The sequence below is a fragment of the Lytechinus variegatus genome, chromosome 14, assembly GCF_018143015.1.
Source record: "Lytechinus variegatus isolate NC3 chromosome 14, Lvar_3.0, whole genome shotgun sequence".
Taxonomy (NCBI): domain Eukaryota; kingdom Metazoa; phylum Echinodermata; class Echinoidea; order Temnopleuroida; family Toxopneustidae; genus Lytechinus; species Lytechinus variegatus.
In genome coordinates this window covers 9383911-9455999 of record NC_054753.1, presented here as the reverse complement: position 1 = coordinate 9455999, position 72089 = coordinate 9383911, and the positions used below count along the sequence as shown (strand labels likewise).

Here is a 72089-nt window from a genome sequence, read left to right as displayed (position 1 = left end):
TTTAATTATTGGGAAGGGGAAGGCAGTTCTTTGTTCTCTGATTGGAGTTTGTTTGACTATGAACAATAAGGGTTTTAATGGCTTGGATTAAATTAATGAATAAGGGTTCTGAGAAGGGGGTTGAAAAGGATGGTTCTGAGAAGGGGGCATATACATTATGAAGTCTAGACTGTGTATATGTAGTGATTGTATACAATCACTACATAACAGTAAAAGGTCAATGAACCTTAGCCATGTCTGAAAGTGTATGAATCTAGTTCATAAAACATGGACATAAGAGTAATCAAGTATCACTCAACATCTCATGCGAGTTTCAGGTCACATGGCAAAAGTCGAAGGTCATTTAAGGTCATTGAACTTTGGCAATTTAGCACGTAATTATTAGATTGCTGTCATAACTTTTAAAGTTTATAGATATAGTTTATAAAATGAGGATATAGGGGTAATCAAGTATCACTGACAACCAGAGGCGCTCCACTTGTTTAATAGACGCCAGAGATGAAATACTCCGAAAATTTGTTTGCCCAATTGATCGTTGGCCCGGCAGCCGCTGTGCAGCACCAGATCGACGAGGTTCTATCCCTTTAAATTATTGAACGCCAAACAGGGTAGCAGCAGATCCCATCTTTTAACTGCTTTTGGTCTGACGTAGCCGGGGTTTGCATTCCCGACCTCCCGGTTGTGAGACGGACGCTCCTAATGAACCAACACACCGGTTGATGATGGTGATGACCAACGTGTACTGGCGTGGGGCATGCCCCCCCCCCGGAAAAAGGCCACAATAAAACGAAAGAAAAAACAAGAAAGGAAATGCGAAACATTATCTTATTCTTTTCCTTTCTTTTTTTCTGAACATTCTATCAAAACTATCTAAAAAATTTTATTTGCATTTCTAATAAGGTCATTTTGCTCGCTCATTCGGAAATTTAAATAATTTTTTGCCACACACATGTTATGCCTCCCCCTCATTTTTTTTTCTTCTTTTTTTTCGGGGGGGGGGGGTTGCGGGGGAGCAGGGGGCTTATTACTGCCAACATGGAAATATGATGGGGTTAATCATGTTAAAATACTCTTTGAAGTATGGTTCAACAAAATAAAAGTTACTATACGACTATACATGCTATATGTGACAATTTCTGAACCTATACAGACAATTAGATAAATATAGTTTAGAATTGTCAACATGCCTATATACTCTACCTTTGTAAAAGCTTCCAATTTGGTTACAAACCATGTAGACTGCAGAACATGGTCTGATAATAATGATAATAATAATAATAATATGCAACATTTATATAGCGCTTAATACAGATGTTTCTAAGCGCTGCATACTATTACCAAGGCTTTAGCGCGGCTACCCTGATCGGGCGCATCGAGCATTCAAGGAATTTCTTCCTACCGGGTACCCATTTACTACACCTGGGTCGAGAGTGGCAAACGTAGATAAGCGCCTTGCCAAAGGACGCTAGTGCTGCGGTGGGATTTGAGCCCCCGGACTTTGTGGTTCACAGTCCGGAGACTTATCCACTGATCCACAACACCTCTACCTAAGAAATTAGAAAAAAGTTGTTGAAATAGTGTTCTGGGTCAATGAGTATGAATGTCATGTTTGTATGTATTTGGGGGACATCGCTCTCAAGTTCATGAAGCTTGTGATCCACTTATATATATATATATATATATATATATATATATATATATATATATATATGTAGTCTGCTTCGGCATATGGAATAAAATATTGATAAATGGTATAAATGGTATAGTAAATGCCGTAGAAATAAAGTCATAGATTTTAAAAGGAGCATAGCTCTCAAAAATGAAAGGTAAAGTCACACTCTTCTTCAGCGCATTGATTTCTTTGAAAGGTGAGTTTTACAATCGGTATGCCCATGAACAGACGTATTTTTCACGACTGTTTCAGAAACGGATTTTGAATTCTCTTTTTTTTGTCACATCATGGGCACTGACGAAGAGTGTGACTTTACCTTTCATTTTTGAGAGCTATGCTCCTTTTAAAATCTATGATTTTATTTCTACGGCATTTACTATACCATTTATGATTATATATAGATATATATATATATATGTAGTCTGCTTCGGCATATGGAATAAAATATTGATAAATGGTATAAATGGTATAGTAAATGCCGTAGAAATAAATTCATAGATTTTAAAAGGAGCATAGCTCTCAAAAATGAAAGGTAAAGTCACACTCTTCTTCAGCGCATTGATTTCTTTGAAAGGTGAGTTTTACAATCGGTATGCCCATGAACAGACGTATTTTTCACGACTGTTTCAGAAACGGATTTTGAATTCTCTTTTTTTTGTCACATCATGGGCACTGACGAAGAGTGTGACTTAACCTTTCATTTTTGAGAGCTATGCTCCTTTTAAAATCTATGATTTTATTTCTACGGCATTTACTATACCATTTATGATTATATATATATATATATATATATATATATATATATACACACACAACAAAAAAAGTAAGTCCCCCCTAAATCAAATTGCTGTAACTTTTAAACAGATTTATTTTGAGATATATTTCGTAGGTGGTTTTCTACACTCATTAAGCAACTCCTAGAGAAATATGAGATTGATCGGTTGAGTCATGCACGAGTAATCAAAGATTGAATTAAAAATGACAATTTTTGAAAGTCACAAGAGTCGTGTTTCAGATTGTGCAAATACAAAGTTGGACAAAAGTTGATTTTAGGTGAATTTTATGGTGTTATACTGTTTTACTATCCATCATATAGCCACTCCACACACAATTTTTATATCGTATGTTCATGGTTGAGTGAGCACATTGTATTGCAGGGGCCGCGGAAGCGGGGGTATCAGCCCCCCCCCCCACTTTTTTTCAAAAAAGCATGTACAAAATGTAAAAATGACCATATTGTGATTTATTGCATGGTCAGCCCCCACCCTCACACTTTTGGCTCAGCCCCCCTGTTACACCCACAAATGTAATAATCGCCCACAAATGTAATAACGCCCACAAATGTAATAACACTTTACCCACAAATGTAATAACGCCCACAAATGTAATAACACTTTACCCACAAATGTAATAATGCACTTTACCCACAAATGTAATAATTTTTGATCGCCCACAAATGTAATAATGACTTTACCCACAAATGTAATAAATTTGAAGGGATTTTTGGCAAATCCGTTCTAAGCTAAAATCTTATAGTAATGCGTTTATTTAGCACAAAAGTGCAAAGTCTCTTTTCCTGACCCGGTTAATTAACAAACTATAATATAAGTCCAAAGTCTTTATTCCAGACCCGGTTGTTTAAAAATGATCATATGAGCCAAAAGTCTTTATTCAAGACCCGATTGTTTCAAAAATGATAATATAAGTCCAAAGTCTTTTCTCCAGACCCGGTTGTTTTAAAAATTGTAATAAAAATCCAAAATCTTTTTTCCAGACCCGGTTGTTTAAAAAAATCATGATATAAATCCAAAGTCTTTTTTCCAGACCCGGTTATTTCAAAAATTATAATTTTAGTCCCAAACAAGATACATTAATGATATTCCAGTGGAATAAAAATGAGAATCGAGCTTAGTCTTTTCTCCAAACGCTAATAGTAAATTGAAAATCAAGCATAGTCTTTGCTCCAGACCCGGTAGCTAAAAGCTGAAACGTTATAGTAATGCGTTTATATAGCACAAAAATGCGAAATCTTTTTTCCAGACCCGGTTAATTAAAAAATTATAATATAAGTCCAAAGTCTTTTTTCCAGACCCATTTATATCAAAAATTATAATAATTATAAAAAACAAAGACCCACGATCCTATTTATGTTGAATAACAGGGAAATGTAGCGTAGTCTTTCTGTCAGACCCAGTTATAAAAGTCATTAAAAACACAACAACGACAACAAAACAAAGACCCTGCAACCATTAAAGGTCAAGTCCACCTCAGAAAAATGTTGATTTGAATCAATAGAGAAAAATCAGACAAGCACAATGCTGAAAATTTCATCAAAATCGGATGTAAAATAAGAAAGTTATGACATTTCAAAGTTTTGCTTATTTTTAACAAAATAGTTATATGAACGAGCCAGCTACATCCAAATGAGAGAGTCGATGATGTCACTCACTCACTATATCTTTTGGTTTTCATTGTTTCAATCATACATTATTTCAATTTTTACGAATTTGACGATTAGGACCTCCTTGCCTGAAGCACAAAATTATAAAATAATGGAATTCCATATGTTCAGGGAGAAATGAAACTTTATTTCACATGACAATGACGAGAAAATAAAAATATTTCATATTTCATTTAAGAAAATACAAAAGAAGTAGTGAGTGATGTCATCAGTTCCACATTTGCATACCGACCGAGATGTGCATATAACTGTTTTGTGAAATGAAGCGAAATATTATAATGCCATAACTTTATTATTTTACATCCGATTTTTATGAAATTTTAAGTGTTATGCTTGTTGAATTTTTCTCTTTTTATTCAAATCAAGTTTATGTTGGGGTGGACTTGTCCTTTAAAAAAAATTTTGTATATTCCTTCCTTTTTTCTATGAAAAAACCTAAATAACAAAACATTAAAATACATATGAAAAAAAAAGAGAAATAAGATATCAGTAAACAATAGGGGATTACTTCCCGAAAACGATAAAGTTGTTGATCGACGATCTATGATATATTATATAAAAGAAAAACATTCTAACAAGAGGGGATAACCATTCCATTCCATGTTTTTATTTGGCAATAAGTCATGATTGACTATTTTTGCCACCCACTGTATGAGAAGTAGGGTAACAATTTTATTTAGTATTATTTTTATTACTTCTTTTTGTCTCACCTGCATAGCAGAGTGAGACTATAGGCGCCGCTTTTCCGACGGCGGCGGCGGCGTCAACATCAAATCTTAACCTAAGGTTAAGTTTTTGAAATGACATCATAACTTAGAAAGTATATAAACCTAGTTCATGAAACTTGGCTATAAAGTTAATCAAGTATTACTAAACATCCTATCAGAGTTTCATGTCACATGACCAAGGTCAAAGGTCATTTAGGGTCAATGAACTTAGACCATGTTGGGGGAATCAACATCAAAATCTTAACCTGAGGTTAAGATTTTGAAATATCATCATAACTTAGTAAATATATGGACCTAGTTCATTAAACTCGGAAATAAGGTTAATCAAGTATCACTAAACATCCTGCATGAATTTTACGTCACATGACCAAGGTCAAAGGTCATTTAGGGTCAATGAACTTTGGCCGATTTGGGGGTATCTGATGAATTACAATCAAAACTTAAAAAGGTTTTGGATCTGATTCATGAAACTTGGATATAATAGTAATCAAGTATCACTGAACATCCTGGGCAAGTTTCAGGTCACATGGTCAAGGTCAAAGGTCATTTAGGGTCAATGAACTTTCGCCGAATTTGGGGTATTTGCTGAATTACCATCATAACTTTGAAAGTATGTTGGTCTAGTTCATAAAACTTGGACATAAGAGTAATCAAGTATCACTGAACATCCTGTGTGCATTTTAGGTCACATGACCGAGGTCAAAGGTCAATGAACTTTGGCCATAATGGGGATATCTGTTTTATTACCATCATAACTTTGCAAGTTTATTGATCTGACTTTTGAAACTTGGACATAAGAGTAATCAAGTATCCCTGAATATCATGTGCAAGTTTCAGGTCACATAATCAAGGTCAAAGGTCATGTGAGGTCAATGAATTTTGGCCACATTGGGGGTATTTGTTGAATTACCATCCTATCTCTGTAAGTGTATTGGTCTAGTTCATAAAACGTGGAAATAAGAGTAACCAAGTATCACTTAACATCTTGTACGAGTTATAGTAGTTTTCAAAGTCAGCACTGCTGCTATGTTGAATCGCGTGATGCAGGTGAGACGGTTAGAGGCATTCCACTTGTTTATTATTATTATTTCTTGTATATTCATTCTTTTTTTATGAAAAAAAAACCAAAACCTTTAAATACATATAAAACAAAAAAACTCAGGAATAAGATATCAGCACACAATATGGGGATTACTTCCCGTAAACGATAAGGTTGTTGATCCGCATACATTCATAATTCCGAAGCTTCGTAATTCCGAAGGTTCTGTTATTCCGAAGGTTCGTATTTCCGAAGGTTCGTATTTCCGAAGGTTCGTAATTCCGAAGGTTTGTCAATCCGAAAACGAAATAAGGTTCGTAATTCCAAAGGTTCGTCAATCCGAAAACGAAATAAGGTTCGTAATTCCGAAGGTTCGTTAATCCGAAAACGAAATAAGGTTCGTAATTCCGAAGGTTCGTCAATCCGAAAACGAAATAAGGTTCGTAATTCCGAAGGTTCGTCAATCCGAAAACGAAATAAGGTTCGTAATTCCGAAGGTTCGTTAATCCGAAAACGAAATAAGGTTCGTTAATCCGAAAACGAAATAAGGTTCGTAATTCCGAAGGTTCGTTAATCCGAAAACGAAATAAGGTTCGCTAATCCGAAAATTGAATAAGGTTCGTATTTCCGAAAATGAAAATTATTCATTTTGGTAACAAACACGGATAATAATAATAATAGCTGGGAGAACAGTTTTCAGAACTGAAGTGGCTTCCCTGGGTAAATAATATAATTTTTATCATTTTAGGCCTACATGAAATTTCCAAAAGTTTGAGCACGTGATTCGCTGGCAACATCTCACAAGGATGCCCTTTTAACAGTAATTGACCAAATAGGCGAATTTTACATTTTCCCCAAAACCGCTTGCTCGCTACGCTCGCAGAAATGAAACGTAATATATAACTTACCAATCAGAGATCACTTAATTTTTTTGCTCAACTTAATTACTACAAAACACACAACCTCTTTACACAGATGATAATCTTATGGCGAAAATATCCGTTTGCACCAAAATGCCCCTATTGGCCCCTTATTTGACTCCCCCCAAAAGGAAAATACGTTCCGCCGCCACTGGTTGAAACACGCATCGTCTTCATGGCTAACTGCAAAAAGTTCTTAAAATGTCCCCTTTAGATCAGGTCAGAGCTTATATTTAAAATTTCTGTTCGCGCTTCTTTCTCGCAGTTATTATCTAGTTACATAGGCATCTCGTTTTGAAGATCACAAACATATTGCCCATCATATTAAAAAAAAATGTATAGCTCGCGCTCGCATTATTCAAAAAGGGTTTATCATGTTATTACATATTTACTTTATTTTATAAGTATAAAGCTAATTATAGCTAATTGTTAGGACTACCCTTTCAAAAAACAAACAAAAATCAACTTTAAGCTGCCGATCGAGGAAAATATGGCCGAAAAAAATTGCTCCCCCCCCCCATTTGACAAAAGTTGGATCCGCCGGGAGGGAGGCAGGGGGCACTTGCACCCCAAAAATGAAATAAAAAACAGGGAAATGCATATTTTTCCAAAAATGGGAAAGATAATTTTTCAAAAATAAATATGCTGTTTTTCATGTTTTCGAAATAAAATACTCTTTTTAAAGTAAAGTTTTCCGGCTGGAATATTGCAAATTTTCAGCTTGCGCTTCGCACTCTCAGTTATTCGATTGGTGAAATATGTATCTTAAAGAGGTCACTAAATTCTTTCTTTAAGATTCTTTTTCTGGTCAGTATGTTTAAGCTCGCGTATTGCGCTCGTGTTAATTCTTTAGTTAGATGTACATATTTTTAGTGACAGCAGAAATCTGCTCGGATTTTTAAAAACTTATTTCCATTTTTATTGAAATACCCTTAAGTTTTAGCTTGTGATTCACGCTCGCAATAATGCCATTTAAAGAATAATTGACCCCCAAAACGAGTTTTACAACTTCACATTTGATTTTTTTACCAAGCCGCTCGCTCATTATACTCTCTCCCGAAAAATAAAGGCTAAATATACATTTTGCCATAATAAGAAGTCATTTCAAAAAAATTTTTTTTTTATAATCTTAAGGTGAAAATATCACCAAAGTGCCCATTTTGACGTATGAGTTTCATTTTTTGGCTTTACCCCCCAAACGAAAATTCGTTTGGCCGCCCTTGCCTTCCCATCCTCATAACAATTGAACGGCATGTGTCCACCCCCTTGCCTCTGCCTCTGCTTTCCCGGTTTTCATTTTTCGGATTAACGAACCTTATTTTAATTGTTTTCGGATTAACGAACCTTATTTCGTTTTCGGATTAACGAACCTTCGGAAAAACGAACCTTATTTCGTTTTCGGATTATCGAACCTTCGGAAAAACGAACCTTATTTCGTTTTCGGATTAACGAACCTTCGGAACAACGAACCCTATTTCGTTTTCGGATTATCGAACCTTCGGAACAACGAACCTTATTTCGTTTTCGGATTATCGAACCTTCGGAATAACGAACCGTCGGAATAACGCCACAAATGTTCGGATTAACGAACCCTTTTTCGTTTTCGGATTAACGAACATCGAGGTATAGGCAATTTACGTGTTTCGGAATTACGAACCTTCGGAATAACGAAGTGTAACCTTGTCGATCGACGATCTATAAGATATTATATAAAAGAAAATCATTCTAACAAAAGGGGATAATGTTTTAACAAGTTCTTCGGTACTTTAAATTTTCAGTGTACCAAGCACCATTTGTAATATATTCAGCATTTTTTTTCATTAGTTACAATTCCAATAATCTCAGTGGCCTAAGATATATTTTCTGGGGTTATATTGACCCGTTAAGAAAAGAGAGAGAGAGAGGATTTATGTGATCAAGAAGTGATAAGATAGGAAAAAACTGATTTGAAATGACTGAAAGAGAGACAGGCAAAGAAAGAAGAGCCCCTTCCACACCCGTACCAGAGGCTGTCCCGTCGGTGGATTCAGGTCCATCAACATCTTGAGGTTTAATCTTTCCAGGGGGCAAACGTGTGCGTGTGTGTGTTTGAGTTTGTCAGACGTGTCTCAATCAGATATGATTATTTACGTCTGGGACCGACCTTTAACGTCACCATCCGAAAGACGTGACCAGGGCTCAAACCTCGAACCTCTGCATCAATTTGTAACTTCCCCACATAGCTTGGATTACAGGCGCACGCCACAACGCCCAGTCTTTAAATATGGTGTAGTCTTTGCTCAAGACCCATGCAGTTATTTCAAAAAAGGAAATTATTAGAAACGATAAAAACAGACAAACAATATTAACAAAGACGCCACAATATCATTGATGTAGAATAACGTTGTTGTTATTTTGGGTTTTTAAGGCGCGTACCATTCAGATCTGAATATTTACGCCTTTTATTAATTTGACGTTTTTGTTGTATACCTTATCACAGGGTTTTATAGTTTTGGAGATGCTGGTGTATAAGTTTTTAGATTAATCTTTTGCTTAATTTGTATTTAAGAGAACTGGATGTGGGGTAAAGACAAGTCTCTAAACCCAAGCATTTTAACTGGGTTTGATTTTAAAGATTGGTCTTAGCTTTGATTTTTTTTTCAATATTTGTTTATATTATAAATAGCTGGGTCTAGACGAAGGTCTAAGCACAATAATAATGTTATTCAACAGGAATAAGAATATGACAAAGTCTTATGTTTTTAAGATTGTTTGAATTAATTTCTAAATGACTGGGTCTGGAATAGAGACAACGCTCTAAACATGTGTTTTTGTACTTGGTCTTAATTTGGAGGAATTTTGGTTCTTAGATTCGTTTTGGGGGTTGGGTTTTATTATTTTTTTATTCTTGAAATAATTGTGTCTGGAGGAAAGTCTACAATCGATCTCCATGTTATTACACAGTAGTTAGATTATTGGGTATTTGTTTTAGACAATTTTATTTTTAAATAATAACCAAGTCTGGAAAATTGACGTTTTCTTTGCCCATGCATAATTACAATGTTTTTTAGGAGTCTTAGTATTATACAAAAAAAAAAAATCTGGGTGTGGGGTACAGACATATTTTTTACTGGGTGTAACTTTTGAAAACTGGTTTTAGATTTGATTTTCTTTTTTAATTCATTTCTTAGATAACCTGGTCTGGAGGAAAGAGTACGTTTTTACAACTCGTGTTATTCCAAGAGAATATGATAGGGTCTCATGTTAGAAAAAAAATTTCGTAATTTTTGTAATGATTAGGTCTGGAATAAAGACAACATTCTAAACCTTTTAAAAACATGTTCTTAGGTTCAAGGATTGCTTGGTATTAGATTTGGAGTTATTTATATTTTTACTATTAGCCTTATTTTGAAAAACAAATGACTGGGTCTGGCTGAAAGACTACGCTATATGTCCATGTTATCCAGCATTAATAAGATTATGGGGTCTTTATACGGTTTTTGTTGTTGTTGTTGTATTGTTATTTTTTAATTTTTGAATAACAGGGTTTGGAGAAAAGGCTAAGCTCGATTTTCTTTTTTTTCACTGGAATATCATTATGGTATCTTAGTTTGGACTTAAATCATAATTTTTTAAATAACTGGGTCTGGAAAAAAGACTTTGGACTTACATTATAATTTTTGAAACTACTGCGTCTGGAAAAAGACTTTGGACTTTTGTGCTATATGAAGGCATTACTATAGGGTTTTAGTTTTTAGTTTTAAATAACCGGGTCTGGAGAAAAGACTATGCTTGATTCTCAATTTACTCATAGCGCATTTATTCACAATACGTTCAGTATAATTTAAAACAACAACAAAGACTTTGATTCCACCAGTTTTAATTAACTGGGTCTGGAGAGAAGACTAGGCTCGATTCTCATTTTTATTCAACCGGAACATCATTATCGTATCTTAGTTTGGACTTATATTATAATATTTGAAATAATCGGGTCTGGAAAAAAGACTTTGGACTTATATTATAATTTTTTTTTAAACAACCGGGTCTGGAGAAAAGACTTTTGACTATATTATTATTCTTTTAAACAATCGTGTCTGGAATAAAGACTATGGATTTATATTATAATTTTTGAAACAACCGGGTCTGGAGAAAAGACTTTGGACTTATATTATAATTTTTGAATCAACAGGGTCTGGAAAAAGACTTTGGATTTATATTATAATTTTTGAAACAACCGGGTCTGGAGAAAAGACTTTGGACTTATATTATCATTTTTGAAAAAATCGGGTCTGGAATAAAAACTTTAGGCTCATATGATTATTTTTTAAACAACCGGGTCTGGAATAAAGACTGTAGGCTCATATGATTATTTTTTAAACAACCGGGTCTGGAATAAAGACTTTGGGCTCATATTATTATTTTTCAAACAACCGGGTCTGGAATAAAGACTTTGGATTTATATCATAGTTTTTTAAAAAAACATCCGGTCTGGAATAAAGACTTAAGGCTCATATGATTATTTTTTAAACAACCGGGTCTGGAATAAAGACTGTAGGCTCATATGATTATTTTTTAAACAACCGGGTCTGGAATAAAGACTTTGGGCTCATATTATTATTTTTGAAACAACCGGGTCTGGAATAAAGACTTTGGATTTATATTATAGTTTTTGAAACAACCGGGTCTGGAATAAAGACTTTGGGCTCATATTATTATTTTTGAAACAACCGGGTCTGGAATAAAGACTTTGGATTTATATTATAATTTTTGAAAAAACCGGGTTTGGAATAAAGACTTTGGAGTTATATTATAATTTGTTAATTAACCGGGTCAGGAAAAGAGACTGCACTTTTGTGCTATATGAACGCATTACTATACGATTTTAGTTCAGAACGGATTTGCCAAAAATCCCTTCAAATTTATTACATTTGTGGGTAAAGTCATTATTACATTTGTGGGCGATCAAAAATTATTACATTTGTGGGTAAAGTGCATTATTACATTTGTGGGTGAAATTATTACATTTGTGGGTAAAGTGTTATTACATTTGTGGGCGTTATTACATTTGTGGGTAAAGTGTTATTACATTTGTGGGCGTTATTACATTTGTGGGCGTTATTACATTTATGGGTGCAACACCCCCCCCCCCCCCCCTTTGAAAACCGATCCACGGCCCCTGTATTGTGACGTATCATCATAGGGGTTTATGGTATCTTCTACAACTTGTTAGATCATGTTAAAATTTGAAAATGTTGGTGGCTCCCCCGATTATAGGCCCCTCCCCCATTTTAAAATTCTGGATGCACCACTGATTTGCCCATAAATTAAACTGATCATGAGAAATTGTTACGAAAAGAATACATTTATGCCGTATAAAGAGTATTCATTCCTAAGTTTTCGAATGTGCTCGCTCAACCATGAAAATGTTTAAAGTTCGGAAAGTGTGTGGTGATAGAAATGATGGATGATAAATAATGAAACCGAATTTGCTCTCAATATTCACTTTATTACCCTTTAAAATGAGTCTGTGACATTGAAAATACCAATTTTCCCACTTTGATGCGTGCTCACTCATCCATGAATGAAGATATCGATTTCATTTTTGCACAGAACTCTGCCCATAGGTTGATAAACATTACTGCCAAATGACATTGCAAAAGACAGCCTTGAAAAAAAGTTCCACCATATTGAATAAGGGGTTACTTATTCTTAAACATATGCACCCATAATGTACACAAGTCTATGAGAGAAGAAGTAAAAATTTTCACAAATAATGAAATGAGGGTTTGTTTCATGGACGGTTTTTGTTACTTCTGCCAACAGTTATTTCATGAAACTTCGCACATGGCTTCGGAGTAACACTATCCAAAAGGCGCGCACACCAAAATAACCATTCAACACGGCACAGAGTGGGGCCAAGGCCTTGAACTTTCTTCTCATTTGCATAATTTTCGAATATTGTGTGCTCACTGATGCATTAAACATCGGGATTTTCATAAAAATCAAATCAAATGAACTATGCAAGGAGGTTTGTGACAGATATCCATAGTTACAAATTGCATTTTTTCCAATAACGTAAAAAAGAGCTAATCACATTCCACATGTTCATTCAAGCGTGAATGTTTAATCAAACTCCTTTGAAACATTGAAACATGTTAAATGGTCGTGAACATAACGAAAAAGTTGAGAAAAGATCATTTTCAGTTACCAAAATGAAACAATACTTGCCTATGATATTTGAAAATCGTATTTTTTGTTTTCAATAAATGTTCATTGAACCGTGAAACGATGAATATTGTTGAAGATACTCTTTACAAAAATAACTGTCATCATATTCTTTCATTCTTATTGATATAAATGTGTAAAAATCAAATTATAGCAAATATGGACTTGTGTTTATTCAACCGTGAAATTTAGCCAGAAAAGTTGTATCGTCTTTTAGAAAGTACCTTTTACAAGCCTTCTGACTATTTTTCATGATGAGAATGTGGAATTAGTTCCAATAAAATGGAATCAAAGTGATGATATTTGGCTTGTGACTTTTGAAAAGTGACATTTTTGCCTTCTGACGGTGCTCACTGAAGCATGACGCAAAATACGTCCACAACATTTACTCAGAGGGTAGCTTATAAAATTACCTACACGCTCATGTAAAGATATATTAAAATTTCGCATTGGTTCGGAAATTATTGATGTTTGTTTAAGGGGGGACTTACTTTTTTTGTTGTGTATATTTATATATATATATGTGTGTGTGTGGGTGTGTGTGTGTGTGTGCTGAATTGTTTTATATCTCGACCTGAAAACTCGATTATAACTATGAAGAGGAGGGATGTAACAAAGCCATGGATGTGAGCGCGAGATGAAAATTTTCATATTTCGAATTCAAATACGGCATCTGCAATCAAACAATCTGTGTATATCAATAAGCGTCATGCGAGCGCGAAATGTAAGCTGAGAATTTTTTTAATATTTTGGCTTACATTTTTACACATTTTTCTTTATAGAACAAACTCAGATGGTGCATCTGTAATTGACTAATATGTGTGTGTTAATAAACATAATGCGAGCGCTATAAGCGGGGCATTCAAATTATCTGTCGCTATACAGTGCGTATCAAAAAAAAGTTTACACTTTGAAAAAGCCCTGCGAATCAAAAAATATGCAATGTGTGGATGATTTTTTCACATACAATCTTGTGTTTGGGTCTCATCTATCTAATGAAAGTAAAAGTTTGGACAGAATGTTTCACTTGAGTGAGCACTGTCCATTTTTGTAAAGTTCGCAGAAATCTGTTTGCGCAGAAATGCTCGTTTTCACGCTGTGTCAAGGGGAAATGGCGAAATCAAACTTACTCTGTGAAACATCTCTCTTACATTTCCCTTGCTCTTGTAGTCAATTGAAATAAAACAGATTCATTCAAGCATTTTGTAACACTTTTGCCACCCAAATTGAAATTACAACACTTTGTAAGCACAACCTTTATCCTTTTTGCGCCAGCTGGATCTCAGGACATTACTGAATCTGAACAAAAGTTTATATCAGACATCTCCAGCATTTTGTCACTAAGTTTTTATCATTTAAAGTGGGTTTACATTTCATTTTTCATTTAATACTTATTTCTCCACACTTTTCCCAAGCTTAAGAGTGATTAGCAAAATGAAAATCAAGCCTAAGCCATTTCATGTAAATCACAACTCAGTGTAAAGCAAATATCGTCACGATGGCTTCGGTGTGTGGGGGAGTGGGGTGGGGCGCAATACACTCTTCGAAGTGTTTGGGCAATGAAACAAGTTAAAAAAGGTAAAGGATATCTTCAAATCAATTTTAATAGCTAAATTACACGTGTTCTTCATGATTAAGATCTACTTTTATTCGCATAGCTATTTCAAAGTTCTTTTAAGTGTCATTTGCTTAAATGGATCTGTACCAAGGTGTAAATGTGGAAAAATCTTCAACAAGTCACTTATGTATAATTTTACAGGATATTTTCTAAGTGTAAACTTTTTTTTGATACGCACTGTAGAAGCTGACAACGTTCGATATTCTAATCACTGTCGGTACAGAGAGCTCCCCACAATTTAACGATAACAGTATGCAATTTGACGTTTATCGACAAAGATAAAGACGGAGCAAGAACGGTTTTTGAAGACGGTTTTTTTTTTGTTCATCTCTCCTCACTCATGTCCCTTTTGTCTCCTTGTTTCTAGTGTCGCTGTTGAATGTCTGTGGTCTATATTATGCCGGTTCCACTTTATATGTTTGTCATTTTGCCTCCGACGAAGATTCTGCTAGGATCGATAGCTTAGGTCCCTTTTGACTCTCTGGTTTTTGAAGAAGTTAGAACATTTAATTTAAAAAACATAAAAAAAAATAATTTCAATCTTTCGTGACCCGACAGTTTATTGCTATTTTTACGACAGGAGTCAGTCCAACAGCACTGCGCTTGCGTTATAAACAATTTATCCTTTTTCCAACATATCAGACTTATAAGAACCTCGACTGTCCCTTCTCTCTCTCTCTCTGATTTATCTTCTTCCTTTTGTTTTACTTTTATTTTCATTTTGCGTTCCTCTTTCTCTTTCTCTTTGCCTGTCTTTTTTTCCTTCTTTCTTTCTTTCTTCCTTCCTTAATTTTTTTTCTCTTTTTTCTTTCTCTTTTATTTTCTTTCCTCTTTATCTTTTTCTCCATTTCGTCCCTTTTATTTATTGTTTCTTTATTTTATTCCCTGACGGCAGCGCAGATTTACCGGCGATATCCAGAGTACTGGGGTTGTCATTAGCGATGGCCCTGCATGCTTTCAAGAAGCAAACAGCTGTTGTCATGGTTGTGTCCTTAATTTTTTTAGAAAAAATAATTTTTAAAACATTTACATAGCTGTTTACTAAGCGTTTTAATTACTATTTCCTTAACTCTCTTTCAACTACAAAATCACCTAGGAGTCCCTTGCTGAGATCACCAGTTCCTTCTCAAATCTTGAGCTTGTCGCGAATAATCCATCAATGATGGTGAATATTCACATCCCCGACCCACTGCTGATGGAACCTAGGACACGACGTAGGAGGGAACTCAGGCCATATTCGTGGCCTATGTACTCCGGTAAGAACTCTGCCACCGCGGTAATAATTATCTGTTGAGAGGAGTAAAAGGGCCAGTAGAATGATTATCAAATCACGTTCAATGGCTTAGTTTTGTTTTAAAAGTTTATTTTCATTGTAAACACAACACAATTCTCCAATAGCAGTGTACAAATTAAGGTAACGTACAAATCAGATTTATGACTGTAGAAGTTTGTATCATTATGATCATTTGTCTGAACGAATGACTTTTACAGGGCCCTTGGAACGATTTTTTATTGCGGGTGTTGATGTAAATTATAAAAGTAAAAAAGGAGGGGGGGGGTCACTACAAAATGGTCATCAAGTTGGCCCCGAGAAATTTGAAAAGCAAAAAAAAAAAAGGAATTCACTACAAAATAAAGGTCATTTTGGTTACATTTTTCAATTTCTACACATCTTCCAGAATGTCCTGGGGGTGTTTCCTATAGAGAATAATACACGCAGCACCCCCGGGATTTTTATATATATATTTTTTTTTTTGGGGGGGGGGGGTGCTTCAGCATCCCCGCTTCCCAGGGCCATAGACTTTTTTTTAAGAGAGAGAGAGAGAAGCATAGCATATTTGGGGGAGCTCGCAGATGGTTATAAACCTTGAATTAATGTATTATCTCTTGCTTCCTCTTAAGGAAAGTGCTTCCTGTGCCCTGCTGCCGTTCCTGGTGAAAAGGGTTTTGCAGGTCCACAGGGTGTTCCAGGAAGGGATGGCAGAGACGGACGGGACGCCCCGATAAATGGTATGATCATTACAAAAACACCATAGGGCCCGTATTCTGAAGTCGGGTTTAACTTAGCCACAGTCTAACTCTGTGCCAAAGTTCCGGGGAGCCAAAAGTTCAAAAATATGTTTATGTTGTATATTTCCTATGTTTACAATTTTGTTTTATTTTGCTTTCAAAATGAGGAATAATACTTCAAAATACTTCAGTTATCATTCCCAGACAATTATGAACATTTTGAGTGTCAAATGAGTTAATAAATTGGATGTGTATTGTTATGGATTTGTGCCCCAATTGGCTCTCCATAGTTAAACCGCAACTTTAAACCAGAGTTTAGTTTAAACCCGAGTTCAGAATACGGACCCCTTTGTCTTGAAATATAGAGATTGAAACCCTATTTATTAAAACAAAACTACTAGGACCGTAATTCTAGGATTGGAAGGGGGTCTCCCTCATATAAATGTAGGTTATTCATGTATGTGTTACGATAATACTGTAGATCAAACTCAGCAACAATAATAATTTAAATTAATTTTGAATTTCTATCTAAAAACAAAGTTTAACAGAAATATACGTTTGACAATTCCTTTCATGTGACGCTTCCCTGAAACAAGGTGCTCCAAGTTGAGGTTCGACCGGGGGCGCCAAGTTCAAATTTGACCTGGGAACGCGAATGTTCGACCTGGGTGGCGCCAGATTCATATTCGACCTTTGGACGCCAATTTGATTGTCGACCGAGAGTGCAAATTCGATCTGAAATGAAGGGCCACCAAATTGACTTTAATCTCGAGGGTGCCATATTGGTGTTCGGCCTGGAGGGCGCCAAATTGATGTTCGAGATGCCCAACCTGTTCATTATGACCAAAGTCCTAAGAATGTCAAAATTTTAGGTCAGAATTTGGAATTTTCATCTCGCTCTTCGCGCTCGCGTCAATTGTGTAGTTAGTTGATGATCATATTCATGGTAAGAAAATGTGCTTAGAATTTCCAACTTTGGTCTGAATATCAGAAATTTTCAGCTCGCGCTTTACGCTTGCATAAATTACTTTGCTAGATACCCATCCTGTTCATGATTGCCAATGGAATGTCAAAATTTTCGGTCAGAATATTGAAAAAAAAATAGCTCGCGCTTCGCGCTCGAATCGGTTGTTTAGATCATGGACTATGATACCCATCCTGTTCATGGGTACATGGCCCTCCATAATGCATTCTGTAGCTCCGTTTAACAACAAAATAAATAACTTAGAGGCGTGAAAAGCAGTGTATTATATTTCTATAACTATAACCCTGTCGCAGCAGGTTCCAATAGTCGGGTAGATATGATCAAAATTATTGCATGACCGTCAAGTTGGGCATGATTGCAATTTTTTTTACTGGAAGTTGTAGTATGAGCAAATATGTCCGCAAAATATTCAAGATGAATCTAAGAAAGCTTATGTGGTTTATGACGTCAAAAAATAAAATTCCCAAGATGCCAAAGTAGAAACAGTCGGATTCCTAATATGCACACCATCAGCTTAACATTCGCCAATAAATTCACATAATATCCAACTTGTTTGTATTTAAAATATGATATGTCCCACATATATGTTTTGCTTATATTTGTAAGGCAATTTGAACTTTTATGACCTGAAATGACCTTTAACTTACCTATTCGATTTAAATGTCCAATGATCAATACATTTAAATTTGATTTTTCAGTAGCTTCAATTTGATACCAAACATGACACGTTCATTCCTTAATTTGAAATTCATATTCAAGAGGCATGTGAAAAAGTGGGCGTGGCATGTGACGTCAATAAAAATGCTCAAGGATCCCCAGGTGGCACCCATCGGATTCTTGGAGTAGACAGCCTCTACCACAACTTCCAGGGAAAAAAATGCAGTCTTATCCAACTTGACATTTATGTTGGGGTTCTACTTGAATACAATGAAAATTGGGCAGTTTCATGCAAAAACCTTTTACAACCAAGCCAAGACAAACTGTTGGATCGAGGCCGCTTGTCAGCCCATTAACTTTGAGCTTATTCTAAGAACAGTTAAAGTCATAAATAAATTTTTTCAGCATCGTTAATGGTAAATGGCACTTTGCATTGTACCAAAACAGCTAAAATGATTAAAGATATATTTTTATGAAAATCCATAATTTATTGTTCGAAATAGACATGAAATAATATACTCCTAAAATTTGCTTTGCCCAATTGATCGTGGGCCCGGCAGCCACTGTGCAGCGCCAGATCGACGAGGCTCTATCCCTTTAATCGTTGAACGCCAAACAGGGTAGCAGCAACTCCCATCTTTTAACGTCTTTTGGTCTGACGCGGCCGGGGTTTGAACCCCCGACCTCCCGGTTGTGAGACGGACGCTCTACCGACTGAGCCAACACACCGGTTTCGGTGTGTTATCTTAATCATAGAGTTTTAAACATCATTATTTCTCACCAACGTGCTTAGTTACACCCGGGTAATTACATTATAAAGAAAATCCGTGTGATTACTGAATTTTCAGTTACTACCTATATATATGGATTAAAATTTATTCTACGCTCTTCACCGTTCGGACACCATGCTGAACATGATGCAAACCTTTCATTTTGTTACAATACATGTATTTTTTATACACACCTATAAACACCTGAACAGTCAAGCACTCACTCTAAAATTCAAGGTACCTGAAGAAGGCCAAACTATGGCCGAAAGTTTGTCATTAAACTTGATGAACTGAACCCCGGCTACGTCTCATTGCTTATTCTCACTGTATTAGCATCCTCTCAAATATATATATATATATACGCACAGGTGCGTATCTAAAATTGATTTTGAGATATCTTTTACCTTTTTGAATTTGTTTCCTTGCCAAAAACACTTCGGAGAGTGCATTGCGCCCCACCCCACTCCCCCACACACCGAGGCCATCGTGACGATATTTGCTTTACACAAGCTGTGATTTTTGTCTCGCCTGCGTAGCGGAGCGAGACATAGGTGGTATCACTATTTCCGGCGTACACCCAATAACTACCAAATTCATACCAGAGGTCCATCTCCTGAAGGCACAGGTCAAGTTCGAATATGAGTCGAATTTGAATAAGGTCAAAGGTCAATGAACTTTCCATGACTGGCACTGTGCTGTGTTGTACACACAATAACTTTCTATAGCTTGTAGTACTTCACTCTTGCATCATTTACTTTTCATATGCACACAGATCAATTTAGAAAACCCTACTGCTAAAGTGAAAGCAAGATGGCTAAAAATCACACACAATAAGTTTTTTATCTTTCATGCACAACCTTTCCTCCATTTTTCAAACAATAAGTTTGCCATAACACCTTAATAATTAATTTAATTTTACAATTTTACTCACATTCATTTCCTTACTTGCATGGAAATAATTATAGCTCCATAGTATTAACAGCATTCTTAGTGTTATCTGATTTTCTAGTGATAAAGTAGGCCTATACCGTTAATGCATATGTAAACTGTCAGAACCACAATTCACCCCCTAAACTGCTGACAGCCTCAGACGTCATATAGCATAGTTTTGACATGGAGTCTCTTCATGACTGCAATATGCAGGCGAGACAACGCTTTGCGTTTGCCTTGTTATGAAATGGTTTAGCCTTAATTTTTATTTTGTTAGTCATTGCCAAGCTTGGGAAAAGTGTGCAGAAACAAGTATTAAATGAAAAAACCCACTTTAAATGATGAAAACTTAGTGAAAAATTCTGGAGATGTATGATATAAACTTTTGTTCAGATTTAGTTCTGTCCTGAGATCCAGCTTGCACAAAAAGAGTGAATGTTGTGCTTACTAAGTTTTGAAATATCAATTTGGGTGGCAAAATTGTTGCCAAATGCTTGAATGTATCCGTTTTATTTCAATGCACTCAAAGTGCAAGGGAAATGTATGATAAATACTTCGCAGGTTAAGTTTGATTTCGCTCTTTCCTCTTGACACAACGTGAAAACGAGCATTTCTCCGAGCTTTATCAAAATGGACAGTGCTCACTCAAGTGTAACATTCTGTCAAAACTTTTACTTCATTGGAAAGATGAGACCCTAACCCAAGAATATATGTGAAAAAAATCACCCACATATATATATATATATATATATATTGTGACGGAACCGCTGGGCGGCGGCGTGGGTTCGGTCCGCCGGCAGCTCGCTCTTGTCAGGATGCCTGCCGCCGGCGGGTGTGTCGCCACGTCGATTTCCAAACTTTTAGTCGTGGATCCGTTTGGCAGAGATATACTGCCGCAGTTGACACTTGCACACGCCTCGATCCTGTCAGTACCACCACCAGGCAACCTCCAGACGGCTACACTCTTTGTTGTCAGCTCCAACAGCTCACCCGACCATATGCATCTGATTCCTGTAGTTAAGCTCCTACGACCATATGGATCTGATTCCTGTAGTTAAGCTCTCTCGACCATAGGTATGGGTTTCTCTGTAGTTATACTCCTACGACCATACCCATGGACTCTGTTAATTTCATCCGTCGTCTGCTTACGACCAGCTACTACGTCTGTTCAGTACAGCAACCACGTCTGCTCCGTACTGCTAGAACGTCTGAATTTCCGTACTGCAACCACGTCTGTTCAGTACACGACCACGTCTGATACCGTACTGCAACAACGTCTGTTCAGCACTGCAACCACGTCTGTTCAGTACCACGACCACGTCTGAGTCCGTACTGCAACCACTGACATCTGTTCAGTACTGCAACCACGTCTGTTCAGTACCACGACCACGTCTGAGTCCGTACTGCAACCACTGACATCTGTTCAGTACTGCAACCAAGCACGTCTGATTCCGTACTGCAACCACGTCTGTTCAGTACCGCAACCTCGTCTGTTACCATACTGCAACCAGGGACCTCTGTTCAGTACCGGAAACGACGTCTGGTTCTTCGACCATATGTATGGGTCCTTCTGCAGTCAGGCTCTGCTCTACTTGTAGTTTTCCCCGTTGTCTGCTCCGGACCTCCAACCGTCTGCTTCCAGACCAGCAACCATCCGCTTCAAGACCAGCAACCATCCGCTTCAGACCAACCCGTCTGCTCCGGACCACAAGCCGTCTGCTCCAGACTCCGAACCGTCCGCTTCCAGACCAACCAGACTACCAAAAGAGCAAGCCCTGGTAGAGTCTCTTGCTGGCGTGCAAAAGACCCAACATACAAGGAAATCTAACCACAGTCGTCGCCTAGGATTCTAGGTTTCCCCGTGGAAAGACATGCGAACGATCATGTAAATCATTTCGATCGCATCCACCAACTTTATTTATTGGATAGCGAATCCAAATCGATCTGCATACTTTACGTGTAATGCACCCGTGGGCGCTGTATTTCTACAGATCATCGGCAAAACCTGACGGCTACACCCACTTACTGTACTTAAGCATTAATTATACAATATCTGTTATAGTTAACCTCTGTTACAATCTTAAAACAGCTATAACTTTGGTCTCCAAAACCGGATATGCATGAATGACATATCAAATTAAAGCTTTCATTTAGATCAAGCTAGTGATAACCATAATAATCAGTTAAGCATCTCCAGAAAATTGTTATTCCACAAAAACGGTTCAAAACATGCATAACTTTCAATGTCTTATCTACGTCATTATTACCGTAGAAACATGCATGTAATATCGCCAGCTACGACAAAATCATTATAAATCAACCAAAAATAATTTCCTAACACGAAATAAAACCCATTTCGTGACACAACTCCCTTATTTTTCAAAGCTCGGCCCCCGAGCGTCATTTAACAACATCAGACACTGCAGCACGAAAATAAATCGTATCTGTATATCAAACTATGCATTGTGTCTTTTCTCCACAAACAAAAATGCATAAAGGAGTCCTAAAACAACTAGTGTTGAGGTTCAACAAAACACAACAGCTAAAGTCCAAAGTAAACTCTTAAATAACTCGGCATGAAGAATAATGTCCAAGGTACATGGTGACATGCTGTTCTTGTCCTGTCCTTAGTTTTCTTAATCAGCATCCTCGTCATCGTCTCTGGTTGGTGGGTTGGAGGCGGATGAGTTGTACTGCCACACGTCTCTTGCAGCACCAGTGTATGGTTTGAGTCGATCTGCATGGACAATAAATGGATGTGATCTTGGTGAAAGTTGCAAGCGAAAAGTCACATCGGACAGTTTAGTGACCACCAAGTATGGTCCAAGCCATCTGGGTTGGAGCTTTGGTGCGAGTCCCTTCTCTCTAGTCTTCTTCCTCATCCACACAAACTCTCCAGGGTGAAATTGGACTGATTCAGTTGCTTTGTCATAGTGTTGCTTCTGGCGACTAGCTGCCTCTCTCAGAGATTTCCGAGCCTTTTCATGAACATTTCTCATGATCTCACGAAGCTTCAAGGCATAGTCTGTGTCCAGATCTTCAGTAGTGCCTGGTATTGGTGGAATTGCAAGATCAGGTGGTAGAACCACTTCACGCCCCATCATCATCATACTGGGCGTTTCACCGGTAGATTCCTGTGGGCAGCTCCTGTATGCGGCAGTGGCAAAAGCAAGGTACTTGTCCCAGTCCCTCTGGTGAGCTGCTGGGTCTAGCATGGATGCTATGGTGTCAATCAGGGTGCGGTTATACCTCTCGATCATTCCGTCTGACTTTGGGTTGTAGGGGGTTGTTCTGGTTTTGGATATCCCCATCAGCTTGCAGACTTCACCAAATACTTCGGATTCGAAGTTGCGTCCCTGATCAGAGTGTAAATATCTGGGCACCCCAAATCTGCAGAAGAATTCTTCCACTAGCTTCTCCGCAACAGTCTTGGCTTTCTCATTTGGTACAGGAAACGCTTCCACCCATTTGGTGAAATAATCTCCGACTACTACAACATATTTGTTGCCCTCAGTGGTTTCTGGTAGTGGTCCAAGGATGTCCACTGCTACTCTTTCCATAGGATAGCCACTAATCCTCTGCTGGAGTGGTGCTCTTCGTGTCCTGGTAGGGAGTTTCCGCCTGGCACAGACATCACATTGGCGTAAGGCTGAACGAAGGTCAGCAGTCATCCCTACCCAAAAGTACTTCCGCCTTGCACGCCCCAAGCACTTGGAAAGGCCAAAGTGCCCCGATAACTTTGCAGCATGGACAAGCTGTACTACTTCTGGTACCATTTTCCTGGGCACGACCAACTGCCACGTCATCGTTTTACCGTCATTTGATTTCCATCGTCGGAAAAGCACTCCTTCCTTCAGTTCTAAAGCATCCCAATACTCTAGTAGACGTCTAGAAGCCATGGACCAGGTGCAAGTTTCGTCTCGATTAGGCTTATTGTCAAGTTTCTTGGCAGTGTAGATAGGACGTATGTCCTTGTCTTCTTCTTGCCAGTCAGCTTTCTCCTGTGAACTTCGGTCAGTTATGGTTTCGACCAGCTGTACCCGCTCTTGCATGTCGTCATTGGTTCGTCCACACTGTCGACATGGACGTCTTGACATACCATCTGCGTTGCCATGTTTACGACCTTCTCGATGCTGGATTTCAATGTCGAACTCTGAAATTATCTCCATCCATCTGGCCATCTGTCCTTTTGGGTCTTTGAACTTGGTTAACCAGCGGAGAGAGCCATGGTCTGTTCGAACCCGGACTGGTCTTCCGTATAGGTATGGTCTGAATTGTTTCAGGAACATTACAATGGCCAAGAGTTCCTTACGTGTAACGCAATAGTTTCTCTCTGGTTTGTTAAAAGTCTTGCTGCCATAGGCAATGACCTTTTCCTCGCCATTCTGGATTTGGGATAACACTGCACCAGCTGCATAATCACTTGCGTCCGTGTCCAGTACAAACTGTCCCTCTGGTTGTGGATAAGCGAGGATAGGTGGTGACAACAACCGTTCCTTGAGCTCTTGGAATGAAGCCTGACATCGATCTGTCCATTCGAACTTATGGTTCTTTTCAGTGAGTTCTTGTAGTGGTCTTGCGATGTCAGAGAAGTTTCTGATGAAACGCCTATAGTAAGATACCAGGCCTAGAAAGCTTCTGACTTCCCCAACCATGGTAGGTTCTGGCCACCTCTGAACAGCTTCCAATTTGTCCGGTTCTGTTGCTACTCCTTCTGCTGAAACCACATGTCCAAGGAAATGGACGCTGGTGTGGAATAAGTGACATTTCGATGGCTTCAGCTTGAGGCCTGCTTGGCGTAATCTCTGAAATACCACCCTCAGTCGTTCCAGTTCAGCTTCCACGGACTTGGCATGAACTATCACATCGTCAAGATATACAAGTAGTGTATCCCATTTGAGTCCAGCTAGCACACGATCCATCAGTCTGCTAAAGGTTGCAGGTGCGTTTGATAACCCAAAGGGCATTACTTTCCAGGAGTAGAGGGCACCATTGGCAATAAACGCCGACTTCTGTTTGGCATCTTCAGTTAGTTCAACTTGCCAGTAGCCACTTGCAAGATCTAAGGTCGAGAACCACTGTGCTCCTGCAAGTGAGTCTAGTGTGTCATCAATTCTAGGCAGCGGGTAGGCATCTTTAATGGTCTCAGCATTGAGTTGACGGTAGTCAACACACAACCTTTGGCTGCCATCTTTCTTTTTGACCAGTACGATGTTGGATGCCCATGGGCTGTTCACTGGCTCAATCAGGCCTTGAGCTAGTAGATTCTTTACTTGCTCGTCTATTTCTTTCCTCTGCGTCAGGGGATGTCTCCTCTGGGCTTGACGTATTGGTTTCGCAGTACCAGTATCTATGCCATGTTGGACAAAACTGGTCTGTCCAAGATCCGAAGGTCCTGTAGAGAAAACATCTGCATTCTCAACCAGCAGTTCTTTTATCAAATCATGGCATTGGGCTGGCACGTCGTCAGTACTGCGAACAAAGAGGTCCTTCAAATGTTCTGGTATGTCTTTGTTGGTATTGGTCTCAGTTGGCTCGGCAAGGTTACACATTTCCATGCTTACTTCTTCCAGCCCTGACAATGAAGCAATGGCAGTGCCTGCCTTTATGATCCTTTGTTCCTTGGTTGGGTTGAAAACCCGAACAGGTAGTACATCTTCGTCTGCCTTCACAACAGATCTGGCGACGATGAGTCCTTTCTTGATTAGTTCTGTTGGATTTACAGGTGGTTCTACTAATCCATCACCTAGTGACACTTCTCTGCCTGTAACTCTACCTGCTAATACCATCTCGTGTCCTGGAGGAATTGAATAATCTTCTCCCGCTACTATCCTCCTGCAGAAGGATTCTCCATTACTATCTAGGCATGGAATTATGCCATAGTTGGTCCTCAATTCCATCTTTTGGCAGTCTAACACAGCATTGATTTTGACTAGGAAATCTAGCCCTAGAATGCCCTCATTCTTTAGACTAGCCACTGTAGCCATTGTAGTGACGACTATATCTCCAATCTGCACTTCCAACATTGACTTTCCTCTGATTCTCAATTGAGATCCATCTGCTTGTAGTACAACACTTGTCACTGGTATTACTACCAGTGACAAGTGTTGTACTACAAGCAGATGGATCTCAATTGATTTCCTCTATCTGGTCAAACACTTTCTCTCCAATGAGAGTATTGGTAGCTCCAGTGTCGACCAGTAATTTCAATTCTTGTCCATTTACTTTGCCCTGAAGGTAAAGCCCTTTTCTCTTGGTATCTAGAATCGCTCCGAATCTGGTTTGTTCCTCTTTCTTTTGTCCTCTTTTATTTTGTTCATCTAGAGTCACTCCGACTCTTGTTTGCTCCTCTTTTTCTTGTCCCTTTGTTCCTCTTTTCTCTTGTCCATCTAGAGTCGCTTCGACTCTGATTTGTTCATCTGTTTCTTGTTCTCTTATTCCTTTCTTGTCTTGTCCATCTAGAGTCGTTCCGACTCTGATTTGTTCCTCTTTTCCTTTTATTTCGTTCACCATTTCCCTTTCGGGTACTTGTAAAGCTGCTGTTCTTCCTTTTATTTTCTTTGGATATGGGCAGTTGTTCCTCCAATGCCCCAATCCATTGCAGTTGAAACATCTTTGTTCCTCTTGTTCATCAATCCTTGATTTATTTGGTTCCTCTCTTTTTCCTTTTGGCTCAAAGCCATCTTTTCTTGATTCCTGATATTTGGTCCTGATTTTTGTTTCCTTTTTCTTGTCTCTTTCATCGAGGGCGTCTATGACAGCCTTTACTATCTTGTCGGTAGTTGGATTTCTTGGTTGCTTTTCCTCCACTGCTGCAACCTCACACTCCTGCTCTTCCAGAGCTCGGCTGTACCTTATGGCCCGCTTCACTTCATTCCTCTGACCCTCCATTCTCAGAAAGGCCTCTGTGTTTAAAGCAGCTTCCACAGCATCATCCAATGTGCGAGGTTGAGCACGGAACAATCCCTCTCTAATTTCTGGTGTTACAATGGCATCTAGGAAATGCCCTCGGGCAAGCCGATCTTGCCCCTTTTCGTCAAATTCGGGATATGCCAATCCACACAGCTCCCGTATTCTCTGTCCTAACTCCTAGAAGCTTTCCTTTGGTTGGCGACGACGTTGCCTCAACTCCGCCAGGTATACCTCAGCTTTGCCTCCTAGGCCAAACCTGTTTCTGAGCCTGTATACCAACTCGTCGTATGTCAACACCACTCCAGGTTGTTGGGTCAACAACTTCACAGCAGGGCCCCTTAGACTTGCAGCAAGAAACTGAACTGCTTCCCTTTTTGTCCATCCGTTTACTCCAGCACAGGCCTCAAAGTGATGCAAATAATCTTCGACAGGTGTACGTCCATCAAATCTGTCCGGTACCAGATGTGGTCGTCTGCCAATCATAGCATCAAAATTTGCCATCCCCGCATCCTGAATATGTGGGGAAAACTGTGGGGGTGTAAATTGAACACCGGGTCTTGCAGTAGACGTTGGTCTCATCTGCTCTCTGGGCGTTGAGCTGAATCCAGCCTGCTGTGCCCCTTCCATCTGTGAGTCATACCTTGGTCCTCTGTCCGCTTGTCCACTCACAGTTGGGGGAATATCCTGTCCACTTGATTCTGCACCGGGTGCTTGTCTTATGGACAATCTTAACTGTTCCATCATTTGGTCAATTTCTGTCATACTCCTTTCTAGGTGCGCCATCATCTCTTCTGGCGTCGGTCGATACTGCATGTTTCCTTGTTGTGCCATTGTCACTGGATCCCACTTCTGACACCACTTGTGACGGAACCGCTCGGCGGCGGCGTGGGTTCGGTCCGCCGGCAGCTCGCTCTTGTCAGGATGCCTGCCGCCGGCGGGTGTGTCGCCACGTCGATTTCCAAACTTTAAGTCGTGGATCCGTTTGGCAGAGATATACTGCCGCAGTTGACACTTGCACACGCCTCGATCCTGTCAGTACCACCACCAGGCAACCTCCAGACGGCTACACTCTTTGTTGTCAGCTCCAACAGCTCACCCGACCATATGCATCTGATTCCTGTAGTTAAGCTCCTACGACCATATGGATCTGATTCCTGTAGTTAAGCTCTCTCGACCATAGGTATGGGTTTCTCTGTAGTTATACTCCTACGACCATACCCATGGACTCTGTTAATTTCATCCGTCGTCTGCTTACGACCAGCTACTACGTCTGTTCAGTACAGCAACCACGTCTGCTCCGTACTGCTAGAACGTCTGAATTTCCGTACTGCAACCACGTCTGTTCAGTACACGACCACGTCTGATACCGTACTGCAACAACGTCTGTTCAGCACTGCAACCACGTCTGTTCAGTACCACGACCACGTCTGAGTCCGTACTGCAACCACCGACATCTGTTCAGTACTGCAACCACGTCTGTTCAGTACCACGACCACGTCTGAGTCCGTACTGCAACCAAGCACGTCTGATTCCGTACTGCAACCACGTCTGTTCAGTACCGCAACCTCGTCTGTTACCGTACTGCAACCAGGGACCTCTGTTCAGTACCGGAAACGACGTCTGGTTCTTCGACCATATGTATGGGTCCTTCTGCAGTCAGGCTCTGCTCTACTTGTAGTTTTCCCCGTTGTCTGCTCCGGACCTCCGACCGTCTGCTTCCAGACCAGCAACCATCCGCTTCAGACCAACCCGTCCGCTTCCAGACTACCAAAAGAGCAAGCCCTGGTATAGTCTCTTGCTGGCGTGCAAAAGACCCAACATACAAGGAAATCTAACCACAGTCGTCGCCTAGGATTCTAGGTTTCCCCGTGGAAAGACATGCGAACGATCATATAAATCATTTCGATCGCATCCACCAACTTTACTTATTTGATAGCGAATCCAAATCGATCTGCATACTTTACGTGCAATGCACCCCGTGGGCGCCGTATTTCTACAGATAATCGGCAAAGAATGACGGCTACACCCACTTACTGTACTTAAGCATTAATTATACAATATCTGTTATAGTTAACCTCTGTTACAATCTTAAAACAGCTATAACTTTGGTCTCCAAAACCGGATATGCATGAATGACATATCAAATTAAAGCTTTCATTTAGATCAAGCTAGTGATAACCATAATAATCAGTTAAGCATCTCCAGAAAATTGTTATTCCACAAAAACGGTTCAAAACATGCATAACTTTCAATGTCTTATCTACGTCATTATTACCGTAGAAACATGCATGTAATATCGCCAGCTACGACAAAATCATTATAAATCAACCAAAAATAATTTCCTAACACGAAATAAAACCCATTTCGTGACAATATAATAAAATACCAGGCCAGGGGCGGTATTCTCAGGTCATTTTATCTTTAAAATATTTTTTTTTATCTCTTAAAATGAAATTGGTATTCTGAGATGACATTTTATCTCTCAGATAAAATCTAAAATTTTATTTTGCGTACAAATTTTATCTTGCGTATCTATGATGATACGCAACAGAGCGGTGGCAGCGTAGACATACCTATCGCGTATCTGGACATCGCAACGCGGATGATGTGCTTGCGCCCAATTTACTTTGAAGAAAAAATGAAATAAACTTAAAAGAGGGTAGGGGCTATTTTATCTCCGCGACGTTGATTTCGTCAATATTTCTACATGAATTAACTCCAAATATTGACATGAAAATGAAGAAAAATGATATATTCATTGAGAACAACACCTTAAAGTTATTCCTGTACAATTAGGAAGTATTTCATAAGACTTTTCTTGACTAATATTGTCTTTAAAACGATGCTTGAAAAGATGCAAAAAATGAGAGTATTGTCATTTTTGTTAAAAAGAAATCTCTGAAACTTGAAGACGCGTAAGCGTATTGTGCAAGCGTATGTGAAGTCAATAAATTGACGCAATCTCACTTCTTTGCCACACCTTCAAGCGGAATGGATTTCCATTGGTTGAGTGATATTAGAGAGCTATGAAAGCGCGTTTCTAATTGGATATTGATTTAAAAAATAGGTGTGTCTTACAGAGATAAAATGAAGATAAAATTGTTCTCAGAATACCAATTCGGAGAGATTTTAAGGGTATTTTATCTCACTGATTTTAACGGAGATAAAATATTTTATTTTATCTGAGATAAAATGGATCTCAGAATACCACCCCTGATATATACACATATACATGTATATATATATATATATATATATATATATATATATATATATATATATACACTCAGCAAAAAAAGTTCTTGGACACTTAAAAAAAGTTAAAATATTCCATATAGATATTCGATTAAAGGCAAATTATTGTATGTCAACATGACCAGACAATATTCCTCTTCCAGTATGACATGAAATTTTCATGTGAACAGTCATGCATGGGTGGTTAAATGCTTTAAACAATAGCAATGTCAGTAAAAGAAAATTGCAAGAAATGGACCAGTCAGTGCATGGCTGGTTACAGGCATTAAACAATAGCAATGTCAGTAAACGAAAATTGCAAGAAAACGATCAGCCATTCTTTCAGTTGTGAAAGTTTATGTGGCATAAATATCCATCAAACGATAAAAGCAAACTTTAAGTCAAATACCACTCTAAAAGTGAAGAGAAAGTTATCCACCTTGGATGCATCACTATTCCACGGGAATTTTAAGTCAAAGATAGTCGATGAAAAAGTACAGTGAGTGAGTACAGTCCATTTTTGTAAAGCTCGCAGAAATCTGTTTACGCAGAAATGCTAGTTTTCACGCTGTGTCAAGGGGAAAGGGCGAAATCAAACTTACCCTGCAATACATTTTTCCTACACTTCTCTTGCACTTTGAGTCAATTAAGATAAACAGATACATTCAAGCATTTTAAAACAAATTTGCCACCCAAATTGAAATTTCAACACTTAGTAAGCACAACTTTTACCCTTTTTGTGCCAGCTGGATCTGAGGACATAACTGAATCTGAACAAAAGTTTACATCAGACATCTCCAGCACTTTTTTCACTAAGTTTTTTTTATTGAAAGTGGGTTGACATTTAATTTTTCGTTTAATACTTGCTTCTCCACACTTTTCCCCAAGCTTGACAATGATTAACAAAATGAAAATCAAGCCTAATTCATTTTATGCAAATCACAGCTCAGAGTAAATCAAATATCCTCTTGATGGCCTTGGTGAGTGGAGCGGGGTGCAATGCAATCTTCGAAGTGTACTGGGCAAGGAAACAAGTAGAAAGAGGTCCAAGACATCTTGAAATCAATTTCACTTGCTTAAATCTACGTGTTCTTCATGATAAAGGTTTACTTTCATTCGAATAGCTATTTCAAAGTTCTGCGCAAATCATTTTTCACTAACTTTTCAAAAGTAAGTGGTGCTCACTCAAGCGGAAATATTTTTCGATAGTTTTATCGTCATTTGCTTAACTGGATCTGTACCAATGTTAAAATGTGGAAAAATCTTCAGGATATTACAAATCTATAATTTTACAGGATTTTTTTCAAAGTGTAAACTTTTTTTTGATACGCACTGTATATATACATGTATGTTCAAAACCCACCTTCACCCGACAATTGAAATTATAATTGGTATGGTGTCGAGAATCTGTTTATCTAACGGTCAATCGGATCGGGGTCGCCCTTGCCACTAACCCGTCTTTGTGGTCTAGTCTAGTGGTTAATGCACCGGCGTTCCTAACTGGGGGCCCGGGTTCGATTCCCGGCAGAGACATTTTGTCGGTATCACCAATTTTTCCAATGGGCAGATAGCTCTGTGGAAACTTGATTTAAGCTACGACTACCATTGTTCTCTTCATCCATTATTTTCACGAAACATTTTAATAAAAGAGTTGCCAAAGCTGTTGTACATGTGGGATCGTGTGCAATGGAATTATGAATTTATATTGTATCATAATACAGTGCGAATATTCAATCATTTATTCACAGACGCACCCTGCCCACCGATTGAGGAGCCAAAACCGACTTTAAATCCAGAGCCGACAGAGGCATCGAAGCCGACTGAAGCACCCCCTGTGGAAAACGCAACTCTTCCCCGTGTTGTCTATATCCGCTGGGGACACGACGAGTGTCCTGAAGGAGCAGAATTAATATATTCAGGTCGGTAGGCCGTGACAGATTGTGGAAACTCTCAAAGTGCAAAGTTACGATTCGGGCACGCCGCCAGGGGGCGAGATTGCGGTCGCCCATACCCCCCCCCCCCCCCCAGAAATAAAGGAAGAAAAGGGAGAGTCCAGGATAGGCCCCATAGAAACTTGACCAAACCTTGTTTTTTTACATATACAATATTTTTTATGGTTTCTTGTCAATTCGAGGGTGCTGATTCCGAATCTGGATGATGCCACTCGTGTAACCTTGAGCATTTTCCGCAAATTGGTAAAATCCAATATGGCCGCCAAAATATGCAAATTACCGATGATTATCCTAAAATTTTCCGCACATTGGATATGACATGCATGAAATCGTGTGGAAGGAGTGAAATACTCTCTGAAAAAAATAGTTTTTGACAAAATATTTATTTTCCTGATATTCAAAATGGCCGCCATAGGCTATTGTATACTCTATTATGTGCAATATGAATAGGGAAAACTAATTTTCACAAAAATTAGCACTAAAGTGCAAAAAATCGCGATGTATGAACGAAGTAATATATGCAAATCATCATTACTAACAAAATATATCATTTATTATGTAATTTATGGGGGATATTGCTGTATTTTGATATCTAAAATAGCCGCCACTGGCCCAAACAGTATGTACAATGGCAATGGCCGGGGCGCGCGTTTCTGTTTTACACCCTGGCGAAGGCAATCTCCGTAAAACTAGCTAAAAAGCGACTAGTGAATTAGAGTCTACGTTTGTGTACATTATCAACTGGGCGCGAGATGTAAAAGTCCGCACCGAAGCCATCTGAAGAACATGTGCAAAATGCATGTTCAACACGTTTGCCTTTGCCGAATTGCTGGTAAGGAAATTTGCCCTCTCACTGTATGTCATGGAAGAAGAATAACATATTCTGTAACCGTTGTTGGTATGACCATGGAGCTGACATTGCATTCTTACATAAGTAGGATGGGGTAGGATGTAAAATAGACCTTTGTTTATTGTTAGATGAAAGAAAAGCAATCAGAGTAATATATAAGCAAAATACCATGACCATTATAAAATAAAATTCTGAGAAAATGGAGATATCCGCTAAAAGCAGTGCTTTTTATCAGGAAAACCTGATTTACCATGGGCGGAAATCTCTCCCCGAAGGGGGACCAGGAGCGGATCCAGCTCCCGCCAAATTTTTTCACCCATTTTCTCCCCGATCGGCCGGCCGCTCAAAGTTTGTTTCTTTGAAGGGGTTGTCCCAGTGGCGTAATGAGCCAAAAAATTGAGGGGACTTGATACGGCGCGGCGTATCACGTAAAATTAATAAGAAGTTGCGAGCGAGCAAAAATTTCAAAAATGTTCATTACAAAAATCAAAGTTTGTGATAGATTTTGACATGACATTTGGAAAATAATAGGCTTTATATTTCACCCTTATCCCTTTCCTTTTCTCTTTTTGTTTCTTGGTCTTGAAAAATTGGGGGTGGGTGTAAAACACCGATGTCCTAACAGTCATTTCTAATAATAATAATAATAATAATCCGCTTTAATATAGCGCTTAATCCATCGGAACGACGTTTCTAAGCGCTTTACAGATATATTATTACCCTGGTCATCGGATTCAATCAGTCATTCCCGCACACAATGTGTGCACATCCTCCACTCCCTGGGGACTATTCCAGTCAGTCACCTGTGAGGCGCACACAATACTGGACAAGCTACAATGACTTTCACATCCTACCGGGTACCCATTTAGCACCTGGGTCGAGAGTGGCAAGTGTGGATTAACGCCTTGCCAAAGGACGCCAGACCGCGGTGGGATTTGAACACACGACCCTCTGTTTACAAGGCGAGAGTCAGAACCACTACACCACGGCTCCTCCTAACTTTATTCTTATAAAAAGATATTAAAAAGTGTAGTAATCTCATAAGCCATATCTAAATAGTGCGAGCGCGATGCGCGAGCTGAATTTTTTTCTCGAATTTCATGTATTTTGTCCTGAAAATTGAATATTCTGGGCAATATGGGTGTGAACAAGATGCGTATGTCGCTAAATAATTACTGTGAGCTGTTCTGGCTTGATCTGTAAGGGACCTGGACGTTTTGCAGTTAGCCATTAAAACGATACATATTTCAACTATTAAATAATGCGAGCGCGAAGCGCGAGCTGAATTTTTATTTTGACGTTCCGACCTAAAAAGTTTACATTCTAAGTACTATTTGTAATCATTAATGGTAGGCCTATAGGTATAAAACCAAACAATTTCAGCCTTAATAATGGGATACCCTATTCATGTTTTGTAAATCATGAAAAAAAGATGGGAAATTTGGTCTTTTCCTACATTAATAATGCGAGTGCAAAGCGTGAGCAGAATTTTTTTATATATTCTGATCTGAAACTGGATAACTTTAGGATTTTAGCACGTTTTGAATAAAGATCAAGCTGCGTATCTTAATAAAAAATGTGTGCGCGTGTTTTAGAGTTAGGCAGAATCTGGGCATTCTGAATACATTTCATTTTTTATCATGAAAATCAATAATGCAAGCGCAAAGCGCGAGCGGAAAATACTTGATATTCCGGTAGGAAAAGTTGAAGAAAGCACTATCTAAAGCACTGTGTAGGGAAATTGCAAAGTGGATACGGATAGCACGTAATAAATGATGCGAGTGAGAAGCGCGAGCTGATATTTTATTACTATTTTGACCTGAGACCTGGACATTCTTGGCCTAAGAACATTTTGTCATATGAAAATGATGACTATCCTCCTATTCCTATTCTGAAAAAGCGACAATTTTGTTATCAGGAATTCGTGAAAATTTTATCTATCGTATTTATTAATGTTATAAGTATAAAGGATGAGTGAAATTTGTTGACATTGAGGCCTGAAAACTGGATATATTAAGCACTTTTGTAATCATGAATAGGATTTATGAGTTGATATGTATTTTCAACAATAATGTCAGCGCAATCGCGGACGAAATTTTTGATAAACTGTCATAAAACAGGGATTTTAAGTAATTTGTTATTGAATTAATACCGGTATATAAAGAATGTGATGGACTAAACAGAGACAATTATGTAGGCCTATTGGCAAATCAAATAAAGCGAGCGCACAGCGCAAAAAGCTGCAAATGTTATTCACACAATAAAACGGACATTTTACAGAGCAATATGTAAATCAAACAAAATAATAAAAGCTCGATGTTCGAGCTGAAATATATAGATATATCAGCCTATTAAACACGATCTGTATTTCGTCGAACATGCTATGCAAGCGCGAGCAAAAATTTAATATAGTGACATGAAATATATTCTCAAATCATTTTTCTAAGTCTTCCCTTGACCTTATTTTATTCACTAGTCTCCCTCCTCTTATTTTTCCTCTACATTTTTCCTCCTTTTCCCCCGTCTTTTTTCTTTCTTTCCCCTTTTTTCAATTTTTTCTCCTCCAAAATACATGTATTATTTCGATTTTTATTGATGTATTTCTTTCCATCATAAAAGACCAAAAATAGTAGGGGGGACAATTGATATTGTGTCCCCCCCCCCTACTATTTTGGGTCGGGGGGACGCGACCCCCCTGTCCCCCCTGGGATTTCCGCCCATGCCTGATAACCATGTTATCAGGTCTGTCTGTCTTACCGTAAATGTTACTGCAATAACAGTGATTGGATCTTTTACCACATTGATTTTTTTAAAGTTTTATTGGGTTTTCATAATTTTGTATAACAAATCACATAATTAATATAAAATATAACAAAATAAAATATAAAATTAACTAAATTCCCTCCTCAGAAGGCATATTAAGATTTTCTTCAGTAACAAAAAATAAAATATAAGAGAAGAAAAAAGGCAGCATAAACATTATTCGTTTCATTAGAAAAAGTACAGCTTATCTTGATAAACATGTAGTAAAAGCAGTCACTTTGTCTCTTCGATGTATTCTTCATCCCCTATAGTATAGTAAAGGCGAGAAAGATGGATTAAAATTAGGTGATTCACCTATTATTAAAGATTAACAAAATTCCCTCCTCAGAAGGCATATTAAGATTTTCTTCAGTAACAAAAATTGATGATAATATCTAATTACAACTTAAATCTCCATTTCCGAAAATGGCTTGTAAGTTTATTATTTTTCTTGGCAATACGATATTCAAAATCCTTGTTATTACCACACTGAATGAAGTTGCTGGAAGCATCATGTTTTCCGTCTGTTTGTGCACCGTTTGTCTGTCCATCATACCAGTTCTCATCGCGACAACAGCTATATTGATAAACTAGGAACTTCGTTATTAGTCATCTGATTTTGAGAAAAAATTTCAGCATTTTGCTCTATGAATATTAGTCTATTTATTAAAATAGAAATATTTTCAGCCTGGACGTTCCGTTTAAGGGGAAACTCACTGGACAATACTTTTGATGATTTTGTTGATTATACATTGCTACAAGTAGTTTTTACTTTGTTTTGTAGTGGTGATAATATTATTAGTAGTTTAGTACTTTATTATCATTAGCATCATTTTTATATGATTATCATTTACCTAGTTTGATGTCAATATTATCACGATTACTATTTTTATTATCACTATCGTTTATTATTATTTGTTTTATTGTTATTGTTATTTTTATTATTAGCGTCATGAACAGTAGTAGTAGTAGTAGTAGTGGTGGTAGTAGTAGCAGTAGTAGTAGCAGTAGTAGTATAGTATTAGTAGTAGTAGGAGTATAGTAGTAGTAGTAGTAGTAGTATAGTAGTAGTAGTAGTAGTAGTAGTAGTTGTAAGTTATTTATATAACTCCGACTTTCTTCTTCAGTCTTCTCCTTCTTATCATTTACAATTAAGATTATTAATATTATTATTATTAGTAGTAGTAGTAGTAGTAGAAGTAGCAGTAGTAGTAGTAGTAGTAGTACAGTCCCGGGGGGCCACTTACATTGACGAGTGGATACCATGCGCGACCAAAAAAAAACGTAAAAAGGATGTCTTTTTCACAATAGGGCACGTTACATACGTAACGTGATAAGGGTGTCAAAAACACAAAAATAATGAAAAAAGGGTATCTATTTCGCTAGAAAAATTACGTGTTTAGGGTCATATTTGCGGGGTTGATAAAACAAAATCAAAATGTTTTATAAAGGATGTCCTTTTTGCCCCAACACTTCGTGTTTAGAGTCCGATTTGCGCGAGGTGTAGAAGGTGGGGTCGTACTAAACCAAATAAGGTAAAGCCGACGACCGAAGGACCCGTAACAATAAAACATTCCTGTACTTGTTTAGGGGTTCATTTCAGGGAATATTTGCCATGAGTATCGTTTTGTTTCCAATACTTGTTAAGGGTAGGGTTTCACACGCCAATACTTGTTAAGGGGCGCATTTTCAGAATATGGAAATTACGTGTTTAGGGTGCTTTTCGAGACCCCATGGTCGCGCATGGTATCCACTCGTCAATGGAAGTGGCCCCCCGGGAGTACAGTAGTAGTATAGTATTAGTAGTCGTAGTAGTAGTATGCCTATAGTAGTAGGTCTATATTTTAATTCATCGTTTAGAATCATTTTGAAACACTGGATCTTTGTTTTGTACTATTGTTATCATTCTTGTCTTATCGTTATTACTGCTTACTAAATTCATTTAGGATATCAATTGCCCGAAAACACCACTGCAAGATATGTTCGGATTTAATTCATATGACTGCTCTCTGTACATGAAATGGAACTCTGTAATATCGCAGTGGCTGTGCAGATTGCGTGCGGTGCAGTAATTTGTACTGTTATGACTGGCTTATGCCGAAAGGGTGGGTGCTGTCGCGTTAGGGGGTGTTGACACTAACGCGAAGATTCGTCCAAAGCCCCACCGGTTTGGCCGATAGGGTATGTTGGGAGCGTTAGGGCGCGTCAGTGTCGACAACACCCCCAAATGGCACAACCGGGGGGCTTTTCCCGAACCTTCGCGTTCAGTATACTCAGCGGCTAATTGTGAAGGCGTACGGCCTAGTACAGTACGGCCGGACGGCTAGCCAGCGCGGCAGAGCGATGGCACGATCCGCTCATCGCTGCAGAAGCATATCTGAACAGTGGCGACAGAAATGATACGAGTTTAAAGAACCTTAACTTATCTAGAATCAAAATGAATAGTTGAAATGTCTTAAGAATATTTTCAAGCAAATACTTGCATCACTCTTTCTTGAAAAATGCATGATTCTGCGGAAAAGGAACTCAATTTCGTCGTATCACCGTTTCGACATTTTCGCCACCAGAGACAATGTAGCGCGGCGTGCGTTCGGGCATTGCGCAATACCAGGAAATATATACTTAGAGGAGAAAAGACCACGACATGGCTGCAATGCACGAATAGCTCAATTGGTTGAGAGCAGCGTCTCGAAACCGGTGGTTGCAGGTTCGAATCCTCTCACTTCGATCGATGATTTTGTTTTTTATTTTTATTTATTATTATAATTCATTATTATTATTGTCATTATTTTATATTATGTTGATGATGAAGATTATGATGATGATAATCATCTGTGATATTTTATTATTATAATGATCATTATTGTCATCGTTCTTATCTTTATTATTATTATTATCATCATTATTATTCTCATCATTATTGTTATCATTATTATCATCATCATTAAGTATTATTTTTATCATTATTATAATAATTATCATTATCATTATTTTTTATTATTATGATCCATAGGACTAGTAACATGTTAGTATTTGGATTAATTATTATAATTATTGTAATTAAAATAATTCCTTCGGTTTTTTTTTCTTTTCATCTGCTTCTTCTTCCTCTTCTTATTCCTCCTCTTCTTATTATTATCATTATTATTATTATTATTACTATTTTTATTATTATTATTATCATTAAGCATTTTTTATCATTATTATTATAATTATCATTATAATCATTATTATTTTTATTTTTATTATTATGATCCATAGGAGAAGGAGCATGCTATTATTTAGATTATTATTATTATTGTAATTAAAATAATTCCTTCATTTTTAATTTTCTTCTTCTTCCTCCTCCTCCTCTTCTTCTTCCTCGAACTTCTTCATCTTTTTCTTCTTCTTCTTTTTCTTCTCTTCTTCTTCTTCTTCTTCTCCTCTTCTTCTTCCTCTTATTATTATTCTTATTCTTCCGCTTCTACTTTTTCCTCCTCCTCCTCTTCTTCTTCTTCTTTTTCTTCTTCCTCTGCATCCCTCTTCCTCTCCTTCATATTATTATAATTACTATCATAATTATTACTAAATTTGTATTTTTATAATTATCGTTGTCTGTGATATTTTTTTGTTATTGTTGTTCTTCATCATTATCGAATACTCCTTCTTTTTCTTCTACATCATTTTCTTCTTCTACTACTACTACTACTACTTCTACTTCTTCTTTTTCTTCTTCTTCCCTCGATCTTCGTCTCCTTCATATTATAATTATTTTTTTACTATCATTATTAATCATTGTTGTTGGTGATATTATTTTTCTTGTTATTGTTTTTGTTCTTCATCATTATCTTATTCTCCTTCTCCTCCTCCTTCTTCTTCTTCTGCTTCTTTTTCTTCTTATTGTTACTGTAATTATTATTATAATTATTATAAATATTACCATTATTATTATTATTATTATCATTATTATTGTAATTATCATTATTATTATTGTTAGTATTATTATTATTATTATTATTATTATTAAAAACAAAATAAAACGCACCCTTCCGGCACTTCCGGGGGGGCTTTGGACGAATGGATGCGTTCCAGTGAACGCGACGTGACGTAACGCTCCAAGCGCACCCTTTCAGCCAAGCCGGGGGGGGGCTTTGGACGAATCTTCGCGTTAATGTCAACTCACCCTAACGCGACATCACCCACCCTTTCGGCATAAGCCGGTATGACTTCCATATCTATCCAGCGACGTGTGTAGACTCTTCACTAGTCGCTTTATAGCTATTTTTACGGAGATTGCCTTCGCCAGGGTGTAAAACGGAAACGCGCGGCCGGGGCCAAAAAAAGTTAAGAGTGAGCACTAAAATGCATATTATTAAGATAAACGAGTGGAAGGCTGACTAAAAGCGTCATTGCCATCATTGCCATTAATATGCCATTTATGTGATAAATGCTGTATTTTGACATTCAAAATGGCCGCCAGCCATAGGCCATATATTTATCATGTACAATGCGAATGGACGAACTAATTTTCACAAGAGTGAGAATCATAAAATGCATATAACTGTGATATACGAGTAAAAATATTGTCTTAAACATTATTTCTAACTAAATACATCACATATTGGTCATGGAGGTAATAAATGCTGTACTTTGAAATCCAAAATGGCTGCCATAGGTCTAAAAGTATTGTGTACATTGTAACATGGGACATATAACTTTGACAGAATTTGGCTTTGCTTGACTCTAAATATTGCATATAATTGTGAATTGTGAAAGGGTAAAATATTGTCTAAAACCATGCTTTCTACCGAGATATATTATATCATGTGTAATTAAGTTGATAAACGCTGCATTTTTAAATTGAAAATGGCCACCATAGGCCCTTATCGTACAATTTGAGTGGAGATAAACAATGTTCACAAAATGGGCATATGGCAGCCATTTTGAATGTTGAAATACAGTTTTTATCACCTAAATTACATAAGATATGATATATTTTGTTATAAATCATGTTTTCAGACAATATTTCACTCATACATCACCATTTGGCCAAGCAAAGCCAAATTCTGTTGAAATAATTTGTTCCCATTCACATTGTGCATAATAGTGTGACGGAATCGCTCGGCGGGGCGGGTGGTTCGGTCCGCCGGCAGCTCGCTCTTGTCAGGATGCCTGCCGCCGGCGGGTGTGTCGCCACGTCGATTTCCAAACTTTTAGTCGTGGATCCGTTTGGCAGAGATATACTGCCGCAGTTGACACTTGCACACGCCTCGATCCTGTCAGTACCACCACCAGGCAACCTCCAGACGGCTACACTCTTTGTTATCAGCTCCAAAAGCTCACCCGACCATATGCATCTGATTCCTGTAGTTAAGCTCCTACGACCATATGCATCTGATTCCTGTAGTTAAGCTCTCTCGACCATAGGTATGGGTTTCTCTGTAGTTAAACTCCTACGACCATACCCATGGACTCTGTTAATTTCATCCGTCGTCTGCTTACGACCAGCTACTACGTCTGTTCAGTACAGCAACCACGTCTGATACCGTACTGCAACCACGTCTGTTCAGTACCACGACCACGTCTGAGTCCGTACTGCAACCACCGACATCTGTTCAGTACTGCAACCACGTCTGTTCAGTACCACGACCACGTCTGAGTCCGTACTGCAACCACTGACATCTGTTCAGTACTGCAACCACGTCTGTTCAGTACCGCAACCACGTCTGTTACCGTACTGCAACCAGTGACCTCTGTTCAGTACCGGAAACGACGTCTGGTTCTTCGACCATATGTATGGGTCCTTCTGCAGTCAGGCTCTCACGACCATACCCATTGGCTCTGCTCTACTTGTAGTTTTCCCCGTTGTCTGCTCCGGCAGCAACCATCCGCTTCAGATCAACCCGTCTGCTCCAGACTCCGAACCGTCCGCCTCCAGACCAACCAGACTACCAAAAGAGCAAGCCCTGGTATAGTCTCTTGCTGGCGTGCAAAAGACCCAACATACAAGGAAATCTAACCACAGTCGTCGCCTAGGATTCTAGGTTTCCCCGTGGAAAGACATGCGAACGATCATATAAATCATTTCGATCGCATCCGCAAACTTTACTTATTGGATAGCGAATCCAAATCGATCTGCATACTTTACGTGCAATGCACCCCGTGGGCACCGTATTTCAACAGATCATCGGCAAAGCCTCACGAAAATACTAACTTACTGTACTTATCCATTACTTATACAATATCTGTTACAGTTAACCTCTCTAACAATCTTAAAACAGCTATAACTTTGCTCTCCGAAACCGGATATGCATGAATGACATATCAAATTAAAGCATTTATTTAGATCAAGCTAGTGATAACCATAATAATCAGTTAAGCATCTCCAGGAAATTGTTATTCCACAAAAATGGTTCAAAACAGGCATAACTTTCAATGTCTTATCTACGTCATTATTACTGTAGAATGCATGCATGTAATATCGCCAGCTACGACAAAATCATTATAAATCAACCAAAAATAATTTCCTAACACGAAATAAAACCCATTTCGTGACAATACCATAAGGGCCTGTAGTGGCCATTTTGACTTTCCAATAACAGTATTTATCACCTAACTGGCAGAATAAATGATATATCTTAATAGAAATTTTGCTTTCAGACAATATTTTACTCATAGATCACTATTATGTGCATTTATGGTGCTCACTCCTGTGATTATTGGTTTCCCACTTTGCATGATACATAAAACTTTTAATGTCTACAGCGGCCATTCTGAAAGTCAAAATACAGTATTTAACACAGACTTGAAACCTGAATGATATATTTCGTTAGAAAATATGTTTTTAGACAGTATCCCATTAATTTATCACATATTTATGCATTTTAGTGCTCTCTCGTTGATTTATTTGCTCCTCTTTCGCATGGTGCATAGATACTTTTAGGGCCTTTGGCAGCCATTTTGAATATCAAAATAAAAAAATTCATCACATACATGGCATATTAATTATATTTCGTTAACAATTATGTTTTAGTCAGTATTCCACTTGTCTATTCTTAATAATATGCATTTTAGTGATCACTCTTGTGATTTTTTTTTTTTGGCCCCCATTGCCATTGTACGCAATACTGTTTGGGCCAGTGGCGGCTATTTTAGATATCAAAATACAGAAATGTTCCCAAATATGACATAATAAATGATATATCTCGTTAGTAATGATGATTTGCATATATTACTTCGTTCATACATCGCGATTTTTTGCACTTTAGTGCTAATTTTGGGAAAATTAGTTTTCCCTATTCATATTGTACATAATAGAGTATACAAGGGTCTTTGGCGGCCATTTTGAATATCAGAAAAATAAATATTTTGTCAAAAGTTATTTTTTCAGAGAGTATTTCACTCCTGCCACACAATTTCATGCATTTCATAGCCAATGTGCGGAAAATTTTAGGATTTTCATGGGTAATTTGCATATTTTGGCGGCCATATTGGATTTTGCCAATTTGCGGAAAATGCTCAAGGTTACACGAGTGGCATCATTCAGATTCGGAATCAGCACCCTCGAATTGACAAGAAACCATCAAAAAATATTGTATATATAAAAAAAACAAGGTTATGCCTCTTCTATCCTGGACTAGAAGGCGAAGGGAGGAAAAGAAAAAGCAGCAGCTCTGTGAATTTGAAACCAAATTAAACAAGAAATCTACTCTCTTGAATTCAATATATAAAATTTATTTGCTTCAACGCTTCGCACTTTAAAGGATATATTGCATCTTCCTAGACGGACGGTGGAACCGTGAGGGGAACGAGGGCACTCCCACCCCCCCCCCCCAAAAAAAAAAAAAAAAAAAAACCCGTAGGAAAAAAAGGCCCGGGTCTTTTTTTTCAAAATGGAAAGAGTCCTATTTTGAAGGAAATGTGCCCTTATTCAAAATTAATTTCCCTATCTGAAGTAAAACATAATACATTTTAGGCTAGAAAAAAAATTGGCTTGCGCATCGCTCTCGCATTGATTAGTAAGGTACTCATTTTGCTCTTGGTGACAAAAAGTGCTTAGAATGTCAAGTTTTCAGGTCGAAATGTCACAAGTTTTCAGCTCATGCTTCGCGCTCGCATACATTCGATTGGTTACATAATTTTTTTATGTATCCTATGCATCAGTCACTAAGTGCAGTCCTTCCAGGTTCCTTGTCATTATATTTCTGCTCGCGCTTCCCGCTACACATGTTTTTCATGATAACAAAACTGCTTGGAATCTTCAATTATCATGCCTTGATTACATGAAATACATTACATGAAATCGGGGGTAGATGTCCGCGGGGGTGGATGTCCGGAAGGTAGATGTCCTAGGGGGTACTTATCCTATTGGGGTGGATATCCTAGAGGGTGGATCCCGGGATAGATGTCCGGGGTGGATGTCCAGGTGGTAGATGTCCGGATATCCTATTTACGGTATTTGGATTTGATGAAACATCGTACACCCTCGGGACACCCTCTCCCTGCACCCATAATGCGTTCTCACACCCTCTAACATGATTATTTACAAAGTGTTATCTTTGTTTGTGATGTTTAGGGAGTATGGGAGGTTCCAACTACGGCCATACTGGCAGTGGTGCAAATCATCTCTGCATGCCAGATGAGCCGGTTTACGACGAACACGTTGGCTCAAACTCTGACCGAGCACTCCTCTACTCCACCGAATACATGCTCCCTTATTCTCCCAATACGCGTATATCCGAGAAGAACGCTCATGCTCCAACCTGTGCAGTCTGCAGGGCGCCATCTGGCCGCACTACGAAGCTGATGATCCCAGCCCGCAACATCTGTCCTGATGACAAGTGGCGTTTGGAGTACGCTGGTTATCTCATGGCAGGGAAAAGCACACTAAAGAGATCAAAATTTATTTGTGTTGACCGAGAAATGATTCCTATACCGGGGACTCAAGGGAGTCAGGGTGGGGGGTATCTGTATTTAACAGAAATGCGTTGTGTGAATGGAGGGGGTTTGGATTGTGGGCCCTATGTCAATGGTTACGAAATTACGTGCGCTGTATGCACTATGTAGAACATTCCGGCACCTTACTTTCTGATTAAGTTTGGCTGCAGACCAATGAATATCATGGCAATTTATTTAGGATTATATTTCTTTCTTGTTGAATGATCGTCACCATGAATGATCCCGTTACCACCCCCTCCCCGCCCCCCCCCCAAAAAAAAAAAACCTATAATAATCAAACCCTTGAAAACAGTTGAATTCAATAAAAGGGAAAAATCGAAATAAACATATATCAATGAAAGTCTGAGGCCGGGAAATTGAATGAATAAGAAAAAGGTGAGGAGCATTTGAATACTGAGATTAATGTCACACATGAACAACTTCCCCATTATGTTTTCGAGTATATATCTATGTCCAAAGGGGAGTTGTGTATGTGTGACATCACAGATGTTGGTAGAATTGCCAATGAGGGGATCTCCATAGCATTAGTGTTCTCAACATAAAGTACTCATAACTTCCTTGTTTGTCCAATTTTCCCAAACTTTCGTGTTTTTTTAACATAAGATTTCATGTTCCATGGTAATGTTGACATCAATGTGACTTACCATGTTATGTAATCCTCGGGTCTCCCCAATACAATGTGTGTGTACATTAGGTCATTGAAGATATTTTGTGCGTTTCGCATCATGAGGAAGGTAAATTTTACTACATGCAGTACGCCTTCATGTCCCGACAAGTCCACCCAGAAAAAAAAGTTTGCTTGAATAAAAAGAGAAAAATTCAACAAGCATAACACTGAAAATTTCATCAAAATCAGATGTCAAAAAAGAAAGTTATTGCCTTTTAAAGTTTCGCTTAATTTCACAAAACAGTTACATGCACATCCTGCATGGTCGGTATGCAAATGAGGAGACTGATGACGTCATCCACTCACTATTTCTTTTGTATTTTATTATATGAAATATGAAATGTTCTAATTTTCTCCCCATTGCCAAGTGAAACAAGGATTAATTCCTCCCTAAACATGTGAAATTATCATTGTTTAGTACTATATGGTTCGGTCAAGTTGGTCCTCATTTTCAAATCTGTAAAAATGTATAAATCAAACAATAAAAACAAAAGAAATAATCAGTGATGTACATCATTGACTGACTCATTTGCATATCACTGAGTTGTGCATATCACTGTTTTTCGAAAAATATGCAAAACTTTAAAATGCCATAACTTTCTTATTTTACATCCGATTTTGGTGAAATTTTCAATTTTTCACTACATTTTTCAGGGGTGGACTTGACCTTTAAAAAATCGGGCACTGTAGCTATAACTTCTCAGACGCTTTCTATAACGCTGAAGAATCTTTTGTTAAAAGCCCTTCATAATAAATCGGCTTTTGTCGAAAATCGGTGAATCAAAACAGTAGTGTCGTCCTGGATTCTTGACTAACGACGTGTATGCAATGTTTCGTTCGGTCCAAATCTTTAAAGGGGAAGTTCACCCGGACAAAAAGTTTATTGTAAAAATAGCAGAAAAATGATAAGAAATATTGCCGAAGGTTTGGGAAAATTCATCAAATAATTAAAAAGTTATTAAAATTTCAATTATTTGATTTGTGACGTCATATGCGAGCAGCATTTCTACATAGCGAAAGGTAAAAAAATCAATGAAATGTCATTTTCTCAGAAAATTGAGAATGGTTTTCACTGTACCTTTTGTATATCAATAGACAAAGCATTTCACACCCGATCATGAATAGAAAACAAAATTAAGTCATCAGAAACCATACAAAATTTGAAATTCATGCATTTTATATTACATAACACATGGGGCAGCTGTTCGTTTATGATCCAAAACTTTGAACGCAAATAACTTTCTTACTATTTAACGGATTTTCCTCAAACCTTAATTCACCAATATTTTTTACTATTTTTTCTGCTATTTTTACAACAAAGTTTTTTTTTCAAGGTGAACTTCCCCTTTAAGATGATGTGCTGTCCCGGTCAACAAACATTTAACAATGAGCTCTAAATTGTCAATTGGGATTTGACGGGCATTTTCAATAGATTTTCAACGTTTGAGAAAACGTCTGGGAAGTGATTGCAAATTATACTATTAGAATGTGCGAGACGCACTTTAATCTGATTGATTTTGTGTCTGATTGAATGTGTTTATATATACTTTTCTGACAATATCCTATAATAATTGGGAAAGCAAAATTAGATGAGTCATCATAATGAGTGGTTTTTTTTATCAAATTGCACCTCCAAACTATCATGACTATCAAGTACTCGAACTTGTATAAATATTACCCGAATTTAATAAAATTCAATGGAGTTATGTTTACTAAATTTACTAATGTATTTAATAATGCAAAAAATAAAGAATGTTTACATTACATATTGATGTTTATCTAACACAAGGTACATTTAGCATGTTTAGAGCAGTGAAACTTGATTATTTGTAATTTGGACTTTCGAAAAGTGATCAACTTGTCGACTCGTCTAATATCAAAATCGTTCGTCTTTCAAAAAGCCTGCTCTCTCACCATTATTTTTTTTCCTAACTATTTTGTTCAGATATCATGGGTATTATCCTGTCTACACACCCATTCGGTCCAATTAAAATTTAAACCATGTCACAGAGTTTTTTTCATATCTATTCCTGGTCCATGTGGGTTCCAAAACTAGTTTGAAACGATTCAAATCTGTCATTCAGCTTTTTTTTCATAAAAATGGTCTCGAAGTGGTCGAAGTGGTCTTTCAGCTTTCTCTAAATGAACTTTCAGAGGCCTTTTTTTGGTCTTTCCATGAACTTTTGATAGTTAAACTCAATTTTTACGGAGATCACTGAAACACTCATGTGAGATCATTTAGACGATCATTGAAACATCAATAAAAATGCATATAAATGTGAAGATTGCTGAGAGATCATTTTATTGCATAAAATATATCTGGAGGCCATAATATTGAAAAGTAATAATCACCTTAAAGGTATTGTTTAACTTTGTGAGCAGCCGATTTAAAAAAAATCTCAAACCAAGATGAAACATGTGTACAAGTGCATGTATTAGAACTAATAATCCTGGAAATAACCATTATTGAGAATGAAAGGCTAAAACTACAAAAACTACAAGGCAAACCTTTTTGTAAATAGGCGTCTTATAGACGCCTAAATAGTACACATATTAAGTGTATGGGATGAAATTAAGATGGTGTTTCCAGTCACTTTATATTTCAATTTTTGAAGCACTAAATAATCATTTTTAAACGCAATTTTTCTGGGCTTCATTTTTGTAATATATCACAGACACGGGTGTTGCACCCACAAATGTAATAACGCCCACAAATGTAATAACGCCCACAAATGTAATAACGCCCACAAATGTAATAACACTTTACCCACAAATGTAATAACACTTTACCCACAAATGTAATAATTTCACCCACAAATGTAATAATGCACTTTACCCACAAATGTAATAATTTTTGATCGCCCACAAATGTAATAACGACTTTACCCACAAATGTAATAAATTTGAAGGGATTTTTGGCAAATCCGTTCTGAACTAAAATCGTATAGTAATGCGTTCATATAGCACAAAAGTGCAAAGTCTCTTTTCCTGACCCGCTTAATTTACAAATTATACTATAAATCCAAAGTCTTTATTCCAGACCCGGTTGCTTAAAAAATAATCATATGAGCTTAAAGTCTTTATTCCAGACCCGGTTGTTTCAAAAATTATAATATAAATCCAAAGTCTTTTTCCAGACCCTGTTGTTTCAAAAATTATAATATAAATCCTAAGTCTTTATTCCAGACCCGGTTGTTCAAAAGATGATAATATAAGTCCAAAGTCTTTATTCCAGACCCGATTGTTTCAAATATTATGATATAAGTCCAAACTAAGATACGATAATGATGTTCCGGTGGAATAAAAATGAGAATCGAGCCTAGTCTTCTCTCCAGACCCAGTTAATTAAAACTGGTGGAATCAAAGTCTTTGTTGTTGTTTTAAATTATACTGAACGTATTGTGAATAAACGCGCTATGAGTAAATTGAGAATCAAGCATAGTCTTTTCTCCAGACCCGGTTATTTAAAACTAAAAACTAAAACCCTATAGTAATGCCTTCATATAGCACAAAAGTCCAAAGTCTTTTTCCAGACGCAGTAGTTTCAAGAATTATAATGTAAGTCCAAAGTCTTTTTTCCAGACCCAGTTATTTCAAAAATTATAATATGAGTCCAAACTAAGATACCATAATGATATTCCAGTGGAAAAAAAGAAAATCGAGCTTAGCCTTTTCTCCAAACCCTGTTATTCAAAAATTGTAAATAACAATACAACAACAACAAAAACCGTATAAAGACCCCATAATCTTATTAATGCTGGATAACATGGACATATAGCGTAGTCTTTCAGCCAGACCCAGTCATTTGTTTTTCAAAATAAGGCTAAGAGTAAAAATATAAATAACTCCAAATCTAATACCAAGCAATCCTTGAACCTAAGAACATGTTTTTAAAAAGAGGTTTAGAATGTTGTCTTTATTCCAGACCTAATTATCTAAGGTTATCTAAGAAATGAATTAAAAAAGAAAATCAAATCTAAAACCAGTTTTCAAAAGTTACACCCAGTAAAAAATATGTCTGTACCCCACACCCAGATTCTTTTGTATAATAATACTAAGACCCCTACAAAACATTGTAATTATGCATTTGCAAAGAAAACGTCCATTTTCCAGACTTGGTTATTATTTAAAAATAAAATTGTCTAAAACAAATACCCAATAATCTAACTACTGTGGAATAACATGGAGATCGATTGTAGGTTTTCCTCCAGACACAATTATTTCAAGAATAAAAAAACAATAAAACCCAACCCCCAACAACGAATCTAAGAACCAACAATCCTCCAAATTAAGACCAAGTACAAAAGCACATGTTTAGAGCGTTGTCTCTATTCCAGACCCAGTCATTTAGAAATTAATTCAAACAATCTTAAAAACATAAGACTTTGTCATATTCTTATTCCTGTTGAATAACATTATTATCATGCTTAGACCTTCGTCTAGACCCGGCTATTTATAAGATAAACAAATATTTAAAAAAAAATCAAAGCTAAGACCAATCTTTAAAATTAAACCCAGTTAAATGCTTGGGTTTAGAGAGTTGTCTTTACCCCACATCCAGTTCTCTTAAAATACAAATTAAGCAAAAGATTAATCTAAAAACTTAGACACCAGCATCTCCCAAACTATAAAACCCTGTGATAAGGCATACCGTAAGTTGGTATACAACTTGTTTTTGTTTGATGGAAGTGAAATAAATAAAATTGAATTGAATTGAATACCACAAAAACGTCAAATTAATAAAAGGCGTAAATATTCAGATCTGAATGGTACGCGCCTTAAAAACCCAAAATAACAACAACAACAACGTTATTCTACATCAATGATATTGTGGCGTCTTGGTTAATATTGTTTGTCTGTTTTTATCGTTTCTAATAATTTCCTATTTTGAAAAGACTGGGCGTTGTGGCGTGCGCCTGTAATCCAAGCTGTGGGGAAGTTACAAATTGATGCAGAGGGTCGAGGTTCGAGCCCTGGTCACGTCTTTCGGATGGTGACGTTAAAGGTCGGTCCCAGACGTAAATAATCATATCTGATTGATACACGTCTGACAAAACTCAAATACACGCACACTTGTCGTTGTGGCGTGCGCCTGTAATCCAAGCTATGTGGGGAAGTTACAAATTGATGCAGAGGTTCGAGGTTCGAGCCCTGGTCACGTCTTTCGGATGGTGACGTTAAAGGTCGGTCCCAGACGTAAATAATCATATCTGATTTAGACACGTCTGACAAAACTCAAACACACACACAAGTTTGCCCCCTGGAAAGATTAAACCTCAAGATGTTGATGGACCTGAATCCACCGACGGGACAGCCTAACTCCGTAACTCTGGTACGGGTGTGGGAGGGGGCCCTTCTTTCTTTGCCTGTCTCTCTTTCAGTCATTTCAAATCAGTTTTTTTTTCCTATCTTATCACTTCTTGATCACATAAATCCTCTCTCTCTCTCACTCTCTCTCTCTTTACTTACTTAACGGGTCAATATAACCCCAGAAAATATATCTTAGGCCACTGAGATTATTGGAATTGTAACTAATAAAAAGAAATGCTGAATATATTACAAATGGTGCTTGGTACACTGAAAATTTAAAATACCGAAGAACTTGTTAAAACTTTATCCCCTCTTGCTAGAATGATTTTTATTTATATAATATCTCATAGATCGTCGATCAACAACCTTATCGTTTACGGGAAGTAAGCCCCATATTGTGTGCTGATATCTTATTCCTCAGTTTTTTGTTTTATATGAATTGAAAGGTTTTGTGTTTTTGTTTTCATAAAAAAGGAATGAATATACAAGAAATGATAATAATAAACAAGTGGAATGCCTCTGACCGTCTCACCTGCATCACGCGATTCAAAATAGCAGCAGTGCTGACTTTGAAAACTACTATAACTCGCACAAGATGTTAAGTGATACTTGGTTACTCTTATTTCCACGTTTTATGAACTAGACCAATACACTTACAGAGATAGGATGGTAATTCAACAAATACCCCCAATGTGGCCAAAATACATTGACCTCACATGACCTTTGACCTTGATCATGTGACTGAAACTTGCACAGGATATTCAGTGATACTTTATTACTCTTATGTCCAAGTTTCAAAAGTCAGATCAATAAACTTGCAAAGTCATGATGGTAATTCAACAGATACCCCCATTATGGCCAAAGTTCATTGACCTTTGACCTTGGTCATGTGACCTAAAATGCACACAGGATGTTCAGTGATACTTGATTACTCTTATGTCCAAGTTTTATGAACTAGACCAACATACTTTCAAAGTTATGATGGTAATTCACCAAAAAAAAAAATTCGGCCAAAGTTCATTGACCCTAAATGACCTTTGACCTTGACCATGTGACCTGAAATTTGCCCAGGATGTTCAGTGATACTTGATTACTATTATGTCCAAGTTTCATGAATCAGATCCAAAACCTTTTTAAGTTTTGATTGTAATTCATCAGATACCCCCAAATCGGCCAAAGTTCATTGACCCTAAATGACCTTTGACCTTGGTCATGTGACGTAAAACTCATGCAGGATGTTTGGTGATACTTGATTAACCTTATGTCCAAGTTTAATGAACTAGGTCTATATATTTTCTAAGTTATGATGATATTTCAAAATCTTAACCTCAGGTTAAGATTTTGATGTTGATTCCCCCAACATGGTCTAAGTTCATTGACCCTAAATGACCTTTGACTTTGGTCATGTGACATGAAACTCTGATAGGATGTTAGGTAATACTTGATTAACCTTATGGCCAAGTTTCATGAACTAGGTTCATATACTTTCTAAGTTATGATGTCATTTCAAAAACTTAACCTTAGGTTAAGATTTGATGTTGACGCCGCCGCCGTCGCCGTCGGAAAAGCAGCGCCTATAGTCTCACTCTGCTATGCAGGTGAGACAAAAAGAAGTAATAAAAATAATACTAAATAAAATTGTTACCCTACTTCTCATACAGTGGGTGGCAAAAATAGTCAATCATGACTTATTGCCAAATAAAAACATGGAATGGAATGGTTATCCCCTCTTGTTAGAATGTTTTTCTGTTATATAATATATCATAGATCGTCAATCAACAACTTTATCGTTTTCGGGAAGTAATCCCCCTATTGTTTACTGATATCTTATTTCTCAGGGGTTTTTTTCATATGTATTTTAATGTTTTGTTATTTAGGTTTTCATAGAAAAAAGGAAGGAATATACAAGAAATTATTTTTTTTTAAAGGACAAGTCCACCCAAACAAAAACTTGATTTGAATAAAAAGAGAAAAATTCAACAAGCATAACACTGAAAATTTCATCAAAATCGGATGTAAAATAAGAAAGTTATGGCATTTTAATGTTTCGCTTCATTTCACAAAACAGTTATATGCACATCTCGGTCGGTATGCAAATTAGGAACTGATGACATCACTCACTCACTATTTCTTTTGTATTTTCTTAAATGAAATATGAAATATTTTTATTTTCTCGTCATTGTCATGTGAAATGAAGTTTCATTCCTCCCTGCAACACGTGGAAATTTATTATTTTAACATTTTGTGCTTTAGGCAAGGAGGTCCTAATCGTCAAATTCGTAAAAATTGAAATAATGTATAATTCAAACAATGAAAACCAAAAGAAATAGTGAGTGAGTGAGTGACATGATCGACTCTCTCATTTGGATGTAGCTGGCTCGTTCATATAACTATTTTGTTAAAAATAAACAAAACTTTGAAATGTCATAACTTTCTTATTTTACATCCGATTTTGATGAAATTTTCAGCATTGTGCTTGTCTGATTTTTCTCTATTGATTCAAATCAACATTTTTCTGAAGAGGACTTGACCTTTAATGGTTGCAGGGTCTTTGTTTTGTTGTTGTTGTTGTGTTTTTAATGACTTTTATAACTGGGTCTGACAGAAAGACTACGCTACATTTCCATGTTATTCAACATAAATAGGATCGTGGGTCTTCGTTTTTTTATAATTATTATAATTTTTGAAATAAATGGGTCTGGAAAAAATACTTTGGACTTATATTATAATTTTTTAATTAACCGGGTCTGGAAAAAAGATTTCGCATTTTTGTGCTATATAAACACATTACTATAAAGTTTCAGCTTTTAGTTACCGGGTCTGGAGCAAAGACTATGCTTGATTTTCAATTTACCATTAGCGTCTGGAGAAAAGACTAAGCTCGATTCTCATTTTTATTCCACTGGAATATCATTAATGTATCTCATTTGGGACTAAAATTATAATTTTTGAAATAACCGGGTCTGGAAAAAAGATTGGATTCATATCATGATTTTTGAAATAACAGGGTCTGGAAAAAGACTTTGGACTTGCATTATTATTGTTTAAACAACCGGGTCTGGAATAAAGACTTTGGACTTATATTATCATTTTTGAAACAATCGGGTCTGGAATAAAGACTTTTGGCTCATATGATTATTTTTTAAACAACCGGGTCTGGAATAAAGACTTTGGACTTATAATATTATTTTTTGAACAACCGGGTCTGGAATAAAGACTTTGGATTTATATTATAATTTTTGAAACAACAGGGTCTGGAAAAAGACTTTGGATTTATATTATAATTTTTGAAACAACCGGGTCTGGAGAAAAGACTTTGGAATTATATTATCATTTTTGAAACAATCGGGTCTGGAATAAAGACTTTTGGATCATATGATTATTTTTTAAACAACCCGGTCTGGAATAAAGACTTTGGACTTATATTATTATTTTCTAAACAACCGGGTCTGGAATAAAGACTTTTGATTTATATTTTAATTTTTGAAACAACAGGGTCTGGAAAAAGACTTTGGATTTATATTATAATTTTTGAAACAACCGGGTCTGGAATAAAGACTTTGGGCTCATATTATTATTTTTGAAACAACCGGGTCTGGAATAAAGACTTTGGGCTCATATTATTATTTTCGAAACAACCGGGTCTGGAATAAAGACTTTGGATTTATATTATAATTTTTAAAACAACCGGGTCTGGAATAAAGACTTTGGGCTCATATTATTATTTTTGAAACAACCGGGTCTGGAATAAAGACTTTGGATTTATATTATAATTTGTTAATTGACCGGGTCAGGAAAGGAGACTTTGCACTTTTGTGCTAAATGAACGCATTACTATACGATTTTAGTTCAGAACGGATTTGCCAAAAATCCCTTCAAATTTATTACATTTGTGGGTAAAGTCATTATTACATTTGTGGGCGATCAAAAATTATTACATTTGTGGGTAAAGTGCATTATTACATTTGTGGGTGAAATTATTACATTTGTGGGTAAAGTGTTATTACATTTGTGGGCGTTATTACATTTGTGGGTAAAGTGTTATTACATTTGTGGGCGTTATTACATTTGTGGGCGATTATTACATTTGTGGGTGTAACACACGGGTGACAAGTGTGACCTTCTAGCTCAGATTTTTTAAAAGTCAAACCAATGTTAAATCACTTTAAGACTAGTCTTAGCTCAGTAGTCAGTCTTTCGGAAATCTTTCAGAGGTTTTCTGAGACGTTTCAGAGATCGCTACAGACCACAAACTGACAAAGATCAGCGATGGAAACTGCTGAATTCTCGTTTTTTTTCACTGGTTACTCAATGGTTTCCGTTGAGGATAACCATTATTTTGGGCTATAATTTTAATAAGCTTATGAAATGTTTGGTCTTTCCCTGTGGTGTTCTGTTAACTGGTTAAAAAAATGAATATTTTACAGAAGAAAAATTATCTTAAAAGACAGATTTTACAGCAAGAAATAACCAGATCATTTTGTAAATTGTTATAAAAGGAAAGATTTTGTTTTACAATTTTTTTTCTACAGTTTAAACATAACAGGTCTGTATTGAAAAAGGTGAAAATTACCGTAGGTTACATACATCAAATACGAATTTTCTGTAATTTTACACGAATGCATCTAAGATTACACAGTGCAGTAAGATTACAGGTGTTCTCGAGGGGACATCCCGATAGACCGCGGGTCCGATAGACCGCGGGTCCGTTAGACCGCGGGTCCGATAGACCGCGGGTCCGTTAGACCGCAGTGCGTGTAAAATTATGATCAGATATATCTAATGTCATCGACAGGTCCAAAGGTCAAATGATACGAGACCATGGGGTTCTATCAGGTGCGGATCCCTGGAGGGCGAGGGGGAACTGCCTCACCCACCCCCCCCCCCCCCCCCGCTCAAAAAAAGAGGGGGAGAGGGGAAAAGGAGAGAATAAAAAGAGAGAGGAAGATGGGAAAAGAAGATAATAGAAAAGAGAGTATAAGAGGGGGAAAGGAAAGACAAAGAAAAAGGGAGAAGAACAGGGGGGAAATAGAGAAAAAAAGAGAGGAGGGAAAAGGAAGAGAAGAAAAGAAAGCTAGGAGAAAGGAAAATGAGGAAAAAGAAGAAGGAAAAAAAGAGGAAGGAAGAGAAGAATATTTAAATAGAGAGGAAGATGGGAAGAAAGATAAGAAAAAAGAGAGATAGAGGAAGAGGGGAAAAGAAGAGAATAAAAAGAGAGAGTGGAAGGGGGAGGGCGAGAAGAAAAAAAAATAAAAGAGAAAAAAGGGGAAAGGAAAGAAAAAAAAGAGGGATAAGTAATGGGGGAAAGAGAAAAAAAGAGGAAGAGGGAAGAGAAAGAAAAGAAAAGAAAGGAAAGAAGAAGAAAAAATAGGAAGAGAATAATATTAAAAAGAGAGAAAGATGGGAAGAAAGATAAGAAAAAGAAAGATGGAAATGAATGTCGAATGTCCCATTAGGGGAATTGAAATCTCATCTTTTTAGGTTGGAATATCAAAAATTTTCAGTTTAATCGTTGAAATATGTATCGTCTTAATGACTAACTTTTCGACCAGTCCATAATATTTAACATTTCTTCTCGCGCTTCGCGCTCGTGGTAATTATCTAGTTACATACGCGTCCTGTTCAGGTTCACAAACATTGCCCAGAATGTTAAATTTTCAGGACAACATACATGAAATTTAATTTTTAGCTTGCATATGGCTTATGAGATTTTAACACATTTATGTTGATTATAAAGTAAATCTAGGAAATGACTGTTAGGACATGGGCGTTTGCCCCCCCCCCCCCTACAAAAAAGAGAGAACCAAGGCTAAGAAAAAATAGAGAGAAAAGGAAAGGGATTAGGATGTAATATACTATTATTTTGCAAATATCATGTCAAAATCTATCACAACCTTGTATTTTTGTAATAAAAGTGTCAACATATTGCTTGCTCGCTTCGCTCACTGCCAACTTCTTATTAATTTCATGCGATACGCCATATCGAGCCCCCTCGAAATTGTTGGCTCATTACAGCACTTGGACAAATCAACTTTGAGCGGCCGATCGGGGAAAATATGGGTGAAATAAATGGCCCCCCCCCCCCTATTGGCGGAAGCTGGGTCCACCCCTGACTTAGGCTTTCAGGATAAAATACAGGAAAATTCTTTAAAAAAATAAAAATAAGATCACGCTTCGCGTTCTCATTATTTATTTAGGCCTTGTGAGATACCTCAATGTATTTTTCAAGAATAAAATCTCAGATTTTCTTTAACGTCTACCCCCCCATTTCATTTATTTTTTTTTCTTGGTGCCCTCGGCCCCCCCCCCCTGCACCCATGCTGAATTAATACGCCACTGATGAGGATAATTAGTCGAGATTGCATATTTCCTAGAGGTTATTATTAATAATATTGAAGGGTATACTAAAACAACAGTACAGAAACTACAGCTCCCGTTCACAATATTCTAGTAGGGCCTACTCTGGTGAGAAGTTAAACCAAATTGAAACCCCCCAAAATCACTCGTGCTTCGCGCTCCAATTGATATTACATCATGGGCGGAAATCCCAGGGGGGACGGGGGGACGTGTCCCACCTACTCAAAATAGTAGGGGGGACACAATATCAAATGTCCCCCTACTATTTTGGTCTTTGATAATCATAGAAATACATCATTCTAAATCGAAATAAAACATGTATTTTGGGACGAGATGACCTTACTTTGGCGATGATAACTTTTTTTTTTGCTTGTCATATTTTCCCGCCCCTTGTCCCCATAGGCGGATCCAGGGGGCCGAGCTCCCCCTCCCCCCTCTTGGCGGAGCAAAAAAAGAAAAAAAGGAAAGAAAGAAGGAAAAGGGAGGGAAAAGAGAGGAGAAAAGGAAGAGAAGGACGACGAAGGCATAACATAAGATGAGGGGAAGACTTGGAAAATAAAAATAATCTTTCGTGCAACTATATAAAACTTTCGCTCGCGCTCACATTGCCTATTAGGTGATTTGCATATCTTGTTCAATATGGAGTTCGAATATCAAGTTTGGAAGTCAATATACAACACATATTTCACCTCGGAAATCGAACTTTCATTTTTTTTGTGTAATTTACAAATTGGTTTTTACAAAGTGCTCTGTAAAAATGTCAATTTTATGGTTTGAATGTTAACATTTGCTGCTTGCGCTACGCGCTCGCAAATTTTGATTTATCAGGTACCTATATTTTCTAGTATTCCATAAAGTTTTCAAAATATCCCTTTTCTGGTCTGATTGTTAAGGCGCATCAGCTAGAGCGCTGCATGCTTGCATTTTGATTGGCAAGTTATATAAATGTTTCAATATTGTTTATACAACAAACTACTTAAAAATCCCCTTTTCATGACAGTTTATCAAAAAGTATAGCTCGCGACTTGCGCTCGCATCAATGGTTAAAAATATATAAAGTGATGCATCCTATTCATAATCACAAAAGTGAAATGTCCAGTTTTTATGCCATGATATCATCAGATATAGGCATTAATAAATATGATATCAATTTAATAATTAAATAGTCCCTGTTTCATCTCGCGCTTAGCAAGATGAATAGGAAGATAGTCATCATTTTCATATGATGGCATGTCGTAAGGATGTCCCGGTCCTATGTCAAAACTCAAAGTAATAATAATAACAGCTCTTTTTTAAGTGCGATCCATATCCACCTTACAATTATTTTTCTACAACGTGCTAGAAATATAAAGCTGAAATTGACTCTTTTTTCAGATCGGACTATCAAAGTTTCATGATTTTCATGATTAAAGTTGTATTTAGAATGCCTAGATTCTAGGTCTAAATATGAAACACGCTCGCGCATGTTTATTCAGATAACCAACTTGTTCTCTACTTTAAATCATTATCCAGTTTCAGATCACAATATCAAAAATTTTCTGCTCGCGCTTTATGCTCGCATTATTAATGAAGGAAGACCCCATATTACTCATCCTTTTGATGATTTACCAAACATGAACAGAGTGGCCCACTTTTAGGTCTAAATCTCGATTTTTTTTCTGCTCGCGCTTCGCGCTGGCATCAATCGTTAAATTACATAGCTATCCTGTTCACGATTACAAAAACTGATTGAAAATTTCCATTCTTTCTTTAAAAAAGTTCAAAAATGTTAAGCTCGCGCTTCGCGCTCGCAATTTTTGATTGTTGAAATATGTGACGCCTTCATGGCTAAGTACAAGCAGTCCTTAACAGGTACCAGTTTAAAACGTATAATTTTTTTGCTGGCGATTTGCGCTCGCATTATTAATACTCATATTTATTAGGATTTACAAATCATGAATAGAGTGTCTCGTTCAGTAAATATTATAGGACTAAATCTAGAAATTTTCCGCTCGCGCTTCGCGCTTGCTTTAATTATTTATTCATATACCTATTCTGCTTTAGTTAAAAAGAGAAAAAAAAACGAATTTCCTTTCTTTGGGCGTAAATTTCAAAAAGATTCAGCTCGCGCTTCGCGCTCGCATTATTTGATTGTTAAATGCTACTTTAACAGGTATCTTTTTCATCAGTTCATTTCCCCTCGCGCTTTGCGTTCGTAGTAATTATTGAGTTGCATACATGTCTTTTTCAGGATAACAAACATTGCCCAGAATCAGTTCAAAATTTAGGAAAAAATACATAAAATTTCCCCAAAAATTACCTCGCGCTTCGCGCTCGCATCATATAAATGAGGATTATGATATTATGTATTAATTTATAAGAATAAAGCCAAGAAGTGACTAATGAGGACTACCCCTTCAAAGAAACAAACAAAAATTATCTTCGAGCTGCCGATCGGCCGGGGAAAATATGGCTGAAACAAATTTCCGCCCCCCCCCCTCCCCCCTCCTATTGGCGAAGGCTGGAACCGCCCCTGTGTCCCCCTACCTTTTGGTATTTATGTATTCATGGATTTTTTCGAGAACACATTAAAAAGTGGTCTTTATTTTTTTTATGTGATTATAAGATAATTATTAGTTAGCCTGGCCGGGAGGGAGTGGGCGCCATTTTTCGAAAAGTACACATGGGCGCCAAACATCAGGTCAAATTTGCTCCCCCTCCCTCCCCTTGAAATCCTGGAACTGCGCCTGGGTTCTATAACAATAAGCCAATTAGGGGCAATCACCCCCTGACAACTACTTCAAGGAAAATATTATCCCCATATTTTTTTACCGCCGGGGACTGTTACCCCCCCCCCCGGAAATTTACTCTCCAGACAATTACCCCAGATTATGAAAATAATGATTGTGAAAATGCCTTAACGTGACGACATGGCGTGGTACTTTATCTTACCATGTCTTAATTAATCATTGGCGGCCGAAGGCAAAACATTTAGGGGGATCCACCTGAAATTTTGGGATGGACAAAGGTAAAAAATTGACAATCAAATCAACCAAAATTTTAGGAGGGACCACCAAAATATTTTGACAAGGAAAAAAAAGAAGGTTATCAACCAAAATTAGGGGGGGGGACAAAAATATCTTAGGGTGGTCTACCTCAATTTAGGGGGGCGTAGAAAAGAAATTGACGACAAAAAAAGGTTCTCAACTAAAAATTTAGGGGGGACCGTCCTCCCACCTCAAATTTAGGGGGAAAGCCTCCCCCCCCCCCCCCCGCTTCCGCCGCCTAAGTAATTAATAAGCTTATTATTTCGACATAGCGATGTATTCTATCTTGTCAAGTCGATATGTCCACATGGCGAGATATGAAGTGTACAAGTCCCGGCAAGAATCCCGACATATCGCCATGTTGACATGTAACATATTCCTGTTTAAGTTTCTGTTTGTGGTAACTCCCGTAGGAACTCGGCAGGACAGCATTTTTTGCTGGTAAACGCCAAGCTGGTATATAACCAATTACCTTGGAAACATTTTACGTCTTGATTAATCAGTCATAGTGGCTGACGTAATAGACGACAGATATCACTCTTGGGCCTTTTTATCAAAGTGGAGACAATGGCAGAGTTGGGATTCGAACTCACAACCTTGCGATTATGAGTCCAATGCTCTAACCACTGGACCACACGACCCGTGTGGCAAGATACAATCGACTTGGCAAGATACAATATCTCGCCATGTTGACATATAACTTTTTATAAGTGGACTGACTTGGCAGGATAACGTATCTCGCCATGCGGACATAATAAGCTTATTTAGTCGACATGGCGAGATAAAGTATCTCGCCATGTCGTCAAGTCGATGGCATTTTAGAGGCTCCGTATGGCGTCTAGAGGGCATATTTCCGGGGGGTATACAGTCCCCGACGATAAAAATATGGAGATAATATTTTCCTTGAAGTAGATGTCAGGGGGCGATTGTCCTGTGGGTCATCGTTATAGAACCCCATGGACTCGTATCAATGACCTTTTGACCTCTTGATGACATGGATTTCACTATATTGTCCTGATCATAATTTTACACACATCGCGGACTATCGGACCCGTTTGAAATGAATTGTTTAAACTGTTTAAATAAATAGTGTAAAGTTCTTATAGTAAACAGCGTTTGTTTATCGTTTTGGATTTTTTTGGCGTGTGTACTGTGTAAAGGAGGAGGTATGGGCGCGACACCCTTACAAACCTCACCCACACTACGTTTAAAGGACAAGTCCACCCCAACAAAAACTTGATTTGAATAAAAAGAGAAAAATTCAACAAGCAAACAAGCATAACACTGAAAATTTCATCAAAATCGGATGTGAAATAAGAAAGTTATGGCATTTAAAGTTTCGCTTATTTTCAACAAAATAGTTATATGAACGAGCCAGTTACATCCAAATGAGAGAGTTGGTGACATCACTCACTCACTATTTCTTTTGTATTTCATTATATGAAATATTTTTATTTTCTCGTCATTGCCAAGTGAATTGAAGTTTCATTCCTCCCTGAACACGTGGAATTCCATTATTTTAACATTTTGTGCTTCAGGCAATGAGGTCCTAATCATCAAATTCGTAAAAATTGAAATATTGTATAATTCAAACAATAAAAAACAAAAGAAATAGTGAGTGAGTTACGTCATCGACTCTCTCATTTGGATGTAACTGGCTCGTTCATATAACTATTTTGTTGAAAATAAGCGAATTAAACTTTGAAATGTCATAACTTTCTTATTTTACATCCGATTTTGATGAAATTTTCAGCAATGTGCTTGTCTAATTTTTCTTGATTTAAATCAACATTTTTCTGAGGTGGACTTGACCTTTACCATGGATATCATCGGTAAATCTGCGCTCCCATCTAAAAAATGTCAGGAAAAAGGAGCGAGAGAACAAAAATAAAAAGGAGGAAAGAAATCAAGGGAAATAGGAAGAAGAAGGAAAGAGAAAAAAAATAGAAAAGGGGGAGAAAGGGGCAAAACGAATTATAGGAAAACAAAGAGATAAAATAAAAAACAAAAAGATGGAGGGAAAGAGAGAGAGAGGAGAGAGTGGTTTGGGGGGAAACATGTGAACAGGCAGTGGCGTAGACAGGTCCTTAGACCTGGGGGGATGATCCCTAGCTGGGTCATACTTTATATATATATATATATAGACATGCTTGGACAATTTTAACGTCATTACATTGACCGAAATTCACAAGGTTGAATTGAATCTTGTCTAGAAATTAGTCAAATTTTTATCGCGTAAATGCGCGAGATGATTATGTTTTTTGTCAAAGGTCCGACAATGAACACGCTGAGGGTCGAGTTAGGCTTGTTCTGTGATCTTAGACCATAAATTAATCTTATCCATGGATTGATTCAATCTGCCTTCGTGAATTAAGGCATGTCTATATATTGGATGATTCTACCTTCTTTGAAAAGCGCAAAGTACTCTGAAAAAATTAGTGAAATAGTTCACTCTTTAAGGAGTGAATATATGAAAGAGTGAATATTGAGTGAAAAAACCTCAGATATCACTGAGGCCATCCAAAATTTGCACTTTCATTCCAAAATCATTCATTTACTAATTCGCTCCTTATAGAGACTGAAAATTTTCACCTTTCCTTTGCAAAGTAGGGGTTGAGGACATGGCCAGCAGGGAAAAGGGTCAGTGTATGTGTATAGGTAATTTCTTATTAATTCGTTTGAACAGTGTTAATGTGTTATGAAAGCAATTGCTCTGAAAGGGAGTGATTAAGCGACACTTTCTTAAATCTGTAATGAAATATTTTGAACTTATCTCCTTTGCAAATACATAATTATTATAAGGAAATGTACTTGGTGAAACTCTGAATAACGATCCTTAAATGTATATGACGACGCAAGACAGTTGTTATTACTTAAAACTTGCAAGTTGTAAATGCATACAAGATGATTGACTCTGAATAAAAGTCCAATTTTGATCATGTTTGTCATTGATGTACGTTATGATTATTACTGCTATTATTATTGATTGATTTTAACTAGCATTCATTGCTTTATTACGGTATAGCTTTGCTTCTTCCCCCACAGAAACCTGGGGGGATGATTGTACACACCATCCCCCCACCTAAAATTCCCCGAACAGGTAAATGTATCTGCATGAGACATTGCATCTGTTGGCTGGCTGGGAATAATGATTTATTGTTTGTTACAGAAGAACATGGACTGTTGGACCAGTGTTTTTACTTTAAAGGAAATTACCCGAGTTCCGGAAATCCGGACCATTTTCAGGTAATTTTTCGGGATTAAAGATTCCAGGAAAAAACAATTACGATTAAACTACAATTAAACCTAGCAACTTTCAATATTCGTGTTATATTCAAAGAATTGTTTGCCTCGTATAACGTAAAAAAGTATCCCAAACTTTTCTGCTCCGCGCTCGTATTTTGTAAATTTGTTGCTATTTTTAAAAAGTGCATTCAACAAAATTGGTTGAATTCATACATTTTGGTCACTTTTACCAGGTTTAAACTTTTTAATATCACATTTAAAAAATCCAGAAAATGTGTATGAATTTCAAAAAGAAATTTGAGACTTAGGCCCGGGAAATTTGTTTTTGGTCTGTGTAAACACTGTGTTCGAATGATGTCTGTCGGTTAGTGATAAACTGTCGGATAACAAACAGGCAAAATTATCATCACACTGGATAAATAAAAGTGCCCAAAAGAAATGTCCAATGTTGGTGTGACACATATACCCTCATGGCGCATTTTTACCCAATATTCTTTTAGAGTGCTGTGCAGGGCTGTTCCAACTGCATGCTTTCTATAATTCCTAAACCAACAGTAATGTCCCAGTTCAGGACTGAGTCGGTACAGAAGCTCTAGTTGATTTTATTTCTTTCGATTTAGACCTATAGCCACTGCCAGTACTATCGACAGTGATGAGAACATGCCGGCTGTACAGGTCTAATTCGCCCCCCCCCCCCCTAAAAAAATCAACTCGCGCTTTTCGCTCGCATTTTTAATTGATAATAATAATAACAACGCACCTCGGAATAGAATATTTCTAGATTGATGGCGCTGTATAAATGCCTATTACTATTACTACTACTATTAAATACCTAATGTGATCATGATGGCAAAAAGTGCTAAGAATGTCCACTTTTATTGCATGTCAGAAAATAAAAAATCTTCACCTCGCGCTTCGCGCTCGCATCAATTGTTTTGTTAGATACTTATCCTGTTGATCATGATTGCTAAAAAAATGTTATGAATATCCGTTTCCGATTGAAGTCTCAAAATAACAATATTTTGCGCTCCCATTAATCATGTTAATTGTTAGATACAAAAGGTGCTTAGAATGTCCAAAAATGTCTTTTTACAAATGCATTAAAACTGTCCAGTTTTAAGTTGAAATCTCGAAAATTTTCAGTTCGCGCTTCGCACTCGCATTTTTATTGGTGATATATAAGTATTCCTTTCATGAGTAACTGCAAACAGTCATTCAAATGTCCTATTTCTGGTCAGAAATTTCAGCTCCCGCGGCCGCTCTATCATGAATTGTTTAATATGATATATAGTTTTGTGATTACAAATAGTGCTTTCGTCCAGTAGTCGGAAAAAATCAAAATTTTCAGCTCGCTAATTCGCGCTCGCATGAATCGTTTAGTTGATAGATTCACGCCTTGTTCATGATGCCAAAAAAAATGCTGAGAATATTCAATATCCAAGTCTCAATAAATTCTGGAGTATCTCAAGTCTCTATAAAAAAATAGCTCTACAGTGCGTATAAAAAACGGGACAGATTTGAAACGTCTATAAAATTTTTGTTTCAAATTATGATGTCTATATTTTGGTGTTAATATGTGCTCCAAGGTCTTATCTTTGAAATGCAATTAAAGAAAATAAATTTTGTTCATGCTTGAGCGAACACGGGACTTTTTTGTTGGGGGTTAAAAAAAGGCTTGCGCCAGATTTGCAGAATATGAGTACTATATGATGATCAGACTTCTTGCTAATCAGGAGACTTCCTCTTGACCTTTTCATTATCTGTGCCACAATTTCCAAATAATGCTGTCAAATTTTATTTACAAATTTATTTATTTACTTGAATTATTTTGTTTTTCCATTTAAACTTCTCTTACCCTTTAATTTTCTTTCATAAGTAACTGAGAAAAGAAGATTTTTTTTGTCAACCCAAGCAAGAATATTTGCATTATTAATTGGGAAAACTTGTTATCATTCAAATCCTTTTATTATGTGAAACAAATTATTTTATGTACCTTTAAAAGACATGAATATATTTTTCAAGGGGTCATTGATTCCTTGACCAAGTTTGATTATATGCTTGACAGGACAAACAGGATGGGATTCATGCCTTTCAATGACAATGGTGTATTGAGTCAATTTTGAAGGAGTTAGATATGGCAGATCGGGTAAAATGCATTAAAAAGTTGAGCACGCAAATTGTCCCACTTTTTTTAATTACAATATCAAATTTTGTGATAGATTTTGACATAATATTCAGAAAATAATATATTTTACTTTCTATCTTTCCTTTTATTTCATGTCCACTTTTTTTCTTGGTCATGTTTTTTTTTAATTGAGGGGGGATCCCAAGCCCCCATCCATCTGCGTGGCATTGTTCAAAAGGCACCATAACCTTTGTAGCACACAATGAAAGAATTTGAAAAAAAATGTTTTAGCTTGAAGGAGGAATATTCAAAGCTAAACAGAGAGCATATTAAAAAGAAACACCAGAAAATTCAAGCAAATATTAGATCTGCGAATGAATTTTTACCGCACGATTTGAAAATTATGGCCAAGATAATGAAAGGGTTAAGAGGAAGTCTGCTAATTAGCAAGAAGTCAGATCATTAAATTTATAATTTTATGCCATTTTGGCGCAAGCCTCCTTTTTAACCCCAGACAAAAACATTCCCTATTCGCTCAAGCATGAACGAAACTAATTTTCTAAGCACATATTATTAACACCAAAATATAGACATCATAATTTGAAACAAAATTTTTATAGACTTTTCAAATCTGTCCCATTTTTCTATACGCACTGTATAGCTTCGCGCTCGCGTAAAGCGAAGATGTACTTAAAACATCAGTATTTTGTTAGGACTACGAGCCCCTCACAAAATAGATCAACATCAAAGATCTGATTTTTGCGGCCAATTGATTTTTTTTCTGCCTCCTCCTGTTGTTGAAAGCTGCCCCTGCATGGGGATGACGAAAGACTATGTAAATGGGGAGAATAAGGAACACTATACCATGACTCGCCTGCCCATGATGGTCGGACGTCAATCGGTAATCGTTACTGCTATTTGTCAGTAATCAATGGCTTCCAACCCCCCCCCCCCCCACTATAAAAGGCTTGGCGACGTTCCTGCCCCCCCCCTAAAATGGAGAATGGAAAGGAGATGGAAAAGGCCGATGGTTCGTAATTCTGAAACACGTAAATTGCCTATTCCTTGATGTTCGTTAATCCGAAAACTAGAAAGAGTTCGTTATTCCAAACATAATGTGGCGTTCTTACAAAGGATCGTTAATCAAACAAGTGGAATGCCTCTGGCCGTCTCACCTGCATCACGCGGTTCAATATAGCAGCAGTGCTGACTTTGCATACTACTCTAACTCGCACAAGATGTTCAGTGATACATGGTTACTCTTATGTCCTCTTTTTATGAACTAGACCAATAAACTTACAGAGATATGATGGTTATTCAACAAAAAACCCCAACATGGCCAAAGTTCATTGACCATACATGACCTTTGACCTTGATCATGTGACCTGGAACAGGATGTTCAGTGATACTTGATTACTCTTATGTACAAGTTTCATGAATCAGATCCATAAACTTTCAAAGTTATGATGGTAATTCAACAGACACACCCAATTCGGCTAAAGTTCATTGACCTTTGACCTTGGACATGTGACCTGAAACACGCACAGGATGTTCAGTGATACTTGGTTACTCTAATGTCCAAGTTTAACGAACTAGACCAATAAACTTTCAAAGTTATGATGGTAATTCAACAGATACCTCCGATTCGGCCAAAGTTCATTGACCCTAAATGACCTTTGACCTTAATCATGAGACCTGAAACTTGCACAAAATGTTCAGTGATGCTTGATTACTATTATGTCCAAGTTTCATGAATCAGATCCATAAACTTTCAAAGTTATGATGGGAATTCAACAGATATCCCCAATTCGGCCAAAGTTCATTGACCCTAAATGACCTTTGACCTTAATCATGTGACCTGAAACTTGCACAAAATGTTCAGTGATGCTTGATTACTATTATGTCCAAGTTTCATGAATCAGATCCATAAACTTTCAAAGTTATGATGGGAATTCAACAGATATCCCCAATTCGTCCAAAGTTCATTGACCCTAAATGACCTTTGACATTGGTCATGTGACGTGAAACTCATGCAGGATGTTCATTGATACTTGATTAACCTTATGTCCAAGTTTCATGAACTAGGTCCATATATTTTCTAAGTTATGATAACATTTCAAAAACTTAACCTCAGGTTAAGATTTCGATGTTGATTCCTCCAACATGGTCTAAGTTCATTGACCCTAAATGACCTTTGACCTTGGTCATGTGACATGAAACTCTAATAGGATGTTCAGTAATACTTGATTAACCTTATGGCCAAGTTTTATTAACTAGGTCCATATACTTTCTAAGTTATGATGTCATTTCAAAAACTGAACCTCAGGTTAAGATTTGATGTTGACGCCGCCGCCGCCGTCGCCGTCGCCGTCGGAAAAGCGGCGCCTATAGTCTCACTCTGCTTCGCAGGTGAGACAAAAACGAAATGATTTCGTTAGTCCGAAAACGAAATAAGGTTCCTTATTCCGAAGGTTCGTTAGTCCGAAAAAGAAATAGGGTTCGTTATTTCGAAGTTTCGTTTATCCGAAATTTAATTTGTGGCAAAGCCGGGAAACCATGAAGGACAAGCGTGTATAGTGGTGAGGGGAAGGCAATGGAAGGTTGGTAGAAACACCGTGCTGTTCAATTGGTATGAGAATGAGAAGGCAGGGGCGGTGGAATGAATTTTGGTGTCAAAGCCAAAAAAGGGCATGCGTTTATAATGTGCATTTCGGTTAAAACGGATGTTTTCACCATGAGGTTATCATCTGCATGGAGTCGTTGTGTGTTTTTGTAGTAATTAGGTTGGGCCAGTGGCGGCACCAGGATTTTCAAAGTGGGGGGGCAAATGGGGGGCAAAAGAAAATATTGGGGGGCAAGGGCAGTCAAAAAAATTTTTTGCATGTGTGGAAAAATCGAGCGCGAAGCGCGAGTTTTAGTGGCCCCAATAAACATTTTTTTGTTACACTTGATATAAACAGAAATTTTTGTAAAATCAGGTAATGCTTAATGGAGCAAAGTTATTGATCAAAACTAGATCATGAACTGAACATTTACATATATGTAATCTTAAGGCGTAGACCTATTCTACTTTTACATTTTTGTATCACATCAGAAAAAATGCATGATCGCATTGTAAAAGACTTCAATATTTAATTTCTGTTCTCTTTTTCATATCTTATTTTTTTCATACATAGGCCTAATAATTTTCTTCCGAAGACAGGAAAGTTTTTAATACACAGGGTAAAGTTTATTTTCAAATATACTATAGTTGGGTGTCTTGTTATGAGAATATAGCCTAATAGATACAGACATTCCCCTCGTGGAAAGGTCGAAAATTTAAGAGGGAGGGGACAGAACACCCATCGCAGATTGCACATCTTTACATAGCCTATTTACTTTTTCACTAAAAACCATGACGGTGACAAATTATGAACGAAGAGTTCAAGCATTCTTATTTGTTAATGAAGCAAATCGATGAGTTTAATCCAAATTTTACATGAGTAGATGCATATTTATTTCAAGGAAGGGGGCAGACTTTGAGTATTTGTCCTCCACGCCCCCCCCCCAAAGAATAAACATTGCTGACGACAGAATACACGCCATGTACTGTAGTTTAACACTTACATTAGCTTGTGTATCACACATTGAAATGTCTGCCTTAATGCAAGATATAACAAGCGATATAAACTTATTACAAACTAATAGTGTGCGAGGAAGCCAACAGCGACTAAGTGAGAAAATTTTCAAGTTTTGAAGAGCAGAAAATGGTATTTTAGAGCACTTCACAGCTGAGCTTGAATATGTAGTACGACAGCATCTACTTATTTACAAATTACTGTATAATTTTCTTTTAAGTCCTCAAAATTTCTGGGGGGCAACTGGGGGGGCAAAGCTTCTGAGTGGGGGGGCAAATGCCCCCCATGCCCCCCCCCTTGGTGCCGCCACTGGGTTGGGCAAAGCCTTTTTGAAGTGATTTCTGATTATGATAATAGGCTTTTTTCGCGAGAGCGCGTAGCAAATTTTCAAATCTGAATTTGTAAAACTCACTTTTTCGGTCAATCACGGTGCAAAAAGGCATCCTTGCGAGATGTTTAGAGCGCGAATCGCAATTAAGTTCAAACTTTTGGACATTTTATATCAGAGAAATAAAAATTAAAAATTCCGAGCAGTTTTTGTAATCATGAAAAAGGAGTGCATCTAACTAAAGAATTAATGCGAGCTGAAATTAATGCTAAATTATACTGACCGGAAAGGGCTGCACTTAGTGACTCATGAATACGATACATATTTCACTAAACGAACCTCCGGACTAACAAACCTTTGTAATAACGAGTCGTATTTCGTTTTCGGATTAAAGAACCATCAGAATTACGAACGTAAACCCTGAGAATTTTTGCTATGCCGAATCGAAGAACCGTTTGAAACCATAAACATTTGTTGCGAGCTGATTTATTTTCATTTTCTGACATTTTCCACTTCCTTCTCCTTTTCTCTTTTTTTCATTATGTTCCTTCATTTCTCGGTTTCTTTTGATTTTTTCTTCTCTTTCCTTTTTCCTTCCCTTCGATTTTCCCCTCTATTCCTTCTCCTTTCTCTCTGTCACCTCCCTTTTCTCCATATTTAAAAAAAATCAGCTAGCGCTACGGGCTGCCATTATTTGATTACAGGAAAATTTAGCGAGATGCGTTCTCTTCAATGTTGTAAACAGTAATTCAAGTCTTACCGTTTCAAGTCAGTTTCATCTCTGTCCTCGCATCAATTATTCAATTTCAATTTTATTTATTTCACTTCCATCAAACAATTATGGTTTAGTAACATGAAATTAGGGGAGGTGCCTCTTCCACATACTCTCTCTCTCCTAAATACTAAAAAACGGAGCCAAAAACACTATACCTACGGGGGGGCAGGGAGGGCAGTTTGCCCCCCCCCCCTTGACGAGCCACAACCCATGCAAAGGACGTATCCCTGCCCCTCCTGACGAGCTTGAAGAGTTCTTTTTTTGCTTGTTACTGGCCAAAAAGAAGGAAGGAGACAAAGTAAGGCAGAGAGTCGAAAAGAGAGAGAGCGCCAAAAAAAATATGTGGCGAACTTCCTCTCCAGGTTTTCTCGTTCAATTTCGTCAAAATACCATTCGATTTAACGATAACAACTCATATACTTTTGACAAGTTAATGGAAAATGATACGAGATTCTTGAGTCATACAAATTAATGCATAGGCGGATATAGGCGAGCGGCGAGAGCCCAAAATTTGGGACTTTAATCCCCCCGACTGGATCAAAGCAAAAACATGCATCATTTTGAAGGAAATTTTCTGAATTTTTCAGAACTGAGAATTAAAAGTGTCGCAGAGTGTAGCTTCACCATGGAAACCAGCCTTAAATAGGCCACGCCCATTTTTGTGATAAATGCAAAGCAGCAACTTATTATTTAGATTTGTTAATTAATTATACTAATTTATATATGAATATAGAATTTTCAAGGATAAAATCACTACAGATTGAATATGATAATGCCTAGCAACCAAATATATATTTCATACATATTTCATTTCAAAATCGTTGCCTAGCAACATTATTTTCCCTAGCAACCATATTCACTTTTCAATATTCTTTATTTTTTTTACCAGATTAATTCATTTTATAATTTTTTAAAGTTTTTAATTTGTAAAAACTAATGAAAAAGGTAAATTTTGATGAAAAAGTGATAAAAGAGGAAGACTAGGATGTATAATGCATATATGATCATGAAAAATTACATTATTGCCGTGTTTGATTAACCCCTGCATGTGACGGATATCACTAAATATATATGTTTGTGTGTATTTACGACTATATGCATCATTTAATGGATATTGTAATATTGTTATAAATCAAATAGATACCCTATTGTGTCATGTTATCTGTTCTAAGCTAAATATTTGAGTATTGGCAGATTTGTCTGTTACCTATGTAAACCATTTTATGTTGCCTAGCAACAGCATTTTACCTAGCAACCATCACTTTTTGGCGATATTTCAAGCCTGTAACCTCCCAAAATTCCCTTTTTTTTGGTTCTCAAAATGCATCTTATACTATTCTAAGCATTTATTGTGGTGATGACAATTAATTTCAGCCATCTGGCCAGGAAGTCAGCATATTGAGACAGAGAGGGCATGGCTGTATACAGAATTCTTCTCCTTGGGGGTGGCAAGAAAGTCTCCAAGAAACAAAGCGAGGAAGCAAAGCGAATGAGTTTGGCAATAGGGATGCTTTGTCATAGTAAATGGAAGGATATCATGCACACTTTTGGTGAATTTTGTGAAAATTTTCAGTTAGATACCCTGTGTCAAGTTATCTGTTCTAATCTAAATAATTCAGTATTCATAGAATTTTCTGTTACCTATGGAAACCATTACGTTGCCTAGCAACAGCATTTTACCTAGCAACCATCACTTTTTGGCGATATTTCAAGCCTGCAACCTTCCCAAATTCCCTTTTTTTGTCCTCAAAATGCATCTTGTACTATTCTAAGCATTTATTGTGGTGATGACAATTAATTTCAGCCATCTGGCCAGGCAGTCGGCATATTGAGACAGAGAGGGCATGGCTGTATACAGAAAACTTTTCCTTGGGGGTGGCAAGAAAGTCTCCAAGAAACAAAGCGAGGAAGCAAAGCGACTGAGTTTGGCAAGGGATGCTTTTTCATAGTAAAT

The 72089-nt window shown here is 37.3% G+C and overlaps 1 protein-coding gene across 1 annotated transcript; it reads left to right on the top strand.

Annotated features, from left to right (window-relative positions):
• Positions 1 to 15748: 15748 nt before the first annotated feature.
• Positions 15749 to 44798, top strand: LOC121427755 (short-chain collagen C4-like). Its single transcript, XM_041624302.1, has 4 exons — positions 15749 to 15898; positions 16545 to 16652; positions 31889 to 32059; positions 44302 to 44798. Exons 1-4 carry the CDS (start codon positions 15802 to 15804, stop codon positions 44790 to 44792), a joined length of 867 nt encoding a protein of 288 aa, XP_041480236.1. The 5' UTR covers positions 15749 to 15801; the 3' UTR covers positions 44793 to 44798.
• Positions 44799 to 72089: the final 27291 nt, after the last annotated feature.

Bases quoted from the DNA above. Each gene is read 5' to 3' on its own strand.
- LOC121427755 (XM_041624302.1), top strand. From the start codon at position 15,802: ATGATGGTGAATATTCACATCCCCGACCCACTGCTGATGGAACCTAGG. The intron at 16,653-31,888 runs GTATGATCATTA...ATTTATTCACAG, and splicing joins ACGGGACGCCCCGATAAATG to ACGCACCCTGCCCACCGATT. The intron at 32,060-44,301 runs GTCGGTAGGCCG...TGTGATGTTTAG, and splicing joins AGCAGAATTAATATATTCAG to GGAGTATGGGAGGTTCCAAC.